Source organism: Ptychodera flava, chromosome 2, assembly GCF_041260155.1.
Source record: "Ptychodera flava strain L36383 chromosome 2, AS_Pfla_20210202, whole genome shotgun sequence".
Lineage (NCBI taxonomy): Eukaryota > Metazoa > Hemichordata > Enteropneusta > Ptychoderidae > Ptychodera > Ptychodera flava.
Genome location: NC_091929.1, coordinates 44,737,969 through 44,803,243, shown reverse-complemented (window position 1 = coordinate 44,803,243; position 65,275 = coordinate 44,737,969). Strand labels below are relative to the sequence as shown.

General features: G+C 37.6%; 2 protein-coding genes and 1 long non-coding RNA gene across 4 annotated transcripts; 2 read left to right on the top strand and 1 right to left on the bottom strand.

Annotated features, from left to right (window-relative positions):
- Positions 1-7,424: 7,424 nt before the first annotated feature.
- On the top strand, positions 7,425-14,980 carry LOC139148707 (achaete-scute homolog 5-like). The gene is made up of 2 exons (XM_070720187.1): positions 7,425-7,578; positions 13,365-14,980. The coding sequence occupies exon 2, from the start codon at positions 13,517-13,519 to the stop codon at positions 13,967-13,969; it is 453 nt and encodes a 150-aa protein (XP_070576288.1). The 5' UTR covers positions 7,425-7,578; positions 13,365-13,516; the 3' UTR covers positions 13,970-14,980.
- Positions 14,981-18,763: 3,783 nt separating this feature from the next.
- LOC139121914 (uncharacterized) lies at positions 18,764-37,400 on the bottom strand. Of its 2 annotated transcripts, none has more exons than XM_070687232.1 (4): positions 37,205-37,400; positions 22,873-23,283; positions 21,956-22,054; positions 18,764-20,555 (listed from the first exon to the last, which is right to left on the bottom strand). In XM_070687232.1, exons 1-4 carry the CDS (start codon positions 37,284-37,286, stop codon positions 20,302-20,304), a joined length of 846 nt encoding a protein of 281 aa, XP_070543333.1. In that variant the 5' UTR covers positions 37,287-37,400; the 3' UTR covers positions 18,764-20,301. The 2 variants fall into 2 exon arrangements, with proteins under 2 accessions (XP_070543333.1, XP_070543343.1); XM_070687242.1 differs by lacking the exon at positions 37,205-37,400 and adding an exon at positions 26,803-27,049.
- Positions 25,893-30,270, top strand: LOC139121925 (uncharacterized). Its single transcript, XR_011549366.1, has 2 exons — positions 25,893-26,270; positions 29,894-30,270. It is a non-coding gene; the product is annotated as an uncharacterized lncRNA (long non-coding RNA).
- Positions 37,401-65,275: the final 27,875 nt, after the last annotated feature.

Here is a 65,275-nt window from a genome sequence, read left to right as displayed (position 1 = left end):
ACTAAGTTAAGCTACTCTCGCGAAAATGTAAAAGATAAAATAATTTTTGAGAATATTTTCTATCTCACTACAAAAATTTCACCGTGCCTTATAAGCCATTTAATATCACCAGTTATTTACATCTGCCAAAATATCTAGACGCGCACACTGTTGCCTAAAATTGTTTCTTAATGATTACTGTGTTACGTTGTTTCCCAGCGTCGAAATCTTTGGAAACATTTCTACACCTAAATCTAAAACGTGATCAGCTGATTATCACACTTTTGTCTCTAAGATTTTAAGATTTAAAAAAAATGTCAGTCTATCTCTCGATTTCTCTGCCAATGTCTTTGTCTCTCTACCTCTCTGGTTGTCACTCGGTCTGTCTGTCTGTCTGTCTGCCTCTGTATGCCGTTTATCTGTCTGTCTGACTACCTCAATCTCTCTGCCTCTGTCTGACTGTCTTTCTCCTTGTCTGTCTCTGTCTCTCTGTATGTCTCTGTCTCTCTGTCTGTCTCTCTGTCTGTCTCTGTCTCTGTCTCTCTCTGTCTCTGTCTCTCTCTGTCTGTTTCTGTCTGTCTGTATGTCTCTGTCTCTCTCTCTCTCTCTCTGTCTCTCTCTCTCTCTCTCTCTGTCTCTGTCTCTGTCTCTCTCTGTCTCTCTCTGTCTCTCTGTCTCTCTGTCTCTCTCTCTGTCTCTCGTAAGGGGACGGTCTTTTCAAATGTATTTGTATTTATAATTTCTTGAACATTTTTTATTGCAACCACTTGAGAAGGTTGGTCTGTATCAGTTTGCCTGACTATTTTAGGAAATGTGTCATGTATTGTCTTAGCCCTGTGCTAACAATTCCCCCACTGATCACAACTATATAGCCTGCAACGCCATGGTTCAGAAAATACACCCTGCATAGATACATGTAGTATACATTGAACTGCACCACTATGTACACGTTGACGGATTGAAAAAAATCGAATCGATAGCCCATAGGCTACAATATTGCCATTGCAGATTCATCTCGGCTCCAGTTACACTTAAAGTGCACACGTAAAACAGGTGAGCTCACAGTACCCAATCGCAAACGGCAACTTTAATACTAGCTATCGATTTTACCTACTCTGTTCCTGGACATGAAGTAGGTTTATTTTTTTATTTGGAGTCCTCGGGGCCGCTTATCGCATACCGAACGCATCAGTCTATGTTTCATTGATAAGTGGTGGGGATACGTTTTGAGTGGAACTCGTTTTCCAATCGACTTGCCGCCAATTGTTCCTTGGTAAGTTGTCATAACAACGGTCAATTACGCGATCGTCTCGCATTTTCATGCACGATGGATCCTCAGGACGCGCGATGATAGAAGATGGCATGTATTCGCCTCTGTCGTATTAGCCGAAGTTGGCCCATAGTTTGGCAAAAATCTTCACCTGAAAGCAACTGTATCCAAAACATATCAAAAATACGTGTGTTTGACAAATCTAGCTGATGTTTGATGAGCAAAAACTACAGACAGTAACAGTCTGTGTAAAATATAAAATTAATAGATCGACATTTGATTCAATCTCTTTCTCTCTCTCTCTCATCATTCTCTCTCCCCTCCCTCTCTCTCTCTCTCTCTCTCTCTCTCTCTCTCTCTCTCTCTCTCTCTCTCTCTCTCTCTCTCTCTCTCTCTCTCTCTCTCTCTCTCTCTCTCTCTCTCTCTCTCTCTCTCTCTCTCTCTCTCTCTCTCTCGTAAGAAGGAAGGTAACACCAAAAGCAAATATGATAAACACCAAAGGGAAGAGGAAGGGACGGGGTTTAGCGTATAAAATTAGTCTCAAAAGTAAAATCAATCTGAAGGTACAGTGAAGCGTTAATTTTACATATCTTCTGTTTTTCACATTCGTTCATATCATGTATTATTGTCCAGATGCCTTGTCTATTTTCTATTCCTTCATGACATCTTTAAATGGATTTTACAACTTCCTCTCGGAATTCAATGTCATTCAATTTGTTACTTTATTCAAAGTTTCAGCTACACTAAGATCAACGCACATTGCTACACTGATAGAGGCCTAAACCGGCGCTCTAATATTCCGAAGAGTATAAACACATTTATCTAACATATTCAATAGATATATATAGCAATATTTATAAATAGATGACATATTAATTTACTCAGTTGTCCACTACTTTGGATAGAGCAGGAAATTTGATGTACGTAAATGTTCTTTTTAGGACACAAACAGGTACAAGGGTTAAACTGACAGTTATGCAAAGTAATTGGAATACCATTATTGATATTCTCGGTGGCTGTATCTGTATGTGTGAGAGAGAGAGAGAGAGAGAGAGAGAGAGAGAGAGAGAGAGAGAGAGAGAGAGGAGAGAGAAGAGAAGAGGAGGAGGAGAGAGGAGAGAGAGAGAGAGAGAGCGGAACATTTTTGAATAGCAAGCGCAAAGAATATCGTACTGGAACTTGTGACCTTAACCGTAGTTACGGTTAGTGCATCGTCTGTCACGTACTTCCCTATTGCTTCATAAAAGCCGTTACATTACGAATGTTTGAGTTTTCGTTCGCCGTTCCCAACACTAGCAATATCTTCCCTTCCCAGTTGATGACTATTATTCGTCGATTGATGTTGATGACTATTATTATATGTACGTACGTACATACTACATACATACATAACATACATACATACATACATACATACATACATACATACATACATACATACATAGATACATACATACATACATACATACATACATACATACATACATACATACATACATACATACATACATACATACATACATACATACATACATACATACATACATACATACATACATACATACATACATACATACATACATACATACATACATACATACATACATACAAATAATAATGCACACAGAATGAGGATAAACCGTTCATTCGTCGAAACACTTGAGTTTTGTCTTTTCATTGCGTTAGATATCAAACAAAATCCCGTGCCGTTGAGCTTGATTAATTTAAAAGAAGAAAAAATTCAAGGGCGTGCTCAGTCGTGAGGTATGCTATTTTGTTTCAATGATCATCTATGCAACTAATTGTTTTGCACTTTGTTAATTACGTAAAAAGGTCATTAAGTAATGCAGATAATGTATTTTCTACAAATAGAAAAGTCGAGTCAAAAATCGATAGAAAGGCAGGAAATGCTCGCGTCCTTAGGACGTGAATACCTGCAAAAAATTTGTGTCCTTGTCCGCGGTCTCAGGTATAATTTCTTTTGGTATTAACTTACACCCACTAAGAACATTGCCAGTGAGATGCGCCTCATAACGGACGACCAAAGGCATAGAAAGGGGGGCTGTGTCCGTAATTCACCCCAATATTTTCTTTATGCATTTACTGTAATGAGTCAGCCAGGGGTGACGTTTTCAAGAGAAATTTAATCTTTACTATGAAAGAACACTCTTACCTTTGCAGATTAAAAACGCACATTTTCGTTTCAAAAATGTATTCTTTGAAAAAGAATGATGATTAATACGCAGGTATATCAGCAGACATAGCAAAATTATAATTGATCGTGCAATTATCCATTCATTCTAAACATAGGATAAATAAAAGTTTTGAGTTGCCCACAACGTGACGCCTCCCATACTCCTGTTTTCCAATGCTTACTGCTAATAGTGATTCAAACTGTGCTCAAACGAGGGGGAGAGAGAGAGAGAGAGAGAGAGAGAGAGAGAGAGAGAGAGAGAGAGGAGAGAGAGAGAGAGAGAGAGGAGAGAGAGAGAGAGAGAGAGAGAGAGAGAGAGAGAGAGAGACAGACAGACAGACAGACAGACAGACAGACAGACAGACAGACAGACAGACAGACAGACAGAGACAGAGACACAGACACAGAGACAGAGACAGAGAGAGAGACAGAGACAGAGACACAGCGACAGAGAAAGAGACAGAGAGAGACAGAGAGAGACAGAGAGGCAGAGACAGAGAGACAGAGGTAGAGAGAAACTGGCATTGAGACAGGGACATGGACGGAGGAAAGCATAGAAACCAGGTTGAATGAAAGCGCATTTAAGGGATAAGACGGAGAAAGCAGCGTGCTGGAAAAAGAACAAAGGGCAAGAATTAGACTTGAATGATAGAAAGAAATCATTGCAGAGTGAGACAGAAACATCCATGACGCAAGTTCTGGAGATAAAGGCAGAGATTAGCAAAAGGTTCCATACCGGCAACACTGGAAATCAGGTATAATGGCGACGTCAATATAGCTTTCCCGGTGACGTTGAAATATACTTGGTACGAGGCTTTTAAACGGACAATGGTGATCCTCGGGAAACTCCGCTGAAAATCGATACAGACTCCATAACGATGAAAAAGATGGAATCCTTGTTTCGAAGAGATATTAATATGAACAGCTTGGCAGGTGGATTTTTCTCCATGACGGAGGATAACTTGGTGGCGATCGTGAAGAAGGCGAGATGTTGAATTTAACACCATTGCATGCATAGCTCTTCTTCCTCTTTGCGACGTCTCTCTCTGTACATTTGACATAAAGGATAACATTGGAACGATGTTATCGAAATCTGGACTTCAATATCATAAGTGACTTTAGGAGAAATTTTTCAGATCTTACAATCAATACTTCCGTCGCAAGGTAGCTAGTAGTTTCTTACACACTTTATCTTGGCGTTCCGGAGTGCAAGTTTGCCATTTTTGTCATTCTTGGGTAGACGAAGTTACTGTGTTTACATAGTCAGAAGGTGGTGATCCAAATGCACAATATCATACGACTCTCGTCAAGTAAAACAAGGAAATAAAATTCACAATGTTAGTGACTCCAACTGACGTGTATGTATGTCCGAAAGTCCCATTCTCTTTTGTTAGCCTTTCTGTCCGACTGAATATCCTTTGTACCTTCCTTCTTGCCTTTATTTTTCTTTGTGTGCGACTTTAAAGTTTCGTGTTCCCTCCCCTCTCTGTCTGTCTGTGTCTGTGTCTCTCGCTTTCTCTCTCTCTCTCTCTGCCTTTCTCTCTGTCTCTCTCTCTCTCTCTCTCTCTCTCTCTCTCTTTCTCTCTCTCTCTCTTCTCTCTCTCTCCGCCTATCTCTCAGTGACAGTCTGCCTTAGTGACAGAATCTATTTCTGTCACTTCCTGTACAGTTCATTGTCAATGCTCGTCTGTCTATTTCCTTTCCTGACTTTATTTCTCCCAAGCGCTTTTACCTATCTGTCTGTCAGAAATATCCGTCTGTCTCCTCATTTTTCTGTTTCTCTGTCTGTCTATGTCTGTCTGTCTGTCTGTCTGTCTGTCTGTCTGTCTGTCTGTCTGTATGTACTGTATGTCTGTATGTATGTATGTATGTATGTATGTATGTATGTATGTATGTATGTATGTAGTATGTATGTATGTATGTATGTATGTATGTATGTATGTATGTATGTATGTATGTATGTATGTATGTATGTATGTATGTATGTATGTATGTATGTCTGTCTGTCTGTATGTATGTATGTATGTATGTATGTATGTATGTATGTATGTATGTATGTATGTATGTATGTATCGTGTGCGTGTGTTTTTTTTTCTTAGTGTATGTCTCTTGATCTGACTATCTCATGATGTTTGCTTCGAACTCTCTTTCTGTATCTGTTTACATCCGCTTTTCTGTGTGCTAGCTCTCTCTCTCTCTCTCTCTCTCTCTCTCTCTCTCTCTCTCTCTCTCTCTCTCAACTTGTCACTATCAAGAAATTGAAAATGACTTAAAACTAAAATCATAGGGGACATAAACTGATGTCGACACAGGGTCGATCGAGGTTTCAGTGCTTGTGATAAATACTGACTTACATTTGCAGTAAATAGTTCCTGCTGTATCGTTCTATATAACTTGTTCATAATTTTAAACTCTGCCTTTTTTGAATATCACGTTGGTAATCATATTAACTTTTAACTTATAAAGTTTTTAATCCACGCACTCTTATTAGAGTTGCTCGTGTGTCAGAGCATACAGTTCCGTGATTGTTCTTTTGAAAGGGCTGTGTCAAACGGTCAAAACACGTCGATTGAAGTTAGTCGATTTGAGTAACTTATGATAATAATGGTATCAATGCGTTGAACAACGATACCCGAACCAGCCTTTCTCCTTTTGAACGGGGCTCGAATAACAACGTCCGGCGAACGCCGCCTTTGCTTGAACGGCGAATCGATCCGGCTACGAACTTGAAACACTATCCTGCTCAAACACGGCAGCGCTGTGCTACGCTGCGCAGAGTAAACACAGCGAGCCGTCCTTTCTATTCGCCAAAGTCCGAATGATACATTAAGTGAGCGATGAAATAATTTTCCGAGACTGTGTATACAGTTGCCCAGCGTCAGACACTTTGTTATCTTGCAGCGAAAACGGGGGGGTAAGAGAGGGTAGAAGAAATATCTGACTGCTACTGCTGCTGTTAGCAATACGCCGAATTCTACACATAGCACTATTATTAATCGCTGGTGTGTTAGGCTCAGAGTAATGTTAAAATAACAGTTAAGCTCGATAAGGTATATCACATTTTTCTTACACTCAAACTGAAAACTTATATATATATATATATATATATATATATATATATATATATATATATATATATATATATATATATATATATATATGTACATATATATATTGTTAAATATATATATTTGTTAAATATATATATTGTATATATATGTGTGTAATATGTATATATATATGTGTGTGTGTGTGTATGTGTGTGTGTGTTACGTATATAGATATCCTTTTATAAATATATACGTAAATATGGTGTATTCGTCTCATGGTGTTCGTCAAACCGCATATGCAGTACTATATTTTATGTCTACCAAAATTGAAATTATTTCACAACATAAAGTCTTCTACAATTTCAGCCCGTGTCTCCATCCAGTGCCGGCATGACAACACCTTACTACAGTACGCAGACTGGTTACTTCGCTCACGGTTCACACACTTCACGTTCCCGTCTCTCGCCTCCCCTCATCCCTTCAAACTTTACCTGCATTAACCAAGTAGAGACACCATGTCGCTGCACGCAAACTTACAGCAAACGAGATAGTATTACTCATATTAAATCGATCCAAAAAATATTTCCGGGTTGTCCTACACCAGGGCCAGCGGAAAAAAACTCGTAGGTTTGTGAATATTTTATGGGCCGGTGAGTTGGGTTTGTAAAACGTCTCTATTGAGTATAAGCATATGCTGATGTAAGTAATTATATAGATTTTTGTTTAATGATGACAAAGTGTTTTCACAGTGGTCACGTGATCTGCATCTAAGTCCTCTCATATCACGCCAGCAAATCACCCATAATCCTACCTGCTTTGAAAAAATTGCCCCTACTGTCAAACATGATGCTCGGTCACTTGCATCCAATATCTTGATGGATGGAAGATTGCAAAGTTTGGTTTGATCACGTGACTGTCAATAATCGGCGGGTCGGATTCGTCACGCTTGGAATTGAGTATAAGTAGTTGACTTAAAGTAATCCGTTTCAGTTGTTGGCAAACGTGTCCCTCACATGCGGCCAATATTTAAGGTGAAAACCGTTTGAAGTGCAGTTTTGAGACTTTATTTGCGGCTCAAATTAAAGGTAAGAATACCAAAAATATTTTCTATCACATGCTAGCACAGTTACATAGATTTGTTTTCTTGTTAACTTAAGTTTCCGAGTTGACCATTAAGCCTGTACTACCTGTTCCAAGCGAAGCGCTTGTTTGTTATGCTAAGTCAAGCGATCACTCTATAACTCCACGGCCGTGACTTTCGAAATCCACACGGTTGGTTGTTCATTGACACTGCTGTAAAGCTACAAAGCCGTCGGAACGTCCAGGGCTCGGTGTGTCCGGCAAAACCTTCTTGGTTACGATTACATTTTAAAAATTTTCAGAACACCGGAGGTGTCTTCGGTTTTTCATTTCAGTCCGTTACCAGCCCTAAGATACCCGTAAAAATACATAATAAGAATGATCCCATACTAAATATGCTCTTAATAAGAAATATCTGTACAGACATTTAGCGATGAATCACTGCTACACAAATGGGAAAAAACCCGAAATATTCGCCTATGCTGGCTCTCGTAGCGCTCGTAAAATACGAGAAAAATGAAATTTACTCTTAATAAACCTGTAATAAGTGATTCAGGAAGTTTTGTCCCCTTTCATCGATTCTAGGTATCGGTAGATATTTTGTATTATCACACTTCTACTGCTATGTTTTAAATTTCTAAACCCATTGAAATGCGGCGTAGACACTCCGTCGGACATGACAAGTTCTCCGGTGTTGAGATCTTCGACCAGGAGATTCGCCGAGTGCTCTCGTGAAATTTCGAAATGCTCGGATTGTGTACTACGACACTTCCTTTGGAAATTGCACCCTTTCAAAAAATGGAGGTATACATAATTGTCGTTAAAACTACACGAGAAGAGAGAAGAACATTTCTATATGCAAGGGTAACAGCGAGTCCCTACCCGAAACCGCCACTTTGCCAGTGTGTTTTCAAACAGTGAATGAAAAGTCATTCTACCCGCACTGAAACAACACTCGTTTTCCGTTTATGTGTATTAGCGCCTTAAGAGTTTTTCAATCGTATTTGTTATCACAACTAATCACACCATATTAAGAACACAGATAATTATCCAGGATGTAGTAAACGAAACTAACGTTCTATTCCCCTTCTCAAATTTTAATTTTCAGCGGCAAAGCATGTTGTCATGACAAATGAAATATATCAGCGAAAGGCTCACTTGATCCGCACTAATATTTTATATGTTTGAAGAATTCTTTTAATAGTTGATATCTGAAAAAGTTGCACTAATTTCACGTGAATATTTGCTTTCCTTATATTCTGATAATCAATTCAAACAAAACTCCAAAAATGTACTGTTTGGTGTGGAAACCCTGCGGAAAAATATTTTGATAGATACTTTGACACTCTGAATCTGATTGGATGGCAACTGCTATAGACATGCAGAATTTTTTTGGAAAACTTCGAGAATTGGCGTTGCTTGTTCGCAATCATAATTTGTTTTCAACGTTCAATGCTTTGCAGTCATCGTTCATTTCCCGTTAATCATGGACAGCATGTTAATTCAATAAAATAAGCGTTTTGTGGAGGAAACCAATGACAGTCCCCATTGAAGTCTCACCCAAATATCAGCGTTCCGCTCTTTTTTGTACAGATTGTGTGGCTAGCCTCTCCGTATTCTGCACTAAGACGGAAAATGTCAAACTTAAATGTTGTGTATATATCATTCTACATTCATTACCCCATCTCCTATCTGCTCTCCTGTCTGTATATGTCTGCCTCTCCATATATCTCGCTCGCTCTGTCTCTCTCCGTTACCACATAATCACGATTCACTTTAATTGTCAGCCCATGTCTGTCCATGTTTTTCTGTGCTTTTGTCTTCCCTATCCTGTTCGTATCAACATTGTACGTATGTGTGTATATATATATATATATATATATATATATATATATATATATATATATATATATATATATATATATATATATATATATTACAGACAATGAAAGCTTAGATAGAATGTGACTGACGTTCTATTCTTACATCCATATTCACTATAAGTGCAAACCCTAGCCGTGTCCCCGATCAGATTATTTCTGTTGACAAGTGATCGTCCAGCCGTGAAGATGTATGCATTGTCCGTGCTCAGTGTTCGTTATTGTTCGAATCAATTAATTTCACGCGGGCTAATTTTCGGAAACGGCACTTCAAAAGCCTGTGTACATTGTATTAAGTAGGTGACGCCCCTCCTGAAATGTACACAGCCCTATGTGTTTGTTATTTTTCACAATTGATACCCAGACCCGTTCATGGGGGTTTGAAAAAAGTGTGTGAATTTTTACAACCATTTAACATTTTTCATAGGATCGGGCTACTAAATGGTAATGTACCATGGCTTGTTCATTTAATCTGTGTCAGAAGTCCATTGTTAGCGACTGTTCGCATATTTCAACCATGCCAATGGTTTCTTTGGTGACGACAAGCACAATTTGTGTGTACTTGCATCGCCGGATACTAAATGTTATTCGTAACTGCGGTAAACAATGACCATTTTTTTCACTACCTCGTCGATTCTTACATGGTCTTTCTTGCATGTCTCTCCCTCTCCTTCTGTCTGTTAGTCTGTCTGTCTGTCTGTTAGTCTGTCTGGCTGGCTCTCTGTCTGGCTGTCAGTGGCCTCTCTCTCTCTCTCTCTCTCTCTCTCTCTCTCTCTCTCTCTCTCTCTCTCTCTCTCTCTCTCTCTCTCTCTCATGATAATAATAACCTGACTTTTTTAAACGATACTCGAATTCAGCGACGAAAATCTTTTTTTGCGGGAATATTTCCACAAAAAAACTTTTTAATATGACACAATTTTCGTGAGCTATAAATGTGTTCTACAACTACAAAATCTATTTTGTTTCCGAAATGAATGACTATTTTGTGTTCTAATAAATTGGCAACAGGCGATTTAGGCAAAAACACCCAGAACCATGATTTTCGCAGATTACAAATCTTGATCTATGTGTTTAATTGCGTACGGCAAGACAGCAGGCCACGCGCGATTTCCTTCAGTGTGACCTTGCTCACTGTTACCATTGGAGCCATATTCTACTTTAAAAACCCATTCACAGGAAATTACACGTAACGTGTTAAAGGACTGTGCACTTTCTTTTCAACCACGGTGCACATAATAATTGGACTCCAGGCTCTGTGGCGAGTACGGATTGCTTCGTTACGCCAAGCCGGTTTCGGAGAGGCCAGGCCGGAAGGCCATGTCGACATTCCGAGCCACGGCGGCCGTATCGGGTTCACCCTCTCATAATACGCTTTTGTGCGAGGGGTAGGACACGGACCACGATGCCGCTCTTCGCTTTTCACGTCGTCAGACCGAAACAAACAAAAACAAACACGGCCACAATGTGGCAATTGTCGCCTGGCTGGTTATTCCTTTTCCCGTTGCGATAACGATCTATTAGAAGGTATACCTTATGTGGAGTAACAAAGGAGATCAAAGCTCTATGAAAAAACACAATCCGAACACAGCTCGACGCCGGGTTTAGCGGATGCGAAAAGGCCTGCGTGCTAAGAGATAATATTATCATACGCCGAGATAAAAATCTAAAATATTTGAACTGGAAAATTTATTCCTAAAACAAGTATGACATTACAATTAAGTTAACCCGGGCGACTTTCACCAGTCAGACATTACTTTACGCCTCGACGTTTCCGGATAATAAACAGGTTCATGAAAAAATAGTGCGGATGAAACAGAATTTCATTTGTGATGTTTTGGATTTAACCAACGCAAGAACATATTCTGAGTGTAAAACAACTTTTGCATACAGCTCGAGAAACAGCTACAATTTCTAAATGGTATACGTTGGTAAAAAATCTTCCCCACCTGTGTCTAGGTTTTGCTAAACGCTGTTATATTTTCCCAATATTTGTGTGGGAAACTCTGCTGTTCGGTTTAATAACGTTTTGAAAAGAAATTAACGGCAAAAATCTACAACAACCCTACATTAGAATTTCCTTCTTTCACCAGAACCGTATTTAATCTTTTCCACCAGCGAGGCAAAGTCAAATGTGATGTCAGATATGAGATTAGAAAGAGCGTGTTCATCTTCCAAAGAGAAAAAAAACTCGCTTTTCTCTCTTTTTGAAAATTAAATCGACAATGACTGAATATGTATGTATACATTTTATTTGAGGTTCAAATTTTAAAATTATAGTCCAAGGGTCAACGAGGTTATGGCTGATGTTAGACCATTACAATTTACGATTTTTATATAAGCACTTTTAATCTCTAAGAAATTATTTTAACAATTTCTGAAACTTTTTTCTTTTTTGATGCCATTAAATTATCAAAATCAAAAATGGAAAACATATGCTTCAGATTTCGAATAGCGAAACATATTATAATTATGGTAGACAATATAGTCCAGGGCCAGCATTTTAATCTTCTGCAGTATTTCAGTTTGTTAACGTTTGATGGGCAAGAAACTTCCTAACTTCGAGAGCATGCAGAAATAAAAAAAATGAGACACTTCAGTGTCAGGTCTGGAATTATTTTGATTCGATGAAATCTGCGGCATCAAAGGAAATCTGAATTATTTATTTTGATTTTTCCCGAATGCCTATGTTGACAGGAAACAGGCGGCGACAGTTATCGCTACCGTACAAGTGCGAACTGCCGCTGTCATGCATCTTATCGAGGGGGCGTATCATTCACCGGTCCAAATACACATACACCATAATAAGTCTCTCTCCAATTTGTCTGTCACCAAGTGTTCGATTTCTGTTTTTATGACTTGAAATCATATTCAAAGTTCGGCACATTGACATTCATTCATTCATTTATCCATTTATTCTGTACCAGTTTTGCGAAAAGCATACTGAGCAACAAATAATTTTTATCAAATATTTAAATCTATTCATCCCTACATATTCAACATTGAATATTTCTGTTCATCTCTCTCCGTCTCTGTTTTCCGTTTCCTCGTGTCCGTCTCTCTAGCTATCTGTATATCTGTATATTATGTATACACTAGGATATTTGCCTGCCTTCGTCCCCCTTTTCAGTCCGCCTCAATCTGTGTATATCTGTCTATCTGCAGATGCACCCCTGTCCCCCTCCCTTTCTCCTCCTCTCCCAGTCCTTTTCCCTGTCCCTTACTCTGTCTGTGTGTCTGTTGGTCTGTGTCTGTCTGTCTGTCTGTCTGTCTGTCTGTCTCTGTGTGTCTGTCTGTGTGTCTGTCTGTCTGTCTGTCTGTCTGTCTGTCTGTCTGTCTGTCTCTCTCTCTCTCTCTCTCTCTCTCTCTCTCTCTCTCTCTCTCTCTCTCTCTCTCTCTCTCTCTGACTCAAACTCCAGTGAAATATAATTATATACTATAATTTGACGTGTATGGGCAGACCCCTAATGTACGGAAAACTTGTATTCTTATTACACTTAGACAGGTCTTGTCAACGGAACTTCACGCATGGCAATATAAAAGAATCGAAAATAAACAAAGCAAAATTTCAGCTTTATATTCCATGTAGCTTGTCAGTCTGTAAATCTTACTGCCTTTATCATTTGTTTGAAAGCTAATCAAATTCGTTATCTTATAGCGCCAGCAAACAGTATAAAACAATATTTCTTCTTCATTACTCCATTTCATGAGTCAATATTCAGGCTCAGTATACGACCCTAATAAACCCAAGTTGTTTAATCAGCATGCGAATGGGGCAAAATGAATAAATTCAGGGAACCATTAGCCGTGAGACATAAAATCAAGGGCCATTATAGTGGGCCTCAAAGGCAGGGTGTATTTAATCTTTGGATGACAATGTTTTGAATTTATTTTCATTTTTCGTTTTTTTTCAGAAAAAAAATTTGACGAATTTGATAATCGAAAAACATCCACACTTGTCCAAGAAGGTTTGCGGATGAAGGAGAAGCACAAGGTTGTCTAGAAAAAAATAATCACGAGGCGACGAAGCAATACGATTTTTTCATCTCAGCCTATTTCAGCAAAGATGGAGGATTGCGGTACCGAACCCGTTGCCTATTCCACTCCGACGTGCGTGCAGCTTGGCATCCCGATGACCGAATGCGCACCGGGGAACGCCTTGGTGATGACCGGCGAGCCGCGCTCAGAAGACCATCACGTTGCTATGAACGCCGTCTTGGACCCTATCTACCCATCCTCCTACATGCCTTCGTATCCAGGCTACGTCCCCCTACCTCATCCCTTCGGCTATTACGACTACGAGCCGTCGTTTATCCGCCGACGGAACGAAAGGGAGCGAGAGCGGGTACGATGCGTCAACGAGGGTTACGTACGGCTTAGGGAACACATCCCCATGGATAACCCAGAGAAGCGACTCAGCAAAGTAGAGACACTGAGAGCTGCTATAAAATACATCAAACATCTTCAAGATGTTCTCAGTGATGTCCAGAATATCGATCCCAACGAGAAGAAGTCGTAAAGAATACATATGAAAGTTTTCCGTTGCAAAGCAAAACTAAGAACACAGAAATATTTATATCACCTCCCTGTAACTTTACAACCGGGTTTTGATTTCAACACACGTGCTATGTTGTGTCTCTAGCCAACTGCGGATAAATCGTTTGCATTGAATCGGTGACGTTTATTTGTTTGTTGTTATGGTTCGCAAACAAACGCATGCGACAACAAAGGCTGGTCGAGAAAAGTAAGGAGGAAATTTGAAGAACGCATGCGTTAAACTTCACAGCGGTGCAGTTGATGCCGTCAGTTGTACTTTTGATTGACGATAAACCGAATTTCGTGAATATCACTGAAGACAGCAACACAGGACTGAATTACCATCCCTTGCCAAGACATATACTAAGATATATTTAAGTGTATATAACCATATTATTTCTGAGGGCATGTTCCAAAGTGAAGCTCAGGTTCACCAACACCATATTGACAAATTTGTGTAAATTATGGCGCAATTTAGAAAACGAAACATTCATCAACGTCAACGAATGATTCTAAAAATGACTTACGATTAAAGATTATGGCCGTGGCAAGGGGAAGTCGAAATCACTGTAAAGTGCTGCACAGTCGTGAAACTGTTCTACCTCGTTATGGAGGCAATTGATAATCACTCACTTCAAAACCCGCAGACGATACTGACAGCGAAAAGGCGGGAGCTACCGGCGTGTTATATGCCTGACGTCGCCAAGAGCAGCAATAGCAAAAAAAAAAACGTATTTACAAAAAAACGTCCCATTTTGGACTTAGATTTTCGGATAGCGGCCGAGCAAATTATCAGAGACAAAAACAAAATCGTCTGTCAAACCCTTTTCTATGTCAAGAAATCAAATAATCCGAAACAAACGTGCTTCATATTGAATCTCTTCACGAACATATAAATGCATAATTTCAGTCCCTTGAGGTGAAATTCGTGTATTACTCTTGTTCCGTAAAATGTCTTTCTGGATGCGAAATAAAATGTCGCCTTTTTGTATGATATCTTTTGATTGTGTCCGTCTTTCTTACCTTGATTCCAATAGCCTTGCAGTTTTTGATTTTGTTATGGATGGTATATGAAGGTAGAATGCACCGTATCGGGAACAGATAGCTGGCTTCACAGATTCTAGCAATACTCTGCTGGTAACACGATTGGAACTAATTTGGGATAATTGGATGGTGAAGTAATGTCGATTTCATCTACAAATGTAATCTTATCTACTTTCCTTTTACGTACACTCTTGTTTTTATGAGTAATTTGCAGTATTGCAACATTTAGCTATACGGCACCTAACTCTTTTGAGAAATTTGAAAAATATGAAAATCCAATTATCCCAAATTATTTCCAATCGTGTTGGTATGATACTTGTGAAGACTATATATTGGAGTTTGTTAAGTGAATGAAGTTTTACGTCTTGTTTTGTAAAATGTAACCTTTCCCCATAGAGTTTAACAAAGCGAATACATTGAATAAAAATATCGGTGAATTTTAGGCAATTTGTTACTTGGTACCAAATTTGACAGGTGTCCTAATTCTTATTCTTAACTATGAAATAAATTAGAAGTATTTAAAGTTTCTTTGACGAAATTATGAGCAATAGTCTAAGTCTTTCAGATTTTGAGGCGTTAACAATTCAGATATTTCTTGAAGCATTGTGTTTGTCACTAAACATCAAATATCGCTATACCATTCTAAGCAAAAATCTGAAATTTTAAAGCCCACACTTCTCACATTGCATGTACTTCTATGTGTCAGCCTAGGATGTGCCGTTTCAAAAACTCTGATTTCTGAGGCAAACCCTACAATCTTAAAGAATATTATCAGTATTTTTGTTGAATCGGTTCTACGGACATACACATCTCGCAAAACAGAATGTTTTTTACCCAGACTTTCCTCAGAGAAACATTAAAACCACTCGTCTTTCAAAATCAAGGATGAAATTCAGGAGACATCGCGTGAACTGTTTGGTATTAGAGAAATGTTCCCAAGATTTACCGAACGGGATCTTCCAAACAAAAACGGTTGCTGTATTAATTATGTGGGGGAATCGAGTTTTAATCTGCACTAACAAAACAGTGAAAAATTAATTTACTTTACAGACTTCAAAATGAGTCTACCACGGTTAGTGGACAAAGAACGTATTGTAACAATTTTGAAATTTCGAAAATCCGTCTACCTTAACGTTTTCATATTATGACTGATTTTCGGTCTGAATCGGTGTGTGACCAAACGGAAAAATATCCCAGGCAGATTGACTTTATGCATATCATCTGCAGCAAAATATTGCGTGACAAAGAAGCTGGTCTTTATGACCTACAAGTTTTTTGAACCGAAAAAAGGCAAAAGTAATTTGCCGTAAAATCTATGTTAATTGTATTAATTTCTGAGTATCTTCAATATACCCGGCCTCGGCAACAGCGTGTGAAAGAACAGAGCAATCAGAAAACATTCCTTCAAAGCTTTAAAAAGTTATTATATTTCATTTGTAGCTATTGCACTCTATCTTGCTTGATTTGAGTCTTTTATTTATTTATTTTATTTATTTATTATTTATTTATTTATTTATTTATTTATTTATTTATTTATTTATTTATTTATTTTGTCATATTTATTCATATTAACTTTTTGCTCAAATCGTGTTGTTTTTGATGTTTCTTTCATGTACATTTGAGTATTTCGCTTGTACAATTCCGTGTCGTGCAGATCCGGACTCAATCAAAACCTTAGCTGTGTCCACTCAGTTTTTTAAACAATACAAATATGCTATATTCAAATATGCTCTTTATAATTATTTTTAGTCGATATTGACATTCATGTGATCAAAGACAAGTCGTAATCGACTTCACGTTCTTTTAAACGAACCTTAAAGCACAAGTTCTGTTTCGGTCTCAAAGCCACCGGTTTAAAACCAAAAATGCCAAACACATATCAACAGTAGAATATTTATTAGTGAAGTGAAGTATGTTTAGTTTAAAGATTGGATTGCACAAACATTTCGCAGAAACACTGCAGATAATGATCATATTATTCGGAACCGATATGCTATATTTTCACTTCGTATAAGCACAAAACGACTTTTCAGCCAAAAAATTTAATTTTGAGTTCTTGAATTCTGACGATTCTGTAATGCAACAGAAATGCATTTATTTTTAGAAGAAAAAGATATTATAAGATCAATTGTTACATCGCCCTTTTCTGAACAATTACGACTCACAGTGGCATAGAATATTGCTATAGCTAAGATATAATTATCGTGTACATCGTGTATATTAATGCTATACTTATATACTATTTCGAAGATGACGAATAGAGCGCTTACACGTATATGTTCCGCACAGCGCTCTGGCTATGGTAGCGAAGCATTCAACTGGGTTTACAATATAGACATTTCGTTAGCTATGGTCGTAATCTCGGAAAGACACTCTACTATCGAGCGATCCTCTTGAAATCAGTAAGGCAGAATACACCTCGAGGACAGAAACTTAGACTCTCAAATTTTTTACAATACTGCTCGGATCTACCACCTACTTGAGTTAATTTTGAAGCTCGAGCATTATAAAAAATTTTCACCGGCTTATTTTTGTGAAAATCGAACACTTTTTTCTTCACAAAGTTAACACTGGGATGGCGGTCACTTTAATTCGTGCTGTGAACCTTGAGTTTTATTCTTGATTTCTAGAGGGAATGGTTTAAAATATCCTTGCGGAAAGTTTTGGCAAAAGTTTACGTCTTTCAATTTCAAGGAGCGTACAACCTTGAAACACAATGTTTATAATCAAAATGTGCGGCAAAAGTTTCTTGAATATCAGTTAATCTTGTCTTTGGCTAAGAGTACATTATTTCTTTGAAAGGATATATTTCCTGTACTGGGTCTAAAGCGAGAGTATTTGAGTGCAGAAAATGCGTTTCTCATTCATGAAGACATTGTGCATCCGCTCTGATAAAGATTGGCATCGAGGCATGGAATGTGATAGAAAGGAAAGAAGAGAAAAGGAATATCCTGAGTGTTTCAGGGAAAATATTTGACGTTGTAGGCGATTAATTGCCGCATATCTGTGCAGCCTTAGATCCAGCAAATAAAACGGTCGAAAGGTTCCATTATCGATCGGCAGGTGTTCAGATTGTGAGGCATTATGGCTGTCACGTGACACGAGATGCGTGTAGAAAGCGACTTAAATGTTTCAGATGAATTTATGCCGGCAAAAATTCATTTCTGAAACTCACTTTTTCAATATAGGGATTCATTCATACTATTTTTCCCTATAAGGACGTCACGTGATCACTACTAATAGTTTAACTTATCTCAATAATGAATGCAATAGCCTTGAGACAGAATTTCAAAGACGGGGAGACATGGGAAGTTTCTTATGGTGATTATCAACCATCTTAAAATTAGACATGTTAACGATTCGCTGCCCCTCACCAGGTATCATTCTTCGTCAAACTAACGTATCTTTGCCACACATCATACATACATACATACATACATACATACATACATACATACATACATACATACATACGTACATACATACATACATACGTACATACATACATACATACATACATACATACATACATACATACATACATACATACATACATACATACACACATACATACATACATACATACATACATACCTACATACATACATACATACATACATACATACATACATACATACATACATACATACATACATACATACATACATACATACATACATATATACATACATAAAATATGCTAAAATGTTATTGAATCGCCGGTCATCAAATATATTTGAAATATAAATATGATTTAATTGGTCAACCAAGTTTTGTGAAATATTTACAATTCCTGAATATTGTGTAAATGATTCTTGGCAAAACCTGCACAATTAACATCATGATTTCTTTTCCATTCAAATACTTGAATTAGCTAACATCTAATAACACAGGTGTACATGAAAAATATACATAAATAAATTACATGAAACAATTTCAAGAAATTTGGTTATTGATATAACTGGCATTTTCTTTGTAGGAATTATCAATAGAAAAGTAGAAAATCATTAAAAAATTATCACAAAAGTGTATCATGTGAACATAGCTTGGACGGCACCACTTTGAATTTCAAATGAAAACTGCCAGATAAACAACTCTTCATCAAGCTAGTTCTTTGTACGTTTACTGATTTTTGAGCTGTAAAACTAATACCTGACAAACAGGAACTAGGTCTATGAAAGAAATAACAAATTTACTGTTATGAACAAGCGCAGTTCACACGTCTCTAGTTAGATATAGCTTTATAAAATTCTGTGCTTGGCATATTTCAATCGTATGGCACCATTGTTCTGTGATACAGATAACTTGAAATTCATCACGTTCAAAATTTACAAAAATACTGTTTGCAATAATTCGGCAAATACTTTTTCCAATTTTGTACTCTGTGTATGTACATACCTTTACCCAGGTAATGTACAATATCTGTGCATTACTTGCGTACACGTACAGGGGAAATGTACACCTACACAAAGATATCTACGAGCAATTTACGACATTGCTCTAACTTACTGCGCTAGCGATGCCGCGTAAAAATCAGCCAGTTGAAATTCTCCCTAGTAAAACCGTTATAAAAACCTGCAGTTTTTAAAAGAGTTGAAAATTATTGCATCCGTTAAAAAGTAGCTATTTTTAAAGGTAAATACAATTTTGATCAATTCCTCAATTAAGAGCTTTGATGCAGTCTTTGACTTATCACCTTAAGCACCCTTTGCGACGTCGCTATAAAAAGGGAAAAATGCGACTCGATGCTTCTGTTCGGACCTGAAGTCGATGATATTTTCAGCTAAGAATATTCCTACGGCTTACAGACATATAGAAATATTTCAACTTGTGTGGCATGTGCTATTTCAGAACTTCATAACTTAGTTCATATGACAATACCTGCCAATGGTATCATACATTGTAGTTGCTAATGATTCACTGCACACTGCAAACGGTACATGATTTAAAACTGATACAGTTGTCTGAAGTCTTAATGCCGTTAACCAACATTCCTTTTCATGAATTTGAACAAGCTCATCTTTCAAAACGTTGGGCATGAGCGTTTGATACAAACTACAGGAACTCTCCGCCATTCCATGAAACAAAATCAAACTAATGAAATAGTATTGTGTATTTCAGTGTCTGTGTTTGTTTAATCTTCTGGCACCGAAGTTACTGGGCGATGTTTATCGTTTTATGGATGGACCTCGTCAACTCTTCTCTTTGATGATGCATTCCTTAGCAAGCAAGTAAGCAAGCATAATAATCAAAATTTGCAGTCACTTCGACTCAAGGTAAGTGTTTTGATTTCCTTTCCTTCGTGTTATAAATATTGCTCCTTGTCTGGAAAACCGCGGCTGACTCTGGATAGTGTTGGTGCCTCTGCTGTCGGTCTGCTTTCTCGCCTTCCATGTGGTGACATTTCAGTGTCCATGCTGGCCATGATGTGTACACCAGACTCATGACAACAGACAGGAGGAGAAGATAGGGGCTGCAGGTTGTTGCGGTGCCAATGCTGTAGTCCGTTGGAATGGCATCTGAAGCTGAGGGGTAAACAAAAGACTGTTTAGTGTTGCATTTCACTCTGCGTTCCACACAATTACAAAGTTTGAAACAATGATTAAAAATCAAGACAATTAAAGCCCATTTAGCTGCATCTTTTTGCATTTTTCTTAGCAAAATATCATTAATAGTCGGGGAGGTGTTTTGAATTCCCGTTATTTAGCCATGCTGTCTTTGAAAATGTCGTTATTTCATGATCAATCCTACAGTTGAAAATTATTTAGTTGTTAAAATCTAAGTTGTGCTTTCATCGCTAGTGTTTGAGAAACGTACTGTGATCACACTTCGGTAAGCAATTTTACTGAAGTTGAACTTGATTTCGAACCATATTATTGCAAAACGATACAGATAATTGGGCGATGATGACGTCAATGATATAATAAATGCTGATAGTAATAAAGGGGAATAGTTGTAATAGTCGTAGTCGTCAAGAGTTACAGCAAACAAAAGCCATTAAAAACAAATGTATAACGCTCTTATTCTATGAGGGCGCTATGATACTAGCTCAAATTTTTGTCTGTCCGCTCCAATCGGGAAGTAATGTATCTAGATTATTAATGTGTAAGAAAATCCGTCAAAAGAAACCGTCTAAGAACAGGCATTATAAACCTAACAGTTGAGTAGTTGAGTATTTGAGAAGATAAAAAAATTCAGAAAGGAATATTTTATATTTTTGCAAATCTGTAAGGAATGCAGCCTTGATCAACACTGGTAAATCGATTTTCATATGATTACCTTTGAGGTAAAACTCATGGAATTAAATTTTGATCAATCAGTAACAACAACAACAACAACAACAACAACAACAAACACAACAACGGGGCATCATATTAATGTAGTACAAGTCTTGACAGGCTTAGTTCAAACTTTCCGAAAAAGAAAAAAAATATTCAGTCATTCCCATAATCCAATTCGAAATAAAAATATCAGGGTTCACCGTGCAGAATTTAGTGCTATAGAAAAACTATTACTCAATAAGCTTATTTACAGACAATTGATATTCCAAATGTCCACTATCCCTGTTTTTACTCTTGTTTTCCACCAAAAATAAGCATGTGAAAACTTTTATTTACTCCTTGAGCTTCAAAATGAGCCCCCACAAGTGGTAGGCTAAAATAGCTAGTAAAAGTCTCAGTATCGAAATATCTGTCTACGAGATGCATTCTACCTTAAGCGGTACGTGAAATAAAAAATTAAATGACATGTTCCCTGTTGCATTATGGGATTCCCAGCATTTTATGGGATTCCAGTGATCATGCTAGCAGTTTTCAAAATAATAAAAGATTATTGAACTTCTAAAATATTTAGAAGACATATTCGACACTTTTCACCTATCATACAGATGTAAAAGAAAGCATAAACTGAGATATTGTTTGCTTACCATGAATTGCGTTCGCGTCATTCAGGTTTGCAGTTCTCGCGGTTGTAAACGTTAGCGGCGCTGTTACAGTGGTACTTTCCGAGACGTCATCCGGATGTTCTGAAGAAGCAAAACGAAAACAGAAGTCAACTCAAACTCCAATCTGTCCACTTATTGGTCTATCTGGACCTTAAACTATTGAGGGCAATATTCTTCAAGGAGTTATGATCAATAAATGTCTTGTATTAAACTTTTGTATTATACAAACCTTACCTGTGTCGAGTGTGTGCCTATTCCTTACCCTCGCTATCTCTTTATAGTATTTCAAAGAAAACAGCCCATATCCGTTAATTGCCCTCCCTAATCCCCTTCATTAATTTATTTTGCTGATCCCCAACGTAGGGGCTTATCGCCCTGATAAAAAAAAAACTCGTTAAGAGCTTATAATGTAAAAGACGGATGTTTTACATTGTGAGCTGCTTACGAAAATTGGACCGTTTTCTTAGAAATACTATACAGAATTAGTGGGTGAGGGTAATAGGCACAAACATGACACAAGTAAGGCTTGTATAATGAAAAGATTAATACATGACATTATTTGACTGCAACTCTTAGACGAATATTGCCTGCAATACCCTGTGATCTTATTTGCCCGACTGTTCCTTTTTTAAGTTCACCTGTCAGTTAGTTTGCCTTGATCCTCCTCTGGCCCTCTAGCTGGTTTTACTTACTAATGAGTTCAGAGTAGAGAGCAAATTTCATGTCATGACAGGGTCTCTAAATTATAAGGATTTGGGGGACCAGCTCATAATTTTCACTTTCCTCTTCAATGGACACCTAAGTGTAAAATACCTCGGGTAACTATTTCTGCCAGTGGAAATCAGCTCTCTTGCTGCTCGTATTTATCGTACCTTTACAAAACAAAAAAGAAGCCTCACCTGTGAGCTGTGAAGGCATTATTTTGATCATGTTTATTCCTTCTTTACTCTCCAAAATAAGCCCCTCCTCTATAGCGACGAACGAGAAGAGGTAGGGGGCGCTGTCACTTTCCAGACAGTTGCTTATGCTGAACACAACTTTCACTGAGTTCATGCCGACCCGAGGGTAAACGTTCAGACCATGACGAAAGAATATTTCTTCGCTGGGTCCTACAGCTGATGCCTTAGCGTCGATCACAACATCGCGAAATATACCATTTACTTTTTTAAATACGTCGATGTAAATGTCAGTTGTTCCAGTGAGAGGTGAGCTGAGATTTAGTTGCATTGCAATGTAAAGTGTGTGGCCAACGTTTGCTAGAAACTCCTGGCCTGTAGGAATGATCTGCGGTGTTGCTGAACTCAAGGAGCCTGTGAGGAAAATGCGAGAAAAAAATAAGTGAAATTATGCTATCACATTCACTGTACTGTGGTCCTTGTTCTTCGCAGATCAAAAAAGTTTGATAGTTTAGTAATTCATTACTATTCTATTGCTTTTTGTCACGGAACTATTGCACGTGATTTATAGCGAGGCGTGTTTTGAAGGCGTATAGTAGGGATGGGCCATTAGACCTTGGGAGGGGGGGGGGTGGTCACAATGAAATTGTGAAAATTTTTTTTTTACTATTGTAAATTTCTGAAATTTTTTTTTTCCAATTGAGATTAGCTGTGCAAATTTTTTTTTTCAGAGTAAATTTTCAGATTTATAATTTTTTTTAGTTCGTCGCTGTCTGAAGATAAAGAGGGCAAAGATGTGGTGCCAAGCACCATAAGCGGCCACGCAAGCGGTCAGGAGAGGGGTGTCCCCCTGCTGCTATTGGAGCTTTTGAAAAATAGATATTAAAATGGTGTTATTTGATAGCACTTTGGGAGTATTTTTGTGGGGGGAGGTCAGGAGGGGGTGTCCCCCTCCTGCTGTTGGAGCTTTTGAAAAATAGAGATTAAAATGGTGTTATTTGGTGGCACTTGGGGAGTATTTTGCGGGGGGAGGTCAGGAGAGGGTGTCCCCTCCTGCTGTTGGAGCTTTTGAAAAATAGAGATTAAAAATGGTGTTATTTGGTGGCACTTGGGGAGTTTTTTTGGGGGGGGTGGTCAGGAGGGGGTGTCCCCTCCTGCCGTTGGAGCTTTTGAAAAATAGAGATTAAAATGGTGTTATTTGGTGGCACTTGGGGAGTATTTTTGCGGGGGGAGGTCAGGAGGGGGGTGTCCCCCCTCCTGCTGTTGGAGCTTTTGAAAAATAGAGATAAAAATGGTGTTATTTGGTGGCACTTTGGGAGCATTTTTTTCGGATTACACATCTTCCTCTGAAACATGGTCTTCTTGCTCCTCAGTAGCTTCCTATAGTTTTGAAAATTGACTATTTTGGTTTCCTGGCTTCCCTTTCTACTGCGTGGTGAAATGCCTACATTCACCCCATCAAACATCATGCATATCTCATGATTTACAATTGATTTTGACAAGCTGAGAAGCTAAAATAAGCTAAATAATATAGTTAAATTTGCATATTTGTGTTTTTAGAGCAATTGTTGCCCTTTTTGATCAAAACATCTATTTCTCTGTAGCAGCATTCCAAATTGATTGGATGTGTATAGATGTGTTGAAATTTCAATATTTGTCTTTTTGGGCAATTTATGCCATTCATGGTCAAAAAATCTGTATTCTCTGAAAGGGCTTGTCCAATTTCTTTGAAATTTGCTACACAAAAACGATTATTCATGCAGATTTATTCAGTATTTGCTATCGAGAAACTTTCAAAGTTCAACCCTTTTGTGTGTTTTTGTGTTGGGATTTGTTTGATAGATGGCATTCTACGTAGTGTATTGTTGAATGTTAAAACATGTGTTGCTGTTGTTTTTTGAGGCTGTTTTTTGAGAAAAAAGAATTGGAAATGCCTTTTTAAAAGCAAAATAATACATAATTATTGACGTGTTTCTACTTGTTCACCCATTCTTGCATTCATTGTTGCAATAAAATGCTGTGAAAAAAATGAAACTGATGTGGCCTGCATCTGTTTACCTTGATCTTAAAAGGCAAATACAACTTTCTGTCTTGACAACCATACCATAGTTTCAATGTTTTACCTAGTGTACCTGCTTGGTTTGTACGCAGGAAACAAGTAGAAAACAGGCTCTATAATTTCATAATTTTCAAGTGATCAGAATACAAAAGTCCTGAACAGATAAGATAATAACAACTTCCAGTATAAGGGATACAGTCACTCTAAATGTATAAATTAAAATTAAAAATGTGCCTGGAGGAGAAAGTTGCTTTCTGTCTGTAAAATCTAAAAAAATTCAAAATTTTAAAGACTTTTGCAGATTTTTTTTTACGCCTTTGTCTTCTTATTTATTTTTTTTTATTTTGCAAACTAGTTTGAAGATTTTTTTTTTCCTAACTTTCTGCTCTGAAAATTTTTTTTTCTATTTTTGACCACCCCCCCTCCAAGATCTAATGGTCCGTCCCTTATCCCCCTACGTCTCAACCCACGGGGGGGTAACTCCATGGCTAATAGTACGGGGGGATTCCCGCACGAACATGGAAACCCAAACTTTGTGATACCAGTTTTGAGCAAAAAAAACTACCCTTTCTGATACTAGTTGTCGAAACGCAGCTATTCTCTTGGCGGGGTAGCGTGGGGTTGACCTTTGACCCGCATAGCAACTCACGCTACCCCGCCAACATACAATACCATACTATACAGATACTACTCACTCGCCTTGCGTACCAGGGGTACCAACAGTCAAACCGACAGAATGGAAATATTGATGGTAATCTGGGAGTAGGTACATGGGTTTCCAGTGTTGACAGCATGATTTTAACAAATGTCAGTTTGTGTTTAAAACCGGACCCTTTCTCATACCAACACCTCGTGAAAAGTATACCCTTTCTGATACCAAACAGAGCAAAAAAACGACCCCTTTCGCGCGGACCCTCCCGTATAGCCATCTATGGGAGTTACCCCCCCCCCCGGGTCTCAACCACATAAACGGGAGAAAAGACGCAAGGAAAAGCTGTCGACAGCCCAGCCAAGCCGAACGAGTATACTCTCTCGCTAGTGTAACCGTAAGCCCGATCATAGACAGCAGCTTCCCCCCCCCCCCCACTGTCCACAGGCACCACCGTAGTTGTCAGTTGATAGCGCTTCCCCTTTCTCCTACACGAAAAGCGCTATCAACTGACAACTACGGTAATGCCTGTGCTACTGTCTACGGTGAGTCACCGGCTGAAAGGTCAAAGGGCGGGACCTTATGATCACTCCTTTGATTGCACAGTGAGGCGAGGCGAGGCTGTACTACTGGACTGTCCCCTGGTGGCAACTTCGGCGCAGGGAAATTCCATTCGTCAGAAGTCGTATGTAGGTAGGAATTTGTGAATTATGAACTTAAACCATACTGGCAAAGGTATTTCAAGATCATCAAGTGTGTAATACCGAATTGAAAACGCTGTTGTAATCGCTGGATTCTTCGACTGCTGGCAAGATGGTTGGCTTGCGTACAAGACGCGGCGCATGACGGCAATATGGGAGCTGTTACTGCTGCTGTTGCTTTTCTGTAACGGTTTCTCTGCTAGTGGGCCTTATCGTCGTATAGAAATTAGATTTTACGTTTCATTTTGCATTCAAGGCGCCATTTTTAACGCTTGTAATTTCTGCTACAACGTCCTTGAGAATGAACCACTGCACGCAATGGCGACAAAATGTTTACAATATCTCCAAAGAGGCAAAACTGACTTCCGGCCGTGACGACGTTGTATCCCGCGACGAAACGCCAAAGGTATACTCTCTCGATTCAATAGATATCGGTCGAAAATATTCGTCAACAAGAAAAATCAAGTCAACCTACTTTGAAGTTAACCTAATGGTATTTACTAGTTCACATTATCAGAACTCACCCGAAATGCCGAACGCTGCCATAGTGAAACAGAACACGAAGGTGTCCATGATGTCGACTCAATCGCTTGCGCTGCTAGACTAAGGTCGTTTCCCAGAGCCTTCGTGAAAGGGTGATTCCCCATTTTCTTTATTTAGGAATTCCGTCATACCGCGATCAGTCAATGTGACCTCAATTGGAAGAGTTCACGTTTATGATATAAAGAAATGTTACAAGTACGACATGGCTAGGCATCGTTCACAAACACCTGTATGATAGGGGAAGGAAACGGGAGTCTGAAAGGAGGGTACTTCATTTGCATGCATAATAGGGATTTAGTTCAAATTCGAACAGCGCCTCTAGCCAGTGAGTGACGGTTATGGCATTTTTCGCCAGAATTTTATCCGCAGATATCTCAGCCTCCGTTTAGTATCCGTCCTGTTTCCAGTTAGCGGCTGAATTGTACTCTTAGTTAGTGTTCGCCGATGATTTTTATGGGGTTTTATCGATTCGTTTTTGCGTTAGCCTTATTTTCATGGTTTTCGAGCGACCGAAAATGCCGTTCACTAAACACTGCCGCAAAAGCATATCCAAAGTCAAATTTCCATGAGAAGTAGGGAGGGGACGTATCTTGAGTAGGTCCATACGATCTGAAAAAATCTCAGTGGCTTAAGCCTCCGTTTTTGAAATAAGTCTCGTTGAAGTTGACTATGCAGCGACGTTCATGTGTCATGGCGACCTACAGCGCAGCGTGAGTGTACACGTAAACTCTTTCAGCTCTTTCTCGTCCTCACCGGCTAACTTGGCAGATTTTTTCGGTTCTGTTTATGTTTTCAATGATTGTGACGAGGAGAAGCAAGACTGCAAGCTTGTGTTACCTCACTGGCCAACACAATCTGCCTGGCTGGCTTCTCGGTAAAGTCGTGGACAGTGCAAATGGAAAAAAAAAAACTACGGTGACAGAAGGGCTACGTTTATCACTGTCTGCGGCCGTACACGTAGTATAGTGGTAGACACCTGTCGTAATGACTAGCAGTGCTGTTTCGTTTATGAGTGATTTTTTTCCGTTTTCGCATTCTAGTAGCTAGCAAGCATACAAAAACTGTAGGAAATAACATCGACTGCAAAAAATCTCCGTGGATAAATACGGCTACTCTGTATCCCGCACACGAGTACGTGAATATAGATGCGGCTAGAATGTAGCCTGTAAACAGCTGCGCGTTGCGGCCATCCCTGCTAGCATTACCGTGGGTGCTCGAACTAGACTGGCACATTTTATAACTCATGTAACTAGCAAAAAATTTTTTTAAGTATTGATGGTCATAATGTGACATTAATTAAATACTTTATTTATATATAACATCAGTGACCCGAGATTATAGGAGTAAACTTTGAAAAAAATGAAAGATTAATCGTGTAACACCCGCGCCGTGTGAACTACAAGTGGTTTGGTCGCGGTAAACAGCGTCGAGTGTACGTAGCGTAACGGGTGTTCGTATACTCATAGACCCTCGAGATCTACGTATACAGCGATATGGTAACTGCATGCCAACATTCAACACTGCCGCAAATACATGTCCATGGTCGCACGGTCATGAAAATTTCACCAAATGTTGATAATAGTTAAATGAATATTTTCTGAAATTTCGGCTTGGCTTAAGACCTCTAAGGTCATTATCGAGCTGTTTTACGAAAAAGGTGAAGTTTACTTCCGCATTTGGCGGGTCGACCTCGCCACCCACTTTGTAGCGATTTAAAATAAATCTTCTCAACTTTTGTGAGTTTACCCAAGGAAAACAGATCATTAGTATGTATGCTACAACTGAAAGCAAAAATTATAGTTCTAGCTATTGTACGTTTTGCTGCACGTCGATATTTAAAGACCACCCTTTCGCCGTATTTTATCCCTCACTGCAGTGGCGGTCAGCGTAACGAAAACGAGGCTCTCTAACACGAACTTTTATGCAAATTTCATAGGCTCCTTTCAGAAGGAAAGGGCGGGAGTTTTGAGGAAGAATCCTCCTTATTTAGATCCCCTTCGCTTCCTGGCGTGCTCCTGTCGACATCAAATAGTGGCTTCGATGCACTGTTCGTTAAGTACTTACAGCTCCAGTAATGCTAACTTTCGATGATTTTTCATTATTTTTTATTTTATAAATCAATTGCAACTTATTCTACTCACCAAAGAATGTTGAAACACCCACTATTTAGCTTGTCAACTTAGCATCTATATGTGTGTAAAATGCATTTTTGTTGTTTACATTTGAATTCTAGTCCGGCCGAGAAGTCACTTTTAAACAATAACAATGCAGTTTACAACCGTAAGGGCTTAGTTGACAAGCTGGATACTGTGTATATCAACATTCTTTGGGGAGAAGAACAAGGAATTATGGTTCACATTCAAAACAAAAATGGTGAAATTATCATCAAAAGTTAGCATTACTGGGGCTTTAAATTAACCAAACCTTGGTCGAATGCTATAATTTTGCCTGATAAATTAATTTTTTCATTAAAGTTATTGTCACAATCAGAAACCACCACAACCTATTTTTGGCAAGGTCGCCTAAATATAATCTGATTCATAGCTGACTACAGGGATGTAGCGAAGTGGTTGTTATGTGATTCTCTGTTATCTCAGGAAGGGTATACTGATACACATTGTATTCATCATGTTATAGGGACATAAGCTGTAACTTGTAGAAAGTTTTTCAGTATTCTGTTTCTGTATATCAGCTACCGTGTCTGACCCTAATCCGTTTGTCATGCTGAATTTTCGAGTATTCTTTTTGTCAACACAGCTTGTATGTGTGTAGTGATCATTGCTTTGTAGTCCGGACTTGAATACAATTTTCAACAATAACAATGGCGATTATACTCATATAGGTTGTGTTGATATGCTAAATACTTGGCATTAAATTACAGTAGGGATTCAATGCAGAAAGTGTAGGGAAACCACAAAAACAAAAGTTTTGAAAAAATAGCCAACAGATACAGCTTATGGAGCTTTAAATATTCAAATCCAAATCTAAAGTCACACAGATTTTCAGGTTCCTGTTCCCAACGGACATTGTGTCAGATTTTTCAACCTGTTTGTTTGTGTTTTGTCTTTACAGATACCATCGAGTGTCATCTCTGGTGCGCAGCCTGCAGTTAACAAGGAATTATGGGATGTCAGGAAAAGTCAATTATTATGACTCAGATGACAGGATATATAAATTTGCTCCAAGGATTAGTTACATTTGTGGACGTGTGAATGTCTAAGAACGTTTCAATGATATTGTGTGCTATAAACACTGAATCGGATGTACACTGGATTCATAAAAATTTTCTGGATGAAATCATATTTAAATCACACAACATATAGAAAATTAAAGACAACAGGAATAACAGAGACCTGACCTGACCTGACCTGACCTGACCTAAAGGTATTAGTGCAATATTAAAAGCATGAGGTCGTTGACCCATCCGAGGTGATCACCCACCATGCACACATTATCCCTATATGACTCTACCTAACCCCGCCCCCTAAAAGTTTCACAAATACACGCTTGCACTTTACATTTTCGAAAGTCATACAAAACAAATACATAGCTTTTTATGATTTGATAAACGGTATGTCATTTGTGTCTTTCCTCGCAGTTGTATAACCTACTCATCTATCAATTTATTCCGTAACGCCCACATAAATTAATACATTACGTATCTAGGTATCTAGAACAGGTTTACCTTGATCTTATGACCTCATGTGTGAGGAGAAAAAAACACACCCTGATTACATCAAACTGTTTTCTAACGTCACACATCATTAAACTAACATAAGTGCTGACCAAGCATTCTAAATTTTGAGAAGTTTTGTCCGGGGAAATTTCTTCGGTTATTTCCCAACAATGCTGTATCGTTTCATCAAGAATGTTATTTGTAATGCTACCATGATTACACCCCTCTCTCAATTTTAAAGAAAATGGAATTATCAGAGATACAAATAATCACATATTCTGTATGTTTCAGCCGAGAGGAGGCCTTTAGTATGACCCCTACGTGACCTTACATCCTGGTATTTGTGTTGATAAGTGTGGTAATGTGAATTAAATGTTTTACAATGAAATAATCCAAAAAGTCAGGTGGCAATTCAGAATGGAAATCAGTTAGTGTGCTTTTCATTCACAGAGTGTACACTGTGAGGAGTTAGTACCAATCAAAGACACAAGGATGTCAGCCTACTTGCTTCACCAGAAAAACAATTTCATAGGTAATAAACATTTAATTTGGTCTTGATGATACTAAATGCATCTAACTAAAACAAAACCAAATTTTCTATATCATTTACTACTGTTAAATTGCTAATTGTGCTTCAAGACCTATACCTGCAGATGAAACTGGTAACTGAAGTAAAATGACATTGGGTGTGTATGAATAAGGTAGCTGTTCCAGTAATTGTGCAGTCCCCCCACATACACGTTCCCTAGAGAACACACCTGTCTGAAATCCAATACGTGACCTCATTTAGGGGCAGGTTTTGAATTTCTTTGGCCATTTGGAATGGATGGCTGTATGTGACAGTGTTAAATTTTACCTGTTTTAGTTTAATCATTTACTTCAAAGGAGCTTTTTACATGTTTATACAAATTGTATATAAATTGTAGCTTTGTTAGATGTGCTTCAGCCTTAATATCATGACCTGTAGTCACACACTTATTTCAGCCGGCATGGCCCCCTTGTTACGTTTTACTATAATGAAGTAATTATAGCAAACATTTGCTAAGCGACAGCAAGTGCGGAGGAGGGCATATGTGGCAGTGTCCTCATAAATAAAACAGGCGTTTTCACCTTTTGTGAACTTTGATCGTACCTCAATCGAGTTTATCGCCTTTTGAACCAATCGCTGTTACTGTTTATTGGAAAAAATACCCGTCACATCCAATACTAGAATAACATCTTCGCGCTAACACACCTACGAACTATGGTGTCCAATCCATGCCAAAATTACTACTTTGATTTTACAACACAACATGCCATTCCGAATTCTATTTTACAATTCAACATGCTATTTCACAACACATCATGCACTTACAAATCCTATTTTACAACTCAACATGCTCTTGCCAATTTCATTTGACACAACATCATGCACTTACAAATCCTATTTTACAACTCAACATGCTCTTGCCAATTTCATTTGACAACACATCATGCACTTACAAATCCTATTTTACAACTCAACATGCTCTTGCCAATTTCATTTGACAACACATCATGCACTTACAAATCCTATTTTACAACTCAACATGCTCTTGCCAATTTCATTTGACAACACATCATGCACTTACAAATCCTATTTTACAACTCAACATGCTCTTGCCAATTTCATTTGACAACACATCATGCACTTACAAATCCTATTTTACAACTCAACATGCTCTTGCCAATTTCATTTGACAACACATCATGCACTTACAAATCCTATTTTACAACTCAACATGCTCTTGCCAATTTCATTTGACAACACATCATGCACTTACAAATCCTATTTTACAACTCAACATGCTCTTGCCAATTTCATTTGACAACACATCATGCACTTACAAATCCTATTTCACAATTCAACATCCCATTCTAAAGCTAGCTCTGCGGAGCAGGGCAGTGTTACTGGCTATCGAACAAGATTCAAAATGGCGGACGCGAAATGGTCCCCTCGCACAGAGAGAGAAATGCGAACTTTGCACAAGTCTAAAACGCAGCTTAGCACATTGTGTATCTAAACAAGATGAGCGTGCTCGAAAACTAGGATCGATCACGATTTAAATTAAAAATTGGCTGTTTTTGGAAAAGAAACTGCGCGTTAAAATCAGCAGTTTTGTCTATTGTGCACCGTGGGAGGCTTTTCGTGTGCGCGGCTCATGTGAAAGACCGGGCAAGATTCACCCTCAATCATTAAAGTATCCGCTGACCTCCCTTCGAGCTCAGACATTATCTCCGTTCTGTGACGGAGCAGGTCGTACAATTTTCATAGTTCATTGCGCATGCTAAGTAGACATTGCCAATATAATCTACAAGATTTTTTCGCTTTACCTTGTAAAAGAACCTTGTTTTAACGGGTACCAGTCAACTCGCACTTTTTCCAACCCGCCCAGAACCAATTCGCCCGATTCCAACCCGCCCCGATACCAACTCGCCCGATATTATTTTGCAATTTTATGAGTACCTGGTACGCTAGGTCTGCATGGCAGGGCTGTGTGTTTACCGGCGTTATACGGAGGCCGTATAACGCCGGTAAACACACAGCCCTGCCATGCAGAGCTACTGGTACGCTTGCTGCGAATCGGTAGCCTTTGCCACTCGGGTAGCTTGGTCATTGGAGTGGAAGAACTATCAAAGAGTGTAGTAGTAGTAGTAGTAGATTTATTTATTAGAGTGACATGTGACATGACTCAACATTTACACTTCAATAATGATACAACATCAACGGTGAGTGGTCACCCAGCCAATGGGCTTATAAGTCACTATAATATTACAGCTTTAGAATAAGGGTAGCTCGATGAAATAAAATTTAACTGATAGTGTAATACTAATAAAAAAACAGTAATCATTATTAATGAAATAAATTGTTTACGTCTTCTTTGAAATGACTTTGATAGAGTGGCAGGGCTCGTTTTCGCAGCAACTGGTACGCATAAAACGTTTTATTTCTAACAACAAATATTTCTAACATAGAGAACCACAGGTGCGGCTTGAAATATGTGCCAACACCTTGAACACGGAAAACTTTTTATTTGCGAATTTCACGTTTTGCAAATCTCTTGAAAGAATAAATTTCGTTCGGCTTCTTTACGTATAGGGATAGTTACTGCGAACTGGCTCACTTCTTTAGGAACAGCAGGACCGTCTTCACGAGTTACTGGCCTGGCATGACATGAAAATAGCTGGCCTCGGGCCATCGGGTTAGCGTACATGGAATCTACAAAACCCTATCTCAAAACAACGGGCGAGTTGGTATCGGGCGAGTTTGAATCGGGCGAGTTGGTTCTGGGCGGGTTGGAAAAAGTGCGAGTTGACTGTAATTCTGTTTTACTTTACCACCCTTGGAAGCTGAGGAAAAACCCTGTCGCCAAATAGAAAACTTTCCCCTGAAAGGAATTTATTTAATTTCCTACCTTAACCAAATACCTAATCAGTGATATTTTAAAAGTTGTACGTTACGGTCAAAAAGCAGAGAGGAAATTCTTCCGTACTGATTTCCTGCATTATTATTATTATTATTATTTTGTGGTTTCCAAAGCTTACATAAAACGAAAAAGACTAACATTTTGACAGGACAGGAAACGCCAGCTGAAAGCCATATAAAAGGTGTTGCTAAACACATATTTTCCGCTGCAAAAAGTTTTAATATTTTATTAAAGCTCGGCAGACAGACACTTTATGAAGTTCACAAGCTTAATTTTCAATTTTGATAAGGGGGTCAAAATTATCTCAATGGCAATTAAGCAATATTTACAACGAAAACATCACGAGATTTCTAAAAGTTAACAGTATTTGCCAATAGAGGTCAATTTCGCAATTTCCAAAGTTATTTTGTGAACACTTGTCAAGGAAGTGTTCGAAGATTAAAGAAAACTCCTCCACGGCTTTCATTTCATTCTCTCCATTGTACAACATACATTGTGATGCAAATAGATACCAACTTTTCGATGCTGCTCGTCGAATTATGACATAAAAAAGTTGACACAAGAATACCTTGAAAAGATTACAGTAGCGTGTAGTTGTGACACGAAATTAGTTTGCAGCAATCTGTACTATCTGACCGCACCAGCTATGCGTGTAACAAAATTATTTAATTATCTCAGAACTGAGTAACCTGCACTATAGCGTTAAACTCCTATTTTGTTAAGAAACGACGAAATCATCTCAATTCCAAGCATTCTTCAATATGCTCACGGCTATCTATTGTCTTCAGTTTCACTTTGCTGCAATCTGCATAGCTGTGATATCGCAGCGGTACTTGTGGAGTGTATCGAACGCGCTCGGGTCATTGAGGTCATCGCACTGTGGCGATGTCCTCAATGACCCGAGCGCGTTCGATACACGCCATACCGCTGCGATATCACAGCTATACAATCTGCAATATCCGACAATCTATGACTCGGCTCCGAGTAACCTTCACTAACGTTAAAACTCCGTCTAGGCTAAAAAAATTACCAATCCGTCTCAGTCTGCAGCATCCTCCAATACACTCAGGACTCTATGAAAGTCCACACATAAGAAAAGTCAATCACTTTGCAGCTATCTGCAAAGGTACAAAAATTATTAGTCTCAGCTCGGAGCAAACTGCACTGACGTTAAACTCCGTCAAGGATGAGAAATTACTGATCTATCTCAGGCCGTAGCATTCTCCAATACACTTAGGACTCTGGGATCAAAGTCCACAGATATGAAAAGTCAATCACTTTGCAGCCATCTGCAATATCTGACAAGCTTTGTATAGTACAAAATAAAATAATGTCTCAGCTCAGAGCAAACTGCACCAAGGTTAAAACTCCGACAATGAAAACAAATTTCAAATCGCAGTCTGTTGCATCTACGATACTCTCAAAACTGTATCTACAGTCCATACATACGAAAATTCAATAGTTTGAAGCCATCTGCAATATCTGACACGCTATGTATAGTACAGAAATTATAAAATGTCTCAGCTCGGAGCAAACCGCACCAAGGTAACAATCCCGACCATGTAAAGAAATTTCAAATCTATGTCAGTCCGTTGCATCAACAATAAACTCAGAACTCTATCAGTGACGTCTGGCGGTTCGCCTGCAATGAGTCGAGAGCCTGTGGGCAAAACCACTGGTTGCAACGCGGTTACTCCACCGAAAACAATCGTTTTTTTCACCCAAAATTGTGATCGATCTCCTATTTTGAGCACGCTCAACTTGTCTAGATGCACGATGACCTAAGCTGTGCTTTTGAACTTACACAAAGCCCACTTTCATCTCTCTATGCGATGGGACCATATCCGTATCAGATGCGCCATATAGTAAATCTCGGTCTTTCACGATAAGCCTCCCACGGAGCTCGCACAATAGACAAAACTGCTGATTTTAACGCGCAGTTTCTTTTCCAAAAACAGCGTATTTTTTAATTTAAAATCGTGATCGATCCTAGTTTTCGAGCACGCTCATCTTGTTTAGATACACAATGTGCTAAGCTGCGTTTTTAGACTTGTGCAAAGTTCGCATTTCTCTCTTTGTGCGAGGGGACCATTTCGCGTCCGCCATTTTGAATCTTGTTCGATAGCCAGTAACACTGCCCTGCTCCGCAGAGCTAGCTTTAGAATGGGATGTTGAATTGTGAAATAGGATTTGTAAGTGCATGATGTGTTGTCAAATGAAATTGGCAAGAGCATGTTGAGTTGTAAAATAGGATTTGTAAGTGCATGATGTGTTGTCAAATGAAATTGGCAAGAGCATGTTGAGTTGTAAAATAGATTTGTAAGTGCATGATGTGTTGTCAAATGAAATTGGCAAGAGCATGTTGAGTTGTAAAATAGGATTTGTAAGTGCATGATGTGTTGTCAAATGAAATTGGCAAGAGCATGTTGAGTTGTAAAATAGGATTTGTAAGTGTATGATGTGTTGTCAAATGAATTGGCAAGAGCATGTTGAGTTGTAAAATAGGATTTGTAAGTGCATGATGTGTTGTCAAATGAAATTGGCAAGAGCATGTTGAGTTGTAAAATAGGATTTGTAAGTGCATGATGTGTTGTCAAATGAAATTGGCAAGAGCATGTTGAGTTGTAAAATAGGATTTGTAAGTGCATGATGTGTTGTCAAATGAAATTGGCAAGAGCATGTTGAGTTGTAAAATAGGATTTGTAAGTGCATGATGTGTTGTCAAATGAAATTGGCAAGAGCATGTTGAGTTGTAAAATAGGATTTGTAAGTGCATGATGTGTTGTCAAATGAAATTGGCAAGAGCATGTTGAGTTGTAAAATAGGATTTGAAATGGCATGTTGTGTTGTGAAATAGCATGTTGAATTGTAAAATAGAATTCGGAATGGCATGTTGTGTTGTGAAATAGCATGTTGAATTGTAAAATAGAATTCGGAAAGGCATGTTGTGTTGTAAAATCAAAGTAGTAATTTTGGCATGGATTGGACACCATATACGAACATCAAGAAGGCAAGGGCAGCTTTCGACTCACTTATTAAATCGAGAAGAAAAGAATGTGTACTTGTTTAGTAGAACATAAGTTATAATAACGCCATTGAACGTTAAAGCCAGCCTTCGCATGGAGTATGTTGTCACATTATTGGCATATGAAAAAACTGCTGCGCATGATGCTAGTTCAGCGGTACTATGCAAGCACGTATTTTTCGGAGAAATGTACTGAATTGGATAATACTTGTACTTTAAATGTAATATATACTCACAGCTTGCATAAGCTAGTAGTCCCAACGCGACGAAAAAATGCGATATTCTCGTTATCATATCTTGTGATTGATCATATCTCATGTACGAGATGCGTTCTTTTTGACGCTTTCAGTCCTTCTGAGGCTTAGGGCGGTTGTAGTCAGCATATACTAATGCTCATGACGTAATTACGCGGGATTTCCAAGAGTTAATTTAAGAACCGGTTCTTTCCTGTATGCTAATATGTTATGGTGTTCCCCCTCTATGATGCAATGTGATAGTGTTTTAGGGTGATCTGTCACTTTCATTACACACAGTCACGCGGTGTGAATATTCCGGAAAAGCAATAGCGTTTGCTAAGGTCCCATCAAGGCATTTCAAGGACACACGTAATTCTGAATTTGCAAGGCGTTCTTGTTTTCACTAGGTCGACGACCCCACAGTTGCTTTTGTTCAGTTCACAGAGGGCCTGGTAATCCCCTTTCCGCGCACACACATGGCGTACACACAGGCTGTAAATAACTCCGCAGGCACGTCAGAGTGCACTCCATTCTGTGGAGACACTTTTGTTAAGTATAGTTTTATCACTGTAATCGTGCTAACGTTAGTATATTGCTCCATAGAAACATTCATTTCAGTGAAATAAATGATGGTGTACTTGCTTTCGGCAGTGACGTAATATTTTTGGCATTCTTCTAAGACTTTATGACCCCTGTATTCAGTAGAGGCCCCCTCTACTGTCTATGGTTCCAGTGAACATTTTCTTTGTAATTACCACTGTCATATTCATGTGTGTTTACCTTTAAACACATAAGGGAGGAAGAACCATTCGCTCCGCTTTTGTGTTCTAAATTATCAAAAACCCGGTGACAAAAACCTCCATTTCCAAGATACCACACCATTATAAACATGCACCGAACTGAACCTGGCGTGTCAAAGATCATGCATAATTTATTCTAAATTCGATGAGTCATACACTTTAACCTTTAACCTACGACAGTAGCTCATTATTTCTGGTGCTTTTTACGAAAACCTGTTACGAACACTCGTCATATGTACATAAAATGCCTAGGGAGTCTTACCACTAAATACTCTATTCATGAGATTTTCTGCCTGGTATTTCACTGCATGTGTTGTCTCCATATCCCACAAAAAGTGACAGGTATGCTAACATCTATCAAATGCGACGTTACATGTGTGAAAATGACGCTAATTTGCTATTTCATCCGTAATGCCGGCGACGTATTGGTTCGTGCAGGTATTTACGTACTGTCGTATACAGTCTGTCTGTATGCATGCATGCATGCATGCATGCATGTATGTGTGTGTGTATGTATGTATGTATGTATGTATGTATGTATGTATGTATGTAGTATGTATGTATGTATGTATGTATGTATGTATGTATGTATGTATGTATGTATGTATGTATGTTATGTATGTATGTATGTATGTATGTATGTATGTATGTATGTATGTATGTATGTATGTATGTATGTATGTATGTATGTATGTATGTATGTATGTATGTATGTATGTATGTATGTATGTATGTATGTCTCGTATGTGTAGTATGTATGTATGTATGTATGTATGTATGTATGTATGTATGTATGTATGTATGTATGCATGCTGCATGCATGCATGCATGTATGTATGTAATGTAATGTACGTATGTACTATGTATGTATGTATGTATGTATGTATGTATGTATGTATGTATGTACATGTATATATGTCTATGTTTCGTATTGATAAAAAATAATAAATTTAAATCAAAAACTTGATACTACTATTTTGAAGTTAAGGTCTTATTTGAAACGAGTATATGTAGAAGAAACCGACAATTTTATTTTAAGTTTTCTTTTCTCATTCTATTGGCAAGTGTTGGATTAAAAAACAAAACAGTGACTGAAATCATGATAAGCAAAAATTGAAGTGGCTTTCATTAATTAATTAATTAATTAATTAATTCATTCATTAATTCATTCATTCAAAATGTAAGACCTTTATTGTCAAACAAAACTGCCGTTTCGTTATATAGTATTTAAAGAAAATAATCTGAAAATTTCACAAAATTTGGCCCAGGCCAGATTGGATTGAATAAAATGTTGAAAACGGGAGAAAGAAGTAGCTAAGAAAGCACGTGATTTGCATAAATTTACACTTCTTTCTCGCCCAACTTTACTACTGCTTTTCATGCTTAAAGGTGAAACCAACCAATATTTTAGTCTTGGGATAACAAATTTATGAAAATTTACTGAATCTTTATAATAAAGTGATTTTGAACAAAATGAGCTGTCATGTCTTACGCAACCTTTAACTATGAATGGAAGTGCCCTATATGTACGCACGTACCTACAAACCAGTGCTCCCCTTACGTGTGGTACATACATCAGTCCGTACAAAACAGTGAACATCCTGAAGACAAATGCTGACGCGTTTCAACCTACACATTACACTTCTCTATCACATAATGGTATTACTTTTTTGCACAATGGGACACCAGACAAAATGACTTGTTGAGCTCTGTAAGAAAGTTGTCTAAACGAAAATTTGGCTATTGACAATGCTATTAATCCTTCTCTCAACTGTTCGTTGTCATCTTTTAGCTCACATTTGGTATACCAATGTGAGTTTATCGTATAAGCTGAAGTCGATGGCGTCTGTATGTATGTATGTATGTATGTATGTATGTATGTATGTATGTATGTATGTATGTATGTATGTATGTATGTATGTATGTATGTATGTATGTATGTATGTATGTATGTATGTATGTATGTATGTATGTATGTATGTATGTATGTATGTATGTATGTATGTATGTATGTATGTATGTATGTATGTATGTATGTATGTATGTATGTATGTATGTATGTATGTATGTATGTATGTATGTATGTATGTATGTATGTATGTATGTATGTATGTATGTATGTATGTATGTACGTACAGTATGTCCGTCAACATCAAAAACACACAAACCGCTGCACGTTTCAGCTTGGTATTTGGTGTGTGGATGCATCCTGGGGTATAGATGGGATTTTGTTCAAATGAAGTCTGCATTGCCAAAATTATGCAAATGAGCTTACAAAATGTGAAAATGGTCAAGAATTAATATCTCGAGAACCGCTGTTTTGATTGCTTTGAAAATTTGTGTGCAAGTACCTTAGGTGAACCTTATACAGTTTTATGAATATTGTGAAGATATCCTTAATTTTGTATTTTTGCTGAATTTTTCGGTGATTTTTCTCATTTTCAGTAAAAATTCTTCTTCTCTGAAACCGCCAGCTCAATCACTCTCAAATTTGGGTTGGATCTTTGCAAGGGTGTTACTCTTCTAATTTGTTGAAATTATGACAAAATTGGGAAAATTACTATTTTGGAGCAATATTGTCATTTTTGGTCAAAAAATCTTAAACAGTATTTTCTTTTTAAAACTCATGGACAGACAGCTTTTATATTTGGTACACAGATGTACAGAGATGACAATAGTTAGATACATGTATCTGGAAATTGTCCTGAAATAAACAAATTTGTATTTTTACGATAATATTGTCATTTTTGGTCAAGAAAACTTGTTTTCAAAATAACTTGTTTGATAGCTTTGTAATTTGGTATGAAGTCCCGAGGGATGTTATTAGATAAATTTTCTGCTCAAAGTGTTGGGAAACCCCCAAATTTGTATATTTTAGGTAATTTTCTCAGTTTGTGACCTTAAATGACCTACACCAACCCAGGATATGTTGGTAGACAGTTTTGAAGGCTGTGAACATAATTTTGTCATATTTGGTATCTATTTTTAGGAAAATTTGATCCAGAAAACAAAGCTGCGGTGAATTTTTTCATTGCAGACCAATTTTTGCAATTTTTCTATGTAAGACATACAAGAACTGATGAGAAATTTGGATCCAGGATAATTCCAGATGTTGTAATCACCGCCCACAATGGAAGGCATTTCACCATCTGTAACTAACTTAATTGCTGTTTACATTAGAATGATAACACTCACATTGTATTTTATTTTACAACCACAAGGTTGTAAATACCAAGGAATGGAACATTTGATATTCAGGAGGGGTAGGGTCTAGAAGATTGATGAGGTAGCATTACTTTTTCACCAGATCCCTTGTACATTTTTTACCCACTCCCACCTTTTCTTTTTATCAAACCTTCTCTGTCTATTTTTTGTTGTTGACATTTGCTTATGTATTTAGGATCTGCTTGTCCCATTGCTATAGAAGTTGATATGCATGTTCCTAAAGATGACCTCCATGCCAGTACCTAAGTTGGAGACCTTATTTGCTTTTGTCATTCTTGTTTTTCCTGGTTTAAATATTTCTCGAATGGACCAATTCAAACCGAATGTGAGCACACTGTCCTTGACGGTATTTTTTAGTGTTGTCAGTGAAAATGTTTTAAAGTTAGTTTTAAATCATCTTCTAAATCGTACGTTTTAGATATTTTACCAACTGATGTTGTTAAAGATTGTATTTATGAAATCGCTCCATTTTTAACTCACCTTTTTAACAGCTCACTTTTATCAGGTACTGTTCCGCAGGTTTTTAAAACTGCATTTATTGAGCCTTTGATAAAGAATCACAGTCTTGATAGCAATATTCTTAAAAATTATAGGCCAGTTTCAAATTTATGTTTTTTGTCCAAATGTTTAGAGCGTATTGTCGCGGATCAATTGAAAATCTATTTATCAGAAAATAAATTGGATGCAAAATGCCAGTCAGCTTATCGTACAAATCACAGTACTGAAACTGCATTGCTTAGGGTTCATAATGATATCATGACAGCATTAGATTCACGAAAGGATGTCATTTTGGTTATGCTGGATTTATCAGCTGCTTTAGATACTCTTGACCATGAAATTCTTCTCAATAGATTGCAGTGTCGTTTTGGAATAACAGGTTTAGCCTTACAGGGTTTCGTTCCTATTTAAGGTGAAGTACTACGAATTACGTCAAATTAAGTTGTGGTGTCATTTTCTTGAAACTTTGCACAAATATTCTTGGAAGTTGTGCAAGTGCAAAAATGAAATAAAAAATGGGGGTCACCACGCTTGTTTCCATGGAAACGGACGTTAAAATGGCGTCGTTAGAAATAAATAAAAATGATATAATTCACTTAAACTAAAGAAAGCAATCATAAAACGCTTAGCAAATGAGTTAATTTTAATAAATACAAGACTTAAGATCCATATCTATCGAATGTATAGTTTTCATGATGTTTGTGAAGAAATTTTAACATAAGTATCGATTACAAAATGACGATATCGAAATTATATCACTACATAATTTTCGAACTTTCTTCCTGTCGATTTGAATGGTGTCATTTTGACCAAACTTGGCGAATAAACTCCTGAAATAATACCATTTAGTTTACACTTTTAATAAAAGGGTGTCACCACGCTACTTTTTACAATATCTCCAGGTGAATGGGTAATTTGCGCCATATAAATGGGAGAGAAATGTTAATTTTTCGCTCATATTGAATAAAAACCAGCTTCCTAGGGGGTCAAAATATGACAAGGTTATAGGTCACATGTATTTCGAAGACACTGGGTCAAAAAATTAGGTAAAAGCACAATTTCAACAATGACAGGTGATGTTAAATACATGCGCTACAAAATAACCAATTTGCGGCAGGCTGGAGTTAAATCTGCGCAGAAACGTTCTAAAGCGTGTGCGCGTCCGAATTCGTCGTCCTTCACCTTAATCAGACCGTGTTCAACGTATTTATATTAATTCCACAACATCACAAGATGCTGTTCTACGTTTTGGTGTCCCAAAAGGTTCTGTCCTAGGACCTTTACTTTTTACTCTTTCCACAACTCCTCTTGATGATATTATTTCTTCCCTCGGCCTAGATTACATGCTTTACGCTGACGATTCTCAGATTTATGTTGTTTGTAATAGTCCAGACGATGTCAAGTTGGATCTTGAATTATGCATTGATAATGTGCATCAATGGATGAGGTCAAACATGCTGATCCTAAACGATGAAAAAACTGACGTAGTTCACTTTTCATCGCGTTTTAAGAGAGATGTGACTAAACTTGTCAGTCTCAAGATCGGTACTTTCGATGTTACCCCGTCCACTACAGTTAAAGATCTTGGTGTTCTGCTCGATTCGAATGGTTCTATGTCAAATCAAATAAATAACACGTGTAAATCTGCCTTTTTTGCACTGTACCAAATCGGTAAAATTCGTTCTTTGATAGATATGCCGACCACAGAGAAATTAGTACATGCTTTTGTCACCTCACGACTAGACTATTGTAATAGCCTGATGCATGGGATTCCTGACTATCAGCTTAGAAAACTTCAGTCAGTTCAGAATGCGGCCGCACGTCTCGTAACACGCAATAAGAAATGTGAACACATCTCACCTGTTCTATTCCAACTTCATCAGTGAAAGAGAGAATCAAGTTCAAAATTTTGCTTTTTGTTTTCAAAATTCTTCATAGCGAATGTCCACAATATTTGCAACCATTGGTAGCTATAAATATCCCTGAGCGTGCTCTCCGTTCATCTAACAAAATACTTCTTACCAGGCGTGACGCTAGGGGCACTACAGTTAATTATGGTTATCGCGCATTTGCAATTGCTAGCCCATTGTTGTTGAATGAGCTTTCTTTTGATGCTCACTGTCTTGGTTGGTCTTGTGAGTCTTTTAAACGTTGTCTTAAAACTCATCTTTTTAAGCAGTGTTATAGTACTTATCTGTAATTTTTTTATTGCAGAAATTGATTTGATGTCATGTCCATATGTAATTTTATTGTAATGTACAGAGCACTGAGACGTAGTGTGGAGCGCTTTTAAGCAATACATATTAATATTATTATTATTACACACGAACCACAGTCTTCGGTTCTGTTCTACTGTCAATGTATGAAGTAACTCTCGGACGTCTTCTTGACAAATGACGTCATGGTTTCCTTTCACTGGTATTTCTTTTGTTTGTATAAGTTGATCTAAATGATCCAAACATATACGTCTCGAAGGCTAAGCATCGCCGAAAATAGTTATAACGCGTAACTCGGTGGAATCGTTGGCCTAGGCCTTTTGTGAACCCGGAAGTGAAGTCTATTCAGCTCAATATACATTGCCTGTCGACATCTACGGAAACTGACCACTTTCCCTGCACCTTTCTTCAAGACCAGTGTAACGCAATCTGTGCACAATCTGTGACCACATGCTCCCATGTGATGGAAAACCACCCTTATTCTAACATGGACGTAGTTGACTAACTTTGGATTTCGCTCCCGTAAATGTGATGTCCATGCAGCGTGGTTTGCCATTGGGTTGGCGCACTTCCCACACAAATCTCGTGCCGCGCCGCGCCGCTACATTCCGATATTCCGCACAATAAAGGAACACGACCACCAGAAAGATAGCCAGAAATCCGTATTTTCAGCTCTGTTGTCATTTCCAGTTGACATCGTTGCTTGTCGGAGGTTTTTCCGAGATTGGAAACCATGACTGATCTTATATACAGCTTTCACTCACAGGCGTACGGAACGTTTCCTAGATCGTCGTCGGATGGGAAGTGACTGACACTGCACTGTGAGGCCGAAGGCCGAACCTCGGTACTGTATAAGAATACCAAGGTATGACATAAAAATCGACCGGTGGCCCGAAACAAACGAAATAAAGCATCTACCTAAAAAAAAAATTACATCGACCGGTCGGAAATACCTTCAAACTTTCAAATCTTTACTCTGGTTACAGCATTTCTCTCAAAGCTACCAGTTATGGGCGATAATCAACTGTCCGCGAGTACTCGCACTTGCATTGCCACTCCGCCATTTTGAATAGCTTTTTTACTCCGAGAGCCTTTGTGAGTGGACGACAAAGCCTTTGCGAGTGGACGAGTGACCCCGTGAAGAGTTTGTTTGCAAATGTCAGATGGCGGGATTTGAACATCACCCTGCCGAGGCAATGGTTTGCGGTCATTGCCTTGTTGCCAGATAGCTGAAGTTGTATTCACTGACAGTATGAAATTTACTATAAACTTAACGGTTGAATTTAGCGGTTGTGGGGTCACGGGGTACTCGCGCTACTCGCAAAGGCTTGATGTCCACTCACAAAGGCTCTCGGGAGTAAAAAAGCTATTCAAAATGGCGGAGTGGCAATGCAAGTGCGAGTATCCACCGGACAGTTAATTATCGCCCATAACTGGCAGATTTGAAAGAAATGCTGTAACCAGAGTAAAGATTTGAAAGTTTGAAGGTATTTCCGACCGGTCAATGTAATTTTTTTTTTGAGGTAGATGCTTTATTTTGTTTGTTTCGAGCCACCGGTCGATTTCATGTCATACCTTGATTCTTATACAGTACTGAGGTTCGGCCTTCGGCCTCACAGTGCAGTGTCAGTCACTTCCCATCCGACGACGATCTAGGAAACGTTCCGTACGCCTGTGCTTTCACTACACTGCGCCAGTTTGGACGTGGGCTTCATGGCACAATAAAGCGAATTTAGCAGTACGCCCTCACCGACTAAATTTGCCCTATACATTCGTTTTATCCCGTGATCCCTGACCTCCCGTCAAGAAGGAAGATTCCGGAACATCAACCTAGCGCAGACGCCTTTCCTAAAGAAACCCAAAATAAAGTTAGCATAATAATCTCTTCTTTAGTCAGTACGTAAACACGATCCATGCTTGTGTACATCCGCACAAGCAGGCATTTGCCCACGAACGTAACGGCCGGGGTCGATCGACTACACCCGAGCCTGAAATGACGTAATTTCAACCACAACTGAACGCACACCGCCGAACGCGACGGGCACGCGATGGACCAGCAGACGATCTCTGGTTACTAGGGCCAAGACGCGTTTGTACACTGTATGACTTAGGATGGGTATGCAACCGCTCATATGAGTTCCGAGGACGTGCGTTACCAAAAAGGTGGGACAAGGGGGACACTTTTTTCCACGGCAGTAACCGTCACCAAAAGGTTAGTAAAACTCAATTTTTTTTAAATTTAACCAATGTTTTGAACACTGTAAGCTACAAAAAAAAAAAAAAATGAAAAAGATGAAAAATTCGATTGCAGACTCATTTGCATATACATTTACGTCATCAAAAGAGCAAGACTACTAAACACGATTCACCTTTAGTTTTTTATTGTCTTGTTTATATACACAGTTAGGATACACCTTGTGCATTTTAGGCTAAAAAATAGTGGAACACTTGCAGTTCATGCATAAAGTTCTGCTGATGTACAGTCATTGTTAATTATCAAGAAAAAAATTTGTAACTGATCCTGATTTTTTTAGCAGTGAAATCAAGGAGGACTGATTTTTTTCCTTCCAACATACTTGGAATACCAAATAATTTTATTATAAAGGACTCAAAACTCTTAGAACAAGCTATAGGCAAGCACAATATTTTGAGGCTTTTATAAATTTGGTAATGCAAAACCACTGAACCACCTATTGAAGCAAAGTAATAGTTTAAATATTTAGTTTGAAGGAAAACCTGAAGAATAGTTTTAACAATATCCAGTTGAAAGGGACAAAGTCACTCATTTTTGACATTATTTTAGTTTCTCTTGAAACATCATTTATTCCATTCTTTGACTGAAATATGCCCAATCACCAGATGATACAAGTAAACTCTCACCCTTTACATGGTTATAACACATGGATTCTTCTTCTATGATACATTTTTTGGTACATACCAAAAATTAAATGATGAAAGAAATCATGCATTATGTCAATGTACAGGGTTGAGCTGTGGCAACCAGTGATTGAGCCCATTTCACTGTTCTGAACAAGAAAAGCAATATTTAAAAATCAACTAAAACTTGGAAATGAGCAACTTTGTGTCTTTAATTTCAAGAAAATGTACTGTAAAATTCTATATCAGATAAGGCGGGAGAAGGGGTGGATCTGAGGAACAGGTTATTTTTCCCTAATGGAAATTTTTAATACAGCTTCCATATGTTGGTGTGAGTGTTTGTGGAGACAACAAAATATTGCTATGACAAATTACATGTATTGACTTTATTTATCTCAGATTTCATCAAACATTTGCAGTAGTGTCAGGTAAAATGGTCACAGTAGTATCAGAGGCATACAACGTCTACTGCTGCAGCCATAATCATGACATCACAAAAGATCAGTTTGGCAGGTGCATAATGTCTACCTTCCCACAAGTGCAAAGGATACAAAGAAGATTTGATGGTTCACGACGATATCCTGTTTTTTTTTCATAAAACAATTTTGAGCGAGTCCTTGTCACATGGCATAATGAAAATTTGATGTACATACACAGGACATATTAAGGATGTACAAGCGATAAAATTGATAGTATTGTCATTTCCCTAAATTGTCGATTTTTGGATTCTTCACTGTATATCAAAATGTGTAATAAAATATGGGGGTCACTGCACTCATTTGTGAGATACAAGACCATGAATTTTAACATTTAAATTTCATTTATGAGAAAAACTTGCAAAGTCAGCATTTTTTCACAAATGCCTTTTCTATGGGTGAAATCTTCCAATGCCATTTATCTCCACATTATATTTAAGCATGGTGACCATTCAATATCATTTTATCACTATTATTTGTTTCTTTTGACTTAGCAATGTGCAAATTTTCATGAAAATGGCAATAGGAATTGCTTTTCCAGCGATTCTCAATGTAAACCTATGGGAAAGGATAAATTCCACCCGTATAATGCTTGTTCATCCTTAACTGATCTTTTTTTTCTCTTTTTGTTGCAAACATACTGAATTAATGGTGTCCAACACAAATAGGAATGACTGAATTCTGTAACTACCAGTCTATACATTACACTAGGTCACAAGAGGACAATCAGTTTGATTACATTCATAACAATTTTTATCAGGCTATATGCAATTGAAAATTATGTATCCAACAGAGAAAAATCAATTATTTAAATACTCATTTTTTGTGAAGCTTCACAGGCAGTAAAATCTCCAGACAATTGAAAACATGGAGCAAATATTATTCCACTTGTGTTGACAGGATGAAAAACAATCAAAAATTAAACAATTATGACATCCGATAAACAGTTAAGTGAAAATCTGTACATTGTGTTCATTGTCAGTTTCAGAACCAGACATAGAAATCTGGCATTTAGAGAGGCCATGTTATGAATAACAGGAACTGAAAAATCCTATTTCCTTACATGTTATATCAGTGTTAAAATATATCAATAAATGATGAACAAGAAATTGTCTGTCTAACCAGTACCTCCCCAATTATTTGCAGTTTTTCTTGATAACGTGAACTCTCTAATGGCATAAAGGTATAACACACACATATGCAGTATTCGAGTTGTAGATAATCTGTGAAACATGTTTAACATGAAGACTATTGAAAAATTTCATATAAAAAGTACAAAGTCATAAAAGCAAGAGTCAAACTCTAGTAACAATCAATTTGTTCAACTTAACCCAGTCTTGGGTGGTTCTTTTGAAAATACAGGCTTATTAAAGGTACAAAAGTTCTGCATTTTTTGTTTTTCATGGTATTGTGATGATTTTCATTTGAATCAAAATACATTTTTATGGTGTTTAGCTCACAAAAGGTCCACAAGGTGTAATTTTTGGCAAAGTCTTGATTCTAACTTGTTTTTTAATCTGAATTAAGTTTTGGTCCAAAAAATACCCTTTACACCACCTTAAAATATGTACAGTGAAGTATTCCCATCTAATGCTAAATTTTGCTAGGTGAGTTGAGCTGACCCAGCTAATGACTGCATATCTCACTAAACTTGCAACATGAACTTTTCAAGTAAAGCAATTAAAAGATTGCCTTCATTTAAAATGAAGAATTTATGTTTACATAAATGTCAGTGCAGTGCAGTGCAGGTGAAGGAATTTCATAGAGCATGAATTCTACTATAAACACATTCTAAAGAAAACCTTCATTTTCTAAACCCCTGAAAAAAATTCAAAATCTGTTAGGAATATTGCATTTTCTTTCCACTTTAAATGAACCCAATAAAAATTTGGGAAAAACACAAGAAAATAGGGGAAAATGTAACGCTGTAAATTAGGTTCTGCAAAATACCATGGAAATTGTTATCATTTTTTTTTTACTATTGAATAAAACCCCCTAAACAGTTAAAATTTTAATCTTCCCCACTTACAAGCGGTCATTGTCAATTGATTTCAGTAGACAACATACATTGACTGTGTGATAATGGATTTAGTTGACAAATATACAAGACTTTTGTTTCAGTCCAGAGATTGCACAATTTTGGTCATGTGTCGGAGATTTTGCCCATTTTAGTGTGCAGAACAAAACGTATTCCCAAGTTATGCTAAATTTTGCTTGGTGTCAATTATCTGTTCCAGCTAATGACTGCATATTTCAACATCAACTCTGTGTACTACTTTTTAAGTAGAGCAATGACATCTTTCAAGATTTTCTTCATCAAAAATGAAGCAATAATTTATGTTTACATTATCTCTCAGGTCACTGTGCAGGAATTGTGTAAACAAAGTTCACAGCTGGCCACCTGGTTAAAAATTACCGGTAACTATTGTTTTAACAGCATGTACATGTAAATAGTAATTTTTACTTGGTAAAATGAGAATACCCAAAGGACCCCCTAAAATGAAAGTTATTAGATTAACTCTTAGATTAACATATTTTGTAAAGCAAAATTTTAACCAACAATGGAAAAATTCCTACAAAATACATGATGAATTGAAAGGTGGCCTAGTCATTTTAAAGGTGGCCTACTCATAGCTGCACTATGACATTGACAATACACTTTGATGATCAAATTATCGTAAAATACGTCTAAATAAATCACATAGCTTGTGCCTTTGAATAGACACTATACATGTATATAGCTGCTTCAATTACCTACAGATTGCAGAATACAGATCAATTTTACTACATGTCTACAACAGACTTTGATAATGTGTTTGTAACAGTGTGCCTTCTATGTTAATAAAACCTGAAGTGATCCATATATAACACACAATAGTATAACTGTTGAAAAAGAACATTCTCTACTTCTTAAATTGATACAAAAACTCACAATTCATACATCTTAAAGGGTAAAACTGGTATACATCAGAAAGTTGTGCAGTTCCCTAACTTATATCACATACTGTTACCTCAATCTGTCACGTAGAGAAAGTGATGAAATCACACCGAATGGTGAGGGAGGATTCAGAGACCTTGATTCACAACCCTGTAAAGGGATATTTGGAGAATCGTGTACCGCTATACAATTGAGAAATGATGCAATATGCAAGGCTGAAAAACACGGCATAGATGACTGTCACATATATTCAAAAAGTTGTTGCAGTATGGTCCAAGATTGCTCGAACAGATGTGAGGCTTGCAGAACACTGTACAACTGTCTGAAGTCAGCACGGTATAGGAGACGTATCAACCGCCAGACAGATGCATCTGGCCAACCAACAACATCCAGTGTCCGGTGGACATACATGACCAGAGAACAGTTGATGCAGGCATTGAAGGAGAAAAACCAGCTGATAGAAAATGAAAGAGGACAGACCAAATATTACGCAACGTGTGTTGACAGGATGAAAGAAAATATAAAAACCTAGAAGCTTAGATACAATGGAAACCCTAACGAATAAGGTTACCCGGCATTAAAAATAGTACTAGGCTACAATACCAAAGGGAAAATGACACATCGACACTGTACACAGCAGTCAGCAGAACCATGCCATGGCATGAGACTGTTCACCACCCAACTAATCGAAGTTGAAAAATGCGATAAAAAATGACTGAAAAACCTAATCCATCGACAACAAACATGATAAATATCAATGGTACACCATCGTATAGACTAACAATAAATCTACTTAGCTGTATATTCCGAGTACCTGACGAAAACGGTAGACGATCCGACACCCCTGTGCTGTATGTCATGCTGCCACCATGTCGTGATGAAGTCACGACGCCGTTCTTCAAGGCAAAATTTGATGACGTTTTGCGGTTAATTTTGCGACAGTCCGATTTACGTACCGTAAAACGAAGTTTGGTAACGCACGTAAGGAGAAAAAGTGACACACATTATTTCACCATTCTCTCGAATGTTCGCCTAGCTAGTGAAAAATAAACAGCTGCACGTTAGTTTTCTTTGTGTTCTAAAACGTAAACTGTGATTAGGGTGGCGTATTTTGGGGTCTTTATAGTCGCGCCAGCGGCTTACTGACTACGCATGCGCTTATTCATAATATACTATGCGAGTAACCGGAAGTGTACCCTTCTTTCTCATGATGGGCGCCGCCATGTTTTTTTTTTGAGTACTCGTAAATAAACAAATACGAAACAAATTACTATGATATAACATGCCTTTTATAAAATATACCTCTTTTATTAGCCAGTAAATGTTATTATACACCTTGTCGCTAATACAAAAGTATCGTTGATATAGATAAACGGAGAAAACTGTCGTGCATATGAACGGGGGCATACGCAAAGAATGCTGGGATTGAATTATAGAAGAGCGCCTCCTGTGTCAATATTAGATTCAAAAATTGCAAATTTTTAGACGGAACGCTATAGTTTTAGCTTGCAAGTGGAAGGTGGGCAGTGCAGTTACCATTGCAATGATAATTATTGCATATATACGTCCCTTGTTTAACGCCATAGGCTGTTATCATTGTAAAAATTGCCAATTTTTGTCCAAAATTTTACACGCTACAGAAAATCTATACCTGCCCTGCTGCAGGGTTTGACGTCGTGTAAGTACGTGAACTGCTTTCATCAGAGGGAAACTGGGCATAGTTGTCATATAAACGTTTATGAAGTAACAATTACAGTTTATCATGAATCAATACAAATAACATTGCCAATCTTAACCCCTGGCGCGACACCAAGGGCTCAGCCCTATATTAGGCTATATGGGAGAAGGCTGAAAATGCATTTCATACCCTGGTATATCTAAAACCTTCTCACTCGCTTACGTGAGACAAATCGAACGAACTCGCGCGCGTCCATAGTTACACCTAAAGACGAAACGTACACTTCAGATGGTCGTCGAACGAACTCGCGCGCGTCCATAGTTACACCTAAAGACGAAACGTACACTTCAGATGGTCGTTGAGGGCGTCGCATATGCCATCTCTTGCTTTTCATTGTTCCAGGACGCTAAGTCTTGCACACTATTATAGAAACATGGTCACCTGTGGTCTATTCCGCTCTGCGTCTATATATGTTCTTCTTCTCAGGCATATGTACACACGTCTATGGAGCGCATACATAGACGCAGAGCGGAATAGACCACAGGTGACTGTGATAGAAATTAAAACCACGCCGACATTTGCAAGCTAAGGTCACTCAAGGGTTCAAAGATCATTGTCTGCATGCAAGCAAACTTCTTCGCCAATATTTTTTTCGTTTCAAACCGTTAAAGTAGAGTCGTAAAATTTGTGTTGCTTGAAGCCTTGTTTTGCTTAGGACCTAAATGCTACCACCTAATTGGCTCGAAGGTTGGCATAAGGAAAGGCGCTGTCATCATTAAATATTCATGAGTACTTCCATATTTGTGGATCAGGCAGAGTGCTAATCGGTTCTATACCCAAGACCGTGAAACAAAAATACACACTACCATACATTAAACACAAACAACCAATTATATGAACGATGTGTGGAGTTGCTTTTTCTTTATTCATTAAAGAGTCCAGAATTAATTCCTGTTAATAATATTTTTACCACATCAGGTTTTGATATTCCTGAATGCCTACAAACATCTTCCTTCTTTCTCAATCCCTCTTCCTTCCTTCACTCCCATATTTATATTCTCTCTCTCTCTCTCTCTCTCTCTCTCTCTCTCTCTCTCTCTCTCTCTCTCTCTCTCTCTCTCTCTCTCTCTCTCTCATATATCTTTGCAGCAATTCCCTATGTGAGATCTAATGTTTACTTTACATATGTTATATGTTGAATCATCTCGGTCGTATTTTAGCTGTTTGTTTTGATAATCCTAAGGAAACGATTTTGGTCAATATATGTAGCAGAGGTTTGAAAGAGAGGGTATGCAGGACTGATAACCAGAAACGTTTGAGTAATTTTGTTGTGCTGTTCTGTGTTGTGCTATATTGTGTTGTGATATGTACTGTTTGGAGGCGAGGACGTGAACAAATCCCTACAGTATAACTGAGTTGAGAGATAAGGGTAACGACTTTTTCTTCCATTTCAATGCATTGCAATCAAGACATCCATCTCTGATTAAATATGGTGTTATACAGAGGGCGCGACTTACGTGAACTTTACACAGTGGACAAAAACATTATGTTCGTTCAGATTGTTTTAGAGTCTAAATTTTTAGATGTAGTAGAATCAACGGGAACGGAACAACTCATGAAATATTATCTTCAGAAATACTGTGGCTTGTGTATCACTTTTCAGCTACACATGGGTTCAATTTAGATTTAATCCAGAACATCGATTTGTCAAAAAGGGAATTTCTCTTTCGGTGACCGAGCTGAATGAATACATACCTTGAAGTAAAAACAGTCTCAACTAGACGATCGTGAAGTCACGGCATACTGTCACGTGACTGTAACATGACATGCGGTCTTTCTAGCTTCGCTGTAAAAGACGGGAATCTTATCTAATAGGTGGATGTGTGCCGGCGTCCGATGTCCTTCGACTTTTTTACATTCCCAGCTTCTTCTTCAAAACGGCCAGTCCAATTTTTTTAATATTTGGAGTGCATGTCCCAATGGCTGACCTCGTCAGATTTCTTCACATTGTGATGAAATATGAAAATTTGTATTTTTAAGGCTAAGTTTGCTATTTTGGGGCAACATTCTTCTTCTCCTCAACAGCTGGCCCGACAGCTTTAATATTCGGTATGCAGGTCCCTATGGATAACCTTATTTGGATTTGTTCAAATTGTGATCAAATATGTGAAGTAAGCAATTTTTGTCCATTTTGACCGAAAAGTCTTCAAAAATCTTCAAAACTGCTGGTCTTTGCTATTTGAAATAAAGGTCCCAAGGGGTGACATATTTCAGATTTGTTCAAATTCTGCAGAACTTTTATGTATTTCAAGGCAATTTTTATCATTTAGGTCAAAAATTTATCCTACCAAAATCACTTGTCTGAGACCATTGATATTTGGCATAGAGGTTCATAGGGATGATGAAAATGTGATATGTTCAAATTATAATGAAATCTACAATTTTGCATTTTTGGGGCGATTTTGGGGATTTTTTAGTCGAACAATTTGTTTCTCAAAAATTACTAGTACTAGTCTGTTAGATTTGATATTTGGTGTCCAGCTTTCTAGGGGTGATCTTATTTATTATGTATTGAAATAATTATGATATCTGCAATTTTTTGCTCACGTGTTCACACACGTGAGCATATGTTTAGCCATGTCTGTCTGTGTGTGTGTGTGTGTGTGTCTGTGTGTGTGTGTGTCCGTGTGTCCGTGTGTCTGTATCCCCATTATCTCAAAACGGCTGAACATATTCCAGTCAAATTTGGTAGACATCTTCAGAATTTAAATGGCTAGAACTGAAAAGGTTTTGGTGGGCGTGGCTTGCATATTAATGAAGTTATCACAGTTTTAATTTTTGTGATACATGGTAGTCTATGGGAAGCATGATGACCATGGTTTCTGGACATCTCGACCCCTAACCAACTCGACCCAGTCAACTCGACCCGCTACGAACCTAATCCTGGTTAGACCTTATAGCCTTGCTCCTTCATGCCAAATATCAAAGTCACAGGTCTTGCCAATTTTGAGAAGAAGATTTTTAAAGTATTATTTTTCTGATTTTTCTATGACCTTTCACCTCCCCTATACCTATGCAGCTAAGCTATGGCAATGGCTTATTCTGGCCTATGTTAAAGTCCAAGACAGCCAGCGTCTATTGGACAATGGCCAGTAGGGGACCAAATTGCTCTCCACAATTTTGGGGATTCCACTTGACCTTTGACCTTGGCATCTTCCTGCAACTCATTTATTATGTGCATTTCTAATTCTGAGCTAGCCAATAGAGCTAGAGGTCTGATTTTTGGTATATAGGGATAACTTAGCAATACAAATTTTTTGACAAAATGTCATGTGACCCCGATGACCTTTGACCTTAAATATGAGTATATGTCCATAACTCAGTAACCAAAAGTGCTACACCCTTCATATTTGGTATGATGGGAGACCTTATGACATCACATCCTGTACCTCATTAATTATGCGCATATCTAATTCTGAGCCAGCCAATAGAGCTAGAGGTCTGATTTTTGGTATATAGGGATAACTTAGCAATACCATTTTTTTGACAAAATGTCATGTGACCCCGATGACCTTTGACCTCAAATATACATATATGGCCATAACTAAGTAACCACAAGTGCTGCACCCTTCACATTTGGTATGATGGGAGACCTTATGACATCACATCCTGTACCTCATTAATTATGCGCATATCTAATTCAGAGCAGCCAAAAGAGCTAGAGGTCTGATTTTGGTATATAGGTATAACTTAGCAATACAATTTTTTTGACAAAATGTCATGTGACCCTGATGACCTTTGATCTCAAATATACATAGATGGCTATAACTAAGTAACCACAAGTGCTGCACCCTTCACATTTGGTATGATGGGAGACCTTATGACATCACATCCTGTACCTCATTAATTATGCGCATATCTAATTCTGAGCCAGCCAATAGAGCTAGAAGTCTGATTTTTGGTATATAGGTATAACTTAGCAATACAATTTTTTTGACAAAATGTCATGTGACCCCGATGACCTTTAACCTCAAATATACATATATGGCCATAACTAAGTAAACCCAAGTGCTACACCCTTCATATTTGGTATGATGGGAGACCTTATGACATCACATCCTGTACCCAGTGTCCGAAATAATCGGTGGCAATGGTGGCATTTGCCACCAAAAACTGTCAATCTGCCACCAAAATTTTTTCTGGTGGTATTTTTCTGCCACTAAATTTTGGGTCATCATGTCATTGATCCTACGGCTTGAATATTGGAACACTGAATGAACACGCGTTGTCTGACGGCGGAAAAACTCATTAGCAAAAAAACCCCAAACTGATTGTGACGTTTTGACATGAATGAAAACATGGCGTGAATCCAAACTTGTGATTGGCTAATCTCCATATCGATGACAGCAGCTTTTGTACACTTGACATGTTGTTGCCCTCTGTGATAGCCGCATATGCAGTCATACAGCACAAGATAAAAGCATGTTGTGACATTTTGAAAACAAAGCCAAACTGCAGCCTGCATGAATTAAATAATAATAAATACTTGCAATTCATTAGCCAGTACAGGGCTCAAACATTCCTATCGCCCGACGCCCGTGGCTAGTGAATTTTGCGTTCGGGCAAGTAAAATCAATATGCTTCCCGTCCGACGGGCAAGTGCACCAGCGGTTGAATTCACTAAGCTCTCGACAATTCAAGCTTGAAAACGTATTTCATTAGGTCTGTAACACGCCTACAATCATTGTTAGTCCTTCAACTTTCAGAAGTTTTTTCTGAAAACCCTTGAAAATCCGCCCGACATTGCAAAATAATCGTTCTTGCTGTCGTACAACACAAAAAGTCGTAAAAACAGAGTTTTGCGACATGTTCTCTCCGACGACACGGAGTGAACTCACTGTTTTGTATGTGTGCCGTAAAGTGGTATGCTTGACAGCGGTTGCCATTCTCTTTGTGCAAGTGTATGAGTCGTATGACAGTCGATCGGCTTCACGCGATAGTGTAATTGCACCATGTGCTTGGTAAATGGATGTAAACTTATTCGAAGCCATGGATCTCGGCAATGCTTACTGTTCAACGTAAATCAACACCCAGTTGAAAAAGTACAAGTTTACATCGTAGTCGAAACGGGCTCAGTCGACCAAGGAGGTCACATATTGCAGCTATACGTAGTGCGTGAGATGCACACAGTTTCAAATTACGTGACCTTGTTTGTTAGGGATCGGCTCTCACTTACAGAAAACAAATCTGCACTGAAGAGTAACGAAAACAAAACTTGAATCTGCTCTCTTGACGAATACATTTATCAAAATAAAACTTTGAAAGATTGCTGTGCTCAGTGAGCAAACATGTAAACAAAAGGGTTGCAGATGTACATGTGAGTATGCATTGGCAGATAAACACTAGCAGAGCAGTTGTTAGTGATCTCATCTTGATAATAAAGAGCAGCAGCCAGCCATGCACATTGTAAATCACACAATCTTATTACTCTTATGCAAAGATTTAATTTGGATTAGGTTGTGGAAAAATTCCAAATTCAAAGATGTTTTTCTAGATGGCCAAATCTACAGAAAAGACTAAAGTATTCTCACATTTCTTCTGTGACATTTCAGATTTGGTAATAGTCCTTCATTTTAACAAAATGTAGTTCATGTTTTAATCTGTTTTTTTCCCTCTTTGAATTCACTTCATATGGCCAAACTCTTGCTCTCTGTTATAAATTACTGGTACAGTTATTAGAAATTTAGGGTAAGTAATTTTTCCTCTCGGGCAAGTAAAAATGAAATTCACGTGTCCCACGGTTAGTAAGTTTGAAATTTTTTTTGAGGCCTGCAGTATGGGTTGACTTTTTGTGACGTGTACTCACAATATTTTCAAGAATTTAGAAATTAGAATGAGTATGTGGCAATGACAAAATGTTGTATTATACCGATCACATGATGTGTTAAACTGCCACCAGATTTTTCATAATTGCCACCTGATTTTATATCTGGTGGCAAACTTTTGCCACAAGAAATAAAAAAGTATTTCCATCCCTGTGTTACCTCATTATTATGCGCATATCTAATTCTGAGCCAGCCAATAGAGATAGAGGTCTGATTTTTGGTATATAGGGATAACTTAGCAATACAATTTAACTTGATTTTAGTCATTGAAACTTGCTATATACATCAAAGATACTGTGATATAACATTATTGAAAGTCAAAAGACATTTTTACTTCAGCCAATTCCTAATTTGCATATTAAATGAATTTTCATACTTAGGGATATTCATCTGAATTGACTTGATCAAAATTGATGTAACTTGCTATGTACATTTCAGACACTGTAATACAATATTATTGAAAGTCATTAAGCATTTTCTCTTCACCAATTCCTAATTTGCATGTTTAATGAACTTTCCTAATTAGAGATATATATCTGAATTGACTTGACCAAGTTGACAAAACTTGCTACATATATTGCAGATACCATGATACAACATTATTGACAATCATTAAGCATTTTTACTTAAGGTGGTTGGAAAGGCTATTTTTGCACCAATTCTTTTCTCAGAGTTAATGTCAAATTTCAAGTGTTAGAATCAAGATATTTAGTTCACATTTTCAGGATAACTCCCTTAGTTAATATTTTCTCCAAAGAATATAAAAATTGTATATTTGCAGCCACGATTTTGAAATATGACACCAGTAAATATTAAAATTTAATTTTTCATATTTTTTTTTACATATTTGAATTTAATAATAATTGGATAGTATTAATATTACAAATTAGTTATAAATATGTTGACACTATTTATTGTAAGATTTGTACTGCAGGATTTGTAAATAAAATTTGTTTTTATGATTTTACATGGGTTTATATATCAAAAAATTAATAAAATTTCTTTCAAATTTCAAAATGAAATTTTTCAAAAGTACTTCAAATACAGGAAAATTGTGCCGTACAAATCGTATGTGTAACCTTGTTAATAGGCTGTAAAATTCCATGTCCATATCTCATTTCAAAGTTGGAATAAATTGGTATACATTATGTAGGAAAACTGTTATTCTGTCAAAAATGTTGAAAACAAGCCATATTTGCACCCCTCTTTTGAAGTCATAGAGCAGTTCTCACTTTTGACACCTCTTTGACACTCAAAGAATCTAAAATGCATTTACAATAGCAGTCACTCACTGTGAATGCCAGCACCGCCTTGTCAAACTTTCCTGAAAAACAGCAAATAATGACTTTCCCTTTTCAAACATTTTATTAAAAGCTAGGGGACCTCTACCATAGTTAATACACTAAGGACTCCCCAACTTCTTCTTATTTGGTCAGTTTTTCAGAAGTTTTAACAGGCTATAACTCTGCAATGCCTTTGTGCCCAAATGTCTAGTTTTTCTTATTCCACAGGGAATGTTGACTACTTTTATATTTGAATAGTTTTGTTGAAATTTATAACTGACGCTCTAGCCTTTCCAACCACCTTAAGTCAGTTCCTAATTTACATATTTAATGAACTTTGCTTATTAGGGATATATACTGGGATTTACTTGATCAAAGTTGGCAAAACATGACAACATTGATGATTATACCTGGTTAAAACAATATCGAAAGTCATTTCACATTTTCATGTCAGCTAATTTACAATTTGCATATGTAATGAGCTTTCACAGCTCGGCATATATGGCTTGAAGGACTTGGCCAACGGTAATTACACTTGCTATATAAAATGGTGATACAATGACAGCAGTCAAAGAACTTTAATATTTTTATTTCAGCTAATTACATATTTGTATACTTCATGACCTTTGAGAATTAATCGGCGGTGATTATTGTTCAATATGTTGATCATAATACTTTCAATGAAGTTGCAAACATGTGGCAAAGGTTCAAATTTACACATAACTGTATGAAACACGTGAGCATTTTCAGTTCATATCTGGTGTATTTTTTGGGACACTTCTTTGCCCGTATTAGTCAAAAATTGTTTCCCAAAACCTACTTGTCTGAGAGTTTTGGTTGACGAGTTCTTAAGGATGATCTTAGTGCGTTATATTCAAATTATGACGAAATCTTCAATTGTGTATTTTGGCAGCTAGTTTTGCCATTTTTGGTCAGGCTATCCTGAAATGCGCTATCCAGATTTCCATCTTCATCAACACATGTGTCACAAATACTGTAGTTATCATCTACATAACACAGCGAGGCTACCCCGGCGGCCGTGCTGAGCAGTTTGTAGTTCATATTTTGTATATGTATATATACCAAAAGAGCTTATATAGTAGGTCAGCGGCGTCTCTATGTATGTATGTATGTATGTATGTATGTATGTATGTATGTATGTATGTATGTATGTATGTATGTATGTATGTATGTATGTATGTATGTATGTATGTATGTATGTATGTATGTATGTATGTATGTATGTATGTATGTATGTATGTATGTATGTATGTATGTATGTATGTATGTATGTATGTATGTATGTATGTATGTATGTATGTATGTATGTATGTATGTATGTATGTATGTATGTATGTATGTATGTATGTATGTATGTATGTATGTATGTATGTATGTGTATGTATGTATGTATGTATGTAGGATGGATGGATGGATGGATGGATGGATGGATGGATGGATGGATGGATGGATGGATGGATGGATGGATGGATGGATATGCATGCATGCATGCATGCATACATCCATACATCCATGCATGCATACATGCATGCATCCATGTATGCATGTATGTATATATGTATGTATAGATGTACACGCAAGGGTGGAGATGTCATTTTGTTCAAATGAACATGTCAGTGTCAAAGATATGCAAATGAGATAAAAAGAGAAAATCCAGCAAATTGTTAAAATTTCTGTAACCATAGGCTATATTTGGTTGAAACTTGGCATCCAGGTTGTTTGTCGAAATTTTAGTTAGAGTTGCTAAAAATTGTGGTGACGCTGAATGCTCGTCCCCTATACTTGGAACTTGGCATGCATGATCCTAGGGTTGGTTTCTGCTAGATTTGTTCAAATTGTGGTCAAATTTTCATGTGTATTTTTGGGCAATTTTTCCAATTTTGGTAAAAAATCATTTTCTCCCAAAGTTGTTTGATTGCTTTGAAACTTGATTATCTTCATCGTAGGGTTGACTTCTATCGGATTTCTTAAAATTGTGGTAAAATAATGATATTTGTAGTTTGGGTGCAATTTTTTCTCACTTTTGGCTCAAAAGATTATTTTCTCTGTCAGAACTAAATATTCTGATTGCTTTGAAACTTGGTATGCATGTGCCTAGAGGCAACCTTAGTTGAGTATCTTCAAATGATGGGTGATTATTTTTATGTTTGTATTTTTGGGGCAATTTTTTCATTTTTGGTCAAAAAATCATTTTCTCTGAAAACGCTCGTCCGATTGCTTTGAATCTTCGCATGCATGTTCCCAGGGGTCACTCTGGCCTGCCACATGATGCTATGTTTTGACCTATGAGGCAAGTGGGACTAGAACATCCTGAATCATAAAAGGAAAACATGGTCGTTCCTGGTCACGAAAGGAAGCCTTCCACGCTGTTTCAACAACCTGCCTACTCATTAACCTTACTGTTAAACTGTTAATCTTACGGAAAATAACACACCCACATCACGATAGAGCGATGGTTTACAAAGTTGATCATCAGCATGTATGATGCACTGCTGCTCCGTATTACTGCACGAATCAATGTTTTCCACCAGGAGTGCGGGACTAACAGGGGAATTGACATTTTTTCTGGCCAATGTAAAATTCCCTAGTCTTTACATTTTGACTTTCTATGGAGGATGGTGTTCTCTAAATAACTGTGCAAAATCGTACACATACACCAGGGTATGTGATTTGAAAATGGCTGGCGAGGTTGAATCGGTTCTCCTGAAATTATACGAGTGGTAGGAGAGTGACTGAATCGCCCAGTAAGCTTACCCTGAAAACAGTAAGGGGAATGTTTGAATAAAATTGATTGTAATAACATTAATCACTATGTCTTTTTTATTGTAATGAAAGAAGGGAGAAAATACCGGGTTTGTATTTTAATATGATTGATGGATTACTTTCAGCATTTTTCAAAGAATAAATATGCTTAAATATGGCCTCCGTTGCATTTATGAAGAAAAAGATGAATTCTACTTTTAAAAGGACAAGTATCGTAATTTTTTCTTGATTTTATACAAGTCTTTTCAAAATAGCATACGGTAATCATAGGCATATCAACGCATTGGAATGTTCCATATACAAAGATGTACGTTGCGTATGCAATTAACATTGTGTTCCATATACGTCAATATACATAAATATGCTAAGCGCATATCAAGCGTTTTGTCCAGTGAAAGTCCATGGAATTGTAGCCCACATGGACTACCAAAGCCTGGGACATGAAATTCAGTCAGTACTGGGGTGCCACGTCCGGTCTTTCACTTTTGGAAGAGCTAAATGCAGTCAGACCCAGCTGGACACAGTAAGGCCAGACTATGACTTTGTTTTGCAAATTACAAAGACGACCTTGCTATGGAACTTTGCAAGAAAGTTTCAATATCTCGACTGATGTACTCGGATGACGGGCACAGAAAATGATGGCCAATGAAAACGTATTTTGATCAAAATGTATCAATCACAAACTCCTCCCATCTACAGGAAGGGCATGGTCTGTTTTTAGCCCCGAGAAAGTGGTGGTCATTGCAATGATGACTATCAAAATTGGCATGCAACTTTGAGAATGAAACGGGTTGTCAATACAATACAATGATAGGTCACCAAACTTTTTAGTGTCACTGTCGTCAATTATACCAGTTTCCCTGGGTAAGAAAGGTGTGCAAGTATTCACATCAAATGACTAACGATTACAAATTCACTTCGTGGGCTGAATCTTGAAAATTAGATTTTTTTTCTCTTGTTAATGAAAAAAAATCTCTTAATTAAATATCCATGGGCTACCAGCCATTGTCACTGGGCTACTAACTTCAGAAAATGGTAGCCCAAGTGGACTACTATCGAAAAAAGTTAATTTCGAGCCCTGCTTTTATGTTTGAATGCTTCAAATGCATAATAAAGCCAAGAAAACGAAGTCAGTTTGATAACATGAGAATGAAGGGCCGTATCGCGTACTTTTGTGTACATGTAAATTCCGAATGGGTTGAAGTATGGATTTAGTTGAACTATACTCCAGTGCAATGATAGAGTGTTGTCGGTTATACTCTCTCTCTCTCTCTCTCTCTCTCCTCCCTCTCTCTCTCTCTCTCTCTCTCTCCTCTCTCTCTCTCTCTCCTCTTCTCTCTCTCTCTCTCTCTCTCTCTCTCTCTCTCTCTCTCTCTCTCTCTCTCTCTCCTTTTCAGAATTTTATATCATGGAGGAGAGGCAACAACACCTATTTGAATCTATAAGTACTTTCATTGATGTGATATTCTAAATGATTTCGGTAGCAGCTTTGTTGGGTTTTTTTTTTGGATTTTTCATCGGTGATGACGATTTTGTTGATTTGATATTGGCGGTAAATGACATGATGTGCAGGTCTTGAAGTGATATGGCCGATGACAGGAAACATTAGAAACATGAACTCGACTAGTCCTATCAGACTATTTTTATGGTCCCCACCAGATTACACAATACTGCAATATTCTTTCTTTTTTGACTTTGTACAACTTCAGTAAGACACCGTTTCTTTTCATATTCATTATTGTACACACTGTGAAGCGTCTGGTGAAATAAAGCATTCATTCATTTTTTTTCTTACCGAGATTGTTGTTTTGTGTTGTGTTGTGTTGTGTTGTGTTGTGTTGTGTTGTGTTGTGTTGTGTTGTGTTGTGTTGTGTTGTGTTGTGTTGTGTTGTGTTGTGTTGTGTTGTGTTGTGTTATGTTGTGTTGTGTTGTGTTGTGTTGTTTTGTATTGTTTTGTGTTGTGTTGTTTTGTGTTGTGTTGTGTTGTTTTGTGTTGTGTTGTTTTGTGTTGTGTTGTGTTGTGTTGTGTTGTGTTGTGTTGTGTTGTGTTGTGTTGTGTTGTGTTGTGTTGTAATAACATTAAAAAAGGGCATCTGCAGCCGATATGGTTTAGTAAGATACTTCATATTCTGATTCTAATTCTATATATTCCATTTCATACATCAATGTCGCATTACATATTTGTTTTGTAGGCACGGATTTCACATGACAAATATAGACATTATCGTCCTTAACGTTTTGATCCAGATGAATCAATTGGACTGACACAAACATGCTCTTGAAATCACGATTTAATAAAAATAAAGCCACACCGTCGGAAAAACCGATGCTCGCATGCCGTTTTTTTCAGACGCATTTCATCCGGAATAATTATTTGCCCAAAAAAGGTTCTCTCTTCCCATGGCCAGGCCGAAGGAATACCGGTACCAAAAATCATTTCACGACTTTAAGTTTCCGACGATGTCGTAATCGTCAACAAATAACTTATAAGTGGGTATAAATTGAAGGTCGATATGGTAAATGACATGAGTGTTATACCACTGACATATACCAGTGCTCAATTAGAAGATGGGACACTTAGGTAAGTAAACACTGTGCTTCAAAAATGTTCACAGCTTTCATCACTTCAGAAAGTGCGACAACATCATACTCCAGAAATTGACAGCAAAGGAAACGTGGAGCAATTTGAGATCGCTCTTTGAAAAGATACTTGCACAATGTACTCACAGTTGTACCGTTTATGATTGAAATGTTAACATTTGGTCACCATATTTTTCACAATATTTTCAATAGCTTTCAAAGTTACCTGGTTTTTGCATATCCTTCATGCAATGATGCTGGCATCGAGGGTGCAAGCACAAGCTACAAACACAAGCTCTATGAACAAATGCGACATTTACAGTTTGCTGGCCAGCGAGGGAAGTGAAATTCGGAAGTTTACACAAAAAACACTGGAAACATATGTAAGCTATCTCTCAAATAGTTAGTGTTGCTAGACCACATTATCATATATATATATATATATATATATATATATATATATATATATATATATATATATATATATATATATATATATAGCCTTATATATGTCTTAACAGTTATGCTGCATTTCGAGGGAACCATGGGAGCTACGGTTTTATATTTAGTACTAAAAAAATTGGTCAATGCCAATGTGCGCAATGTACTGAATTCCAAGAAGTGCAATATAACGTTGACATCATCTAGGAAAGTGGTCAGTGTATGTAGGGGTATTAAGATGTACTTGATATATCAGATCATAAAGGGGCGGGGAACATGTAGGCGCATGTATGTGGGAAAGCGGATGGCTGGTCTTAAGGTAGATCGTGCCTCGGGGACAGATATTCGGACTCACAAACTTTTACAATTCTTTTCTGATCTACCACTTTT

Coding starts and splice junctions, on each gene's coding strand:
- LOC139148707 (XM_070720187.1), top strand. CDS start 13,517: ATGGAGGATTGCGGTACCGAACCCGTTGCCTATTCCACTCCGACGTGC.
- LOC139121914 (XM_070687232.1), bottom strand. CDS start 37,286: ATGAGATATGATCAATCACAAGATATGATAACGAGAATATCGCATTTT. Junction 22,055..22,872: donor AATGCCTTCACAGCTCACAG/GTGAGGCTTCTT, acceptor TTGCTTCTTCAG/AACATCCGGATGACGTCTCG. Junction 20,556..21,955: donor TGACGCGAACGCAATTCATG/GTAAGCAAACAA, acceptor TTTACCCCTCAG/CTTCAGATGCCATTCCAACG.